The sequence below is a fragment of the Emys orbicularis genome, chromosome 4 (assembly GCF_028017835.1).
Source record: "Emys orbicularis isolate rEmyOrb1 chromosome 4, rEmyOrb1.hap1, whole genome shotgun sequence".
Lineage (NCBI taxonomy): Eukaryota > Metazoa > Chordata > Testudines > Emydidae > Emys > Emys orbicularis.
The window spans coordinates 86,445,985-86,518,073 of NC_088686.1; the positions used below are offsets into that span (position 1 = coordinate 86,445,985).

Consider the following 72,089-nt stretch of genomic DNA (forward strand, 5'->3'; position numbering starts at 1 on the left):
GCAAAACTGAGCTATTTTTTTCTGGGGGGAGGGCTGTCATAGGGTGATCAGCCCCATTAAGGGGAGATGGGGCAGCCAGCCCACCTGTGGCATAACTAATTAGCTGCACTTCCAGATTGAGGGGGCAGGATTAAGGCGAATCAGATGATAGTTTAATGAACATTTGGGCCTTGCACAAGGGCTGAGAGAACTCAGTCTGAGAGTAGAATCACAGGGAGTGGGTAGGTTTTGATGGAAGACCCTGAGATTGGTATGCCAAGGGAACCAGCTTGTGCTCTATCCCAAAGTGACTCTCAAAGTAGCTCAGGAAGGGGCTGGGAACAGGGCCCAGAGGATGGGTTGAAGATAACCCCCCAAAGGGCAGAAGAACTTTGTTTACTGGGACTTTTTACTTCGTCTTTTGCTACCCTGGAAAGGGTTAAGTCGTTTCCAGCACAGAGCAGTGTGTGGAGAGATAAGGAGTTCCACCCTGGGGAAGGAAACTGAGGCAGGGAGTGGTGGCAATGTAATGCCTGACTAGCAGAGAGTGCTATTGAGCAGCCAGGAGCCCCTAATCAGGTCCAATCCTGCAAATTGATCTACATGGGAAGATCCTTACACCAAGGTGGTGTCACTCAAGCTGGCTTCATGTAGGCATGAAGATCTGCCCATGTGAATCTGACTGCAGGGATGAAGACTTGGTTTGTAGGGATTCAGATAAATCTTTTATTCAGTGTTGGTTTCTGTGAGTCTTGTATGTATTCAACTGGCAACTATAAATAAACCCACGTTCACTCAGAAATACTCTCAACTTCACTTTAGAACACAAAATTTAGATGACTTCTCATGTAACCATATATCCGTAACTCATCTCCTTCCTAGCTGAAAAACAAAAAAACAATGTTCATGACCATTTTTGTCTGATTTTTTTCATTGTGATGGCAATTTTTCAACCAGTTCAAAATAGTAATCAAACTATTGCCTATTGATGCAAGCTATCAGAGTTTTCGTTAAAAACATGCAACAAAATACCAAATGCTAATCTAAACCCATCTGGACTAAATTTCAGATTTGTAATGACTGGTTTGGGGTTTCATTACAAAAATTTCTCACAGCTGGAAATCTGAATATTTTTGGTTTTTAATTTCTGGATGCAGTTTATACAAAACAAAAAATAGATAAAATATAAATAAAACAGCCTAGGGTTAACTACCAATGTCACAATAGATGTATGGCCCCTTTTTATAATCTGAATGTGATTGTCGTGTTTATTGCTTTTGTCTTTTTAATCTTGTTTCTTTATTAATTTGTGCTATTGCTTTATATTTTTATGTATATAAATGGAAAGCACCCGTGCCCCGTCTAGTGGTTAACCACAAAACTGATAGAGAACAGAAATGAAATGTGCAGATAGATATTTCTGTGTTTATTGTGCCACCCAGTGTCCACTGATTCCTTTAACAGGTGAACTTCTTCATTTGCCATTCATTCACTTTCCCCCATCTTTTATCTCTTGTCAACTAAGCTACCTTTTCCTGCCTTTGCAGCAATTGGAGTTCCATTTGTCAAAGTAGAGATGGTTGTCTTGTTAGTTGATTTTTTAATGTTAAGAAATTGAGTAACAATAGTCAAATGCAAATACTGCAGTGACAACAGCCAAATTCAAACAAACTCACTTCCAATATACAGGAAAGATAAAATATTGCATGCCTAAGCAAAAGATACAAGACATTAACACAATAGGCAAGACGATTATGTGCCAACTCTGTTAATTATAATATTAGTGATGATGTGTTCTGACTCCCAAGGATAATTGCATTTGCCATTAGTTTAAATTTTAAACTAATGGCAAATACAATTAAATGTAATCAAGACTGAGGTACAGTACAGATGGGGATTGTTAGCACCCTGATTAGCTGGCCATTTCTGCACTGGGCACGGGGGGGGCTGCTCTAAAAGTATGCCATCTGATAATGGTCCCTAAGAGGCCATCTAATCAAATGTGAATTGCAAGAACAATTTTCTGGCCTGTTGTTTACAGGGCTGTTTCTGGTGTTTACAGGGATGTGCAGTAAAAGGGGGAGGTGGGCGAGGAGCTGGATGCGTCACACAACAGAATAATCCTCAGAAGATGAAAGTGTTTCCGTTCTCTTTGTGCAGGCACAGAAGCAACGAATGGAGATCCAGTAGTTGTGATAAGCTGTACTAGGATTTATTTGTATTACAGCGGCGCCTAGAGGCCCCAAGTAACCCCAGGGTATTGCACATGCACAGAGGGAGACGCTCCCGGCTAGCACAGCCCTGCCAACCAGGCCGAGGGCTCGGGCTGAAACATCCAAGCCGCAGACATGGGAAGGGAAGCACGAGGCGATCGCTGCGGGAGCCTGCCTCAGAGCAAAGACTCGGATCTCCTGGGTCCCAGCCCGGGGCCCGAACCATGTGAGCTGCCCCCAGCCCCTTCTGCCGCGCCAGGGACAGGCCGAGCAGCGAATACTCTAGCCGAGGTGTGGGGCTGCGCTGCCCGGCGGAGCGGGGATCTCGACGGGCTCGGGGCCCCTACAGGGGGGGCGGCAGCGCGAGCGACACGAGGGGGCTGTTTCCATGGGAGGCGGCCTGCGGGGGCTCCGCGGGGCGGGCAGAGCGAGAGGAAGCCACGCCCACTAGCCGCGGCGGCGCGGATGGGGACAGGCCAGCGAGGGACGCTCCTTCCTTGTCCCCCCCTCGAGCCTGCGCACTAGAAGCGCCTCGGCCCTGAGGCCTCCGGCTCGCCGTCCCTTCCCAGCATGCCCTGAGTGGAGCCTGCGCGTCCGGCCGGGAGTTCGGGGAGATTCGTCGCGCTATGGAGGCGGCTGCCAGCGCTTCGGATATGTTCGACGCTATCGTGATGGCCGAGGAGAGGTGGGGCTGGCAGAGGGGAGCCCTGCCCGGGGCCGGGTCTCTCCCCCGTAACGGTACCGGGGCGGGGGAGGGGGGAGAGATCAGCCCTCCCTGCCCCGGAGGGGAGCGAACTTAGACCGCTGCGGCTACAGGCGGGGCGCGCCCCTCCCCTCCGAGCCGGAGCGCGAGCCCCCTTCGCGTGACGCGGCCGCAGTACGGAAGCCGGAAGTAGGGTGTCGTTACGATACCGTTCCGCCGCAACCTCAGCTCCTCCCTCTCGCTGCTGAGGTCGGGCTGCGCGCGGGGCTGCGGCTGGTGCAAGGTGGATAAATAACAAAGGCCTGGAAAGGCGGCGGAGCCCGAGACTGGGGAGGTGCGTGAGAGCCGTCATCCCTTGGCGTTTAAAGCTGGAGGCGGCCCCGAGCCAGGAGCCTACTTGCCTGCCGCGGGGCTCTGGCAAACCGTGTTAAGCACAGCTGTGAAAAGCAGCGCCTGCCTGCGCAGGGACTGCCCCCGGCTGTGCCGAGATTTCCTAGCGCTCGCCCCATTGGGAAGGTGCTGTAAGGAAGACATTTGTCTTACCGTGTTGCCCTGTCACCCACCTTACCAAAGCAGGGGAGTTTGTTTTTTTAATATATTAGGTTAAAGAATCATAGACATTAAGATTCTATGTTCGTTTCTTTGCAAATGCTGGCTGGAAAGAGAGAGTGCTGCACTGTTTGGGATTTAAACGTTGGCCTCCATCATTGCAGACAAGATATCTACCACCATCTGTTACATATCTGAATGCTTTCTTTTAACACTAATTTCTGAGAGTCTCCCCTTTAGATTTTTCTTTCCCTTTCCCAGCCTTTCTACCTTAACCAAGACATCAAATATTGCAGAATACTACTGTATGCGGTGTAGTGGTAGTCATGTCAGTCCCAGGATATGAAAGAGACAAGGTGGGTGAGGTAATATATTTTATTGGACCAACTTCTGTTGGTGAGAGAAACAAAGCATTTGAGCCAGAGCTGGATGGTCTAACAGAACTTTTGTCATCTTTAAATTGTATTCTTTAATCTAATATATTAAACAACAACTCTCTCATCAACAAGTTGGTCCAGTAAGTATTACCTCACCCACCTTGTCTCTCTGATACCACTTTATAGCAGATAGAGTGGTGTAATTGTTACTCCACTTTGTCTCGCGAATAAGCAGTCTGAAATTGCTTTGAAATCTGTTGGAATTATGAAGGCAATATTTCAGTAAAAATAATAAAATATTCAGTATTTGTATGGCCTAGTATTTCTGCATTATGCCTTTGCTGATATTAAAAAAATAATCCTAATAAAACCATATCTATTTCTCCCTTTACAGATTTCATGGTGAAGGGTATCAAGAAGGTTATGCTGAAGGAAGTCATGTTGGTGTTATTGAGGGAAGGAGGTATGGAGCACTACATGGTGCCAAGATTGGGTCTGAGGTAAATGTCGAAACTTCCTAAAAATCAATGTGTTGCTGAGATTAGATGGTGTTGTACTGAAGTAGTGCCTGAGCAGAGCATGATGGGTGACCTAAATCTTGTATTGTTTGTATTGCTCCATGGCCTTCATTCCAGGAACACACAAAAAACTGATTTGTAAACTGTTCTGAATCTACCATTTAATCCCATACAAAAAGCTATATTAAGAAAACATCAACATTGCTTGGTTAAGCACTTGAAATTCCATAAGATGCAACAGTTGAGGTTGTAGGTGCATGTGTGTTGTGCAGTCTTTAATTACATAATAACATCCTGTTTCTCAAATAAAACAATTTCACATTTTTTCCTTCAACCTTAGATATACATGTGTCGTGTCTTGTACTATTATGCACTACTCTGTATTTCAGGCAGCGTCAGCGAAACTCACTTAAAGGAGGTATTTTGTCACATGAATGCCTAAACATGAAGCTTTAACATTCTCAATATATTTTTGTATTGATTTTGTTTGTTTTTGTTTTATGAGAAAAAGAGAAAAATAAAAACATAAAAAGGATCTTTACTCTCAACATTAAAACTCTTCTGGCTTGTACATATTGGCAATAAGAGGATGTAACTTCCATAATCTGGAGCAGTTTAGCTAGATGCCACCCGGGCATCATATTCTATGCATCTTAATAGAGAAGAAAAGAAACCCACTCCTGTGCATCCCAGGAGCTGTGCAGGATCTAGGTTCCCACCTGCATACCTTAAAAAAAGTGAATAGCAGCCCTTTCTATTTGTTTTTCACTTTCATTACAGTTTTTACTGTAATGGTAATTTAACCAGATTACTGTACTGCCTACCTTGTCTCTGCAGTTAAAGGTCCCAATCTGCTTGCACAGTCTCATTGAGATCAGGTGGATTTCTGTGCAAGATTGGGACATACATTTTGTGAAAGAGAATAACTCAATCAAATAAAAAACAACTGTTACCTTCACGTGAGCTCAGTGAAGGATCCACCCCAATTTTCAGCTTTCTCCCTCTCACCATGTTAGGTGTAGAATGTTTACCAAAAAAAATTGCAGTAATTATTTTATAATGTGAGCTATGTATTCTCTCCACCCCCCCCCTTTTTTTTTCATAATTAAAAGAAAGCTTTAACCATTTTTGCTCAAATTCACTTTCAGGAATTATTCAGCTTCGAAGTTTGGGGTTTCAGAAAATTGAGTGACAGAAAACTGGGCATTAGAATGAAAACTGTTATGAAACTGAAAGTGGCAGCCATCTCTTTCAATATAATAAACAGTTAACTACGCTAAGAATCTGATCTTTCAGTGTTGGCTGCAGAACTTTCTGATTTCATGTTATGGGCTTGCCTCAGAGGACCACAAAGGACTAAAAAGGACTACCAAAGGAGTGGTGGTCAAGACAATTGTGGCCATGCAAAAGCTCTCAGAACTTGCTCAACCATTTTAAAAGATGCTTGATACAGATAATCCTGCCAAATTTCTCTCTCAGGTATTTATAGGGAGTAAAATTTTCAAAAACACCCAAGTGGCTTAGGCACTTAGGACCCTAGGTCTCATTGAAAGTCAGTGGGACATAGGCTCCTAAATGTCTAAATCACGTTAGAAAATGCATGCTTTTGAAAATGTTACCCATTATCTTATCTCCTAGGTGTCTTAAGTTCAGTGCCATCATTTCTCTTCCCCTCTCCCCCCATGAAGCTGGATTTGTAATTATGACTCAGACGTGTGGTAATAGAGGTACACATTTCTGAGGGAACAAAGCAGATGAAATATGGTGGGGTGTTTTGCAAAACTGCACTTTCCATTGCAGTTTAAATTGAAGAGGTTCAGCACACGCTGATGCAAAACAGATTTTAGAAGTAGCATAACAAGATGTTTCTATTTTAGTTTGTCATGTACTAGTGATTAGCTAGAATGTATTAACTTATTGTTTAAATGAATACAGATAAAGGGGAATTTTTTTTATTGAATTCTTATAAATTCACAGATTGGATACTATCTTGGGTTTGCATTGACATGGCAGCGTCTGCTTCACAGATCTGCAGAAGAAAAGCCCAGGTATGGTTTAAAAAAATAGTATTTATTAATATTGATTGCCCTGAATTTAATAGTTTCTTTTCTCTAAGGAGAGGCTAAAATATTTTTATAGGTGCCCTAGTAAAGCTCGTTATTTCTTTAAGAAATATACAGGAGGAACAACCGATAATTTGTTTTTTTTTCTTCGCATTACAAGAATCAAATTTGCAAACCGCAGGCAGAGTGGTTTTTTGAAATGAAGTAAAGTAGAAACCATGACAGTATCATACATGCAAGGATGCCCTCTTCACAGCTATGATGCTGAGAAAAATATAAATTATTGATATAACTGTAGATATTATCTTTTGAGTGAAACTACTAGTTGAGAGTGTACCGAGTTCTTACTGCTAAAGATTGAGGGTCAGAGTCTATGCAGCATTTTCCTTCAGCCACGGCACACTCCCTACACTGAGGTTGTGATGGGGGTCCGAATAGGATATCTTACTGCTCTCCTACACCATGCTTGCACTGGGAGAATTCTCTGCCCAGCTGTGGGACAATATGCCACTGCTATGATCTGTGTGGGGCCACAGAGGAATGGCAGAATCCCTTCCTGCCTGTGTTTACTATTGCCTGTTCTTCTGCAGCATTCATAATTTCAGTGGCAGGAGGAATGCAGAGCTGAAATCTTGGTTCTCAGGAAAGGAGTCTGTTGTGTTAGCCCACCCAAGGCTTCCTTTTAGTACATGACGAATCTGGTGAGGTCCATGATTTGGATCTGCTAATTGTGCCATCCATGAACCATGTAAGTTCTATACATCTAGATGTATTTAGCCAGCAGTCTTAGATATTCAGGTTCTCTTAATATGACAGGATTGACAGGCCTGCTAGATTTTTATAAATTTCCATTTATATGGTGTCTTTCATCCCAAGTCTTGTATATGATTGTATTCATGTAATGCCTGTCTAACAATGTATCACAGACTTCGCAATACAACAACTGAAAACAAATTAAGTACTACAAATATACAAGATATAAACAATTTAAACCTATGTAAAATCATAAATAAAATCAGTGTTGCTTCAGAGGCTTTCTTAAATGTAAATGTTTTTAAACTTGCTTTAAAAGAAGCCACTTCTGTTGTCGTCTTGTCATAAAGTATGTGTGGTGTGGAAGGAATATTCCAGTCCTGGAGCAACAGGTGCCAAAATACACAGAATTTTCATATTCCAGATAACCTATACTTTAGACCTAAGAGAGTGGGATGGTGTAAAGGGATATTTAAGAATCCCTCAGTGAAGAGCCTTGGGCTATGTTTACACTTAAAACGCCAGTTTAGACACTCATTACAGCGACTGAAGGGGTTCTCCATCTCTGAGAGGCAGTAGGTAGGTCAACAGAAGAATTCTTCTTTTGATCTAGCATCGTCTACACCTGGGATTAAGTTGGCATAGCTACATTGTGGCTACATTGTTGTAAGTTTTTGGTGTAGACCAGCTCTTAGAGATAATTTTAAATTCAGTTCACATTCATGTAGACAGCTAATGAAGTGAACACAACAGGAATATGGATTTTCCCTGTCCATTGTGTGTTACCCAGTTAGCTCAGTAAACTGTAACATTCAACATTTGTTCAAATACTAGGTATAATTCTTGATCAGGGCTGACATTAAATTAGGTATCAGCTGTGATCATAACTGATTTTTACCTTAAGTATGTGTGAGGGGAATAGCTTATGTGGAAATGCAGACCTTGTATAGAACTTAAAGTGTAATATTTCAAATGGGTTTTCTCTTGATAGAGAAAAGTTACTTTAAACCTTATCAAGATGAAGATTCCAGAAGATAGTTGTTTGAGCTATATACCAGTTTCAGAACAGGAAGGTATTGAAATTGCCTTGTTGAAGAAATGGAGATGTTGAAAGTGATCATAAGTTTGAACTTATTTGTAATTTTGCTAAATGTTTGCTAAACTGGCTGTTTCAAGGGTGCTCTTTTTAATAGGATTTTTATATTGAACTTTTTGTAAACTGGTGACATAATGTCATCTTAAGACCTTGCTCTCACATAAGACCATGCTAGCTTCCTCTAAAGTGGTCTCATGTATTTGGATTGTTTATATTTATTTGGGGGCGGGGGGTGTTGGGAAGAGTGGTCACAGACTTAGTCTCTCTGTGTAATACAAAACACAGAATATTTTTAATAGGACTTTTCCAAAGTGATGCTTGCTAAGGGTGACCTAATTTGAACCTGATTGGGCCAAGTTTCATGGCTCCAAGTTAGGTCTTGCACCTGATTTGTCTGAAGACCTTGGAGGAAGGCATTGCAAGGCAGAGCAAAGCAAAGTTTCCAAACCAATACAATCAGAATGATTGGAGGGCAACGAAAATGATCAGGGGGCTCTGGGGCACATGACTTAGGAGGAGAGGCTGAGGGAACTGGGGTTATTTAGTCTGCAGAAGAGAAGAGTGAGGGGGGATTTGATAGCAGCCTTCAACTACCTGAAGGGGGGTTCCAAAGAGGATAGAGCTAGGCTGTTCTCAGTGGTGGCAGATGACAGAACAAGAAGCAATGGTTTCAAGTTGCAGTGGGGGAGGTCTAGGTTGGATATTAGGAAACACTATTTCACTAGGAGGGTGGTGAAGGACTGGAACGGGTTACCTAGGGAGGTGGTGGAATCTCTATCTGTAGAGGTTTTTAAGGCCTGGCTTGTCAAAGCCCTGGCTGGGATGATTTAGTTGGTGTTGATCCTGCTTGGAGCAGGGGATTGGACTAGATGACCTCCTGAGGTCTCTTCCAACCCTAATATTCTATGAGTCTGTGAAATGAAAGTCTGAGAAGCTTTCAGGTCAACAAGCCATCTGCAGAAAGACTGATCTTCCAGAATCTCCCAGACTGATCACCTTGGGGAGAGGAAGTCACAACATCAACAGCCAGGCTGCTCCAGCCTTTGACGAGTCTCTCCCTGCACTAGAAGGAGACCTTTTAGTGAGAAGCTCTGTGCCAGCAAAACATCACCATCTCCTTTACTGCAGTTCCAGAGCCTATTTTAGAAGAGACAAGAAGACTAAGAGCTGAAGAGTGTGCATCCCCTCTCTTACCTATCTTGTTGGTTTGTCTTTTATTTTTATTTGCTGGGAGACACTTCCACACCCAGAAAATAAAAAACTACGGTAAGTGTGTGGCTGTGTGCATTCACATTTGTATGAGAGCACCCATAAAGTCCACACAGCGAAGGTGCCTGAAAGAAAAGTTCCCCAGGTTTAAGCAGCCTTATATATTGTCTCAAAAAATTATTCATTAAAGTGTGTTCTGTGTCTGTCTAAAAGTCCTGAGAGACTTGAGTGTCATCTATAATTTCTGGTAAATAAGAGTTGTTTAACATCTGCTGATCAAGAGTGTTCTGTTAAAGTCTCTATTATTAGATCCTTGGTGGGCAGTGAGGGAGAAGGGAGGAGGAAAGGGTTAGACGCCAAGTAAGAATTGAAATCTGGGAAGGAAACTTTATAATTTGCTCTGAGGCTGTGGTCCAGACATTAGATGATTATTTGGTTTCAGTATTAAGATACTTAATCAAATCTATAACAGGAATGGTTGAATTTAGTAAAATTCTTTAGGTGAGACTCATAACCAAACAGACGGCTACTTCTTTAGTCACCTCCTTGGGTTTTAAGAATTATTTAGTATTAATTTAATTATTTAATTCCATTACAGTCTTGTGACTAATTTGTTTTCTTAATTTGATAGTGTAATTAAAAAATATCATCAAAGCTAAGTTACTATTACTATTAAAGTATTTTAATAAAATTTATAAAAAGATACTGAGTAATATTTCTTTCAATACCAGAGCATTTGAAGACCTGGGTTGATACAAACCCAGTCAACCTAAAACCCTGACCAGCTTCTCCTAATTAGTTTTGGTTTGCGCAGATGTCCAATTGCAGCTGTCTTGTTCACCTGACATATGCAGTGCATGTTAGTCTAATGTGAATGCCACAACTGTACTGCACTTTGAGTGTTTTAGAACTCAGTGTCAGTAATAACGGTGACTATAGGCTCCCATTTCCATTTTAGATCTGATCTTTAGCTGTCAGGAATCATTTTCTCAAGCCAGTGAGATGTAAGGGCATCAGTACTATTTCATGAATGATCCAGAAGTAGTGCCAGAATGCCTGCAATCTCGGCTTGCCCTACCTGGAGAATGGCTTAATTACTTTTATTTTTTCCTTACTGCAACACAAGTATGTCTTGCAAAAGCTTTTTGATACCAAGAGTCTGAATTTCTTAGTGCCTGTCCTGCCAAGTGGGAAGTAGATTTTTTTTTTTTTTTTTTTAAACTCTGCCATGTGTATATCCATAGGTCATTATAATTTTTCTAGTGTCAGGTTGTGGTAGAGGTACCTTAAAGAGCTGCCACCACCACACATAAACAACTTTGAAATATATTTTGGCAATCTGTCTTACATTTATCATCATTGGTAACAAAGAATAGTAATAATCTGTTTAGTAATACGTTGCATTTTCATAGTTCCCTCCAGCCACTGGTCTGGAAACATATTATAAATATTTCCCAATACTATATTTTCTAATGAGTCTAAGGAAAAATCTTTGTCAAGATATTTACAAATGCATTTAACACAAAGTACACACAGTGTGTGTATTGAAAAACTGATACAGCATATGATTGACATCGGTAGTCTCATTGACCGAAATGGGGAACATTGTATGAGAAAACGGTGGCAGGATTGGTCATGTATTTTGAAGTGTAACACTTTAATATTAAATACTCAGTGTCGTCTTCATGTGGCAACTGAAACAATCTTATTTCTGCTGAATAGAACCACCATAAGAAAATCTGTATTTTCATTTTTTGCAGTAAAAAAATAAAGGCTCTGGAATCATTAATAGGAATGATTCAGAAATACCCTTATGAAGACCCCACTTATGACAAACTTCATGAAGATCTGGAAAAAATCAGAGGAAAATTTAAACAGGTTTGTAGTATTTAGTTGTCATTTTAGAAAGTAATAGCAATTTCCGAAAAGATTGCAGTCTAAATTGGCAGTAATATAAAGCTGCAATTATGCAGTTCAGAGTAATTATTGTTATGTAATCTTTCTGGGCTACTTGTACCAGTTACAATTGTAATGTTTATTTAACTTAGCACTGGGGGGGCAAAATAAGGTGCAATTCTCCAGTCCATAGCAAATGCAATAAACTCATCCTCAAGGAAAAAGGCTAAAAAGCCATTTAATACTGACTTGAGAGAGAGCTGTGGAAGGGAGAGGAGAAAAGAGTAGTAATGGGGAGGGTATCTTGTTACAAATTTACCTGAAATACACACACATTTTAAAACACCTATGTGTTTGGTTTTTTTTAGGTTTGCTCATTGCTAAATATTCAGTCTGATTTTAGAATCAATCCTGAAAGATCTGCACTTACTTTTTGAACATAACAGATGAAGATAAACATATATGAACAAAGAAGAAACGTTAAGGAACAGATATCTGGGGGAATGATTACAATAATAATAAAGGCAGATAAAGTCAGAATAATAAACAGGTTTTTATTTTACAAAAGGGAGGGTAGAAGAGTTAAGCAGTAGTGGAAAGGCACCCCTTTAATGTTTGCTGTGTCCCAGTTTTATTTGTTCATTGCAGTCAGTGCATGTCCTGTTTAAAAAACAAAAATGCAAAACCTCCATATTCATGCAACACTAATCCCATATTGATAGTCTGTCTTTAATTTCTATGGGAAAAATTATTTGCTTCTATGATGGTTTGTTTTATGATGTTTCTCCCTTGTTTATTATCCAAAGGATGGATATTTCAAAACATGTATAGATCACTACGAATTTACACAATATGTATATTTACACAAATAGGTAGTAAGATATTTTCCTTGTCCTGAGGAGCTTACAATAAAGAGCTAGGTTATTTTTGATGGTGAAAGGATGAAACAGAAGATGGGATAACAGTGAAGAGGTGTATTACAGACATGGTTCTCAAAGCAGCTACAGCTTAAAACAGAATATTGCTGCTCTGTTGTTGATTTTCTGTATTGTTTCCATGAGCTCTGACACCTGATGTCTGATCCAGTGCAGAAAAAATATATTGGCAGCTGAAAGTGCTGAAAATATTTAAAAGAAAAAAAGATTGAGATCTACCGCTTAGAATAACTAACTAATGGTGAGGTGTTTGAGGTAATATCTTCTATTGGACCACTTCACCCACCTTGTCTCTCTCACATCATGGGACCAAAAATACTACAAAAATACTGCAATAATTGAGTGGTAAATTGTTTCCAAGATGGGAAATGTATTTTTCAGTTTCATTCAGAAAATGGATGCTGTCAGAATATGTAAGTGAATATTCAACTATATTAGTTTAAGAGAAACCAATTATTTTGTTCAAAAGATATTCTGTATTTTGGTGCTAGAATATTTATGTAACTTTTCACAAATAGAATGTAATGTGGTCACTTCTAGAAAGCATTTCACTACAGTGTAGTGTATGTATATCTGTGGAGCCACTTCATTTATAAGTCTGAGCAACATTCCTTTGTTAATTTTTTAATTATTTTTTCTACATACAACTATACCAAAATTCATCATAATACACAAAGTAAATAAAGAGGATTACAACATTCCTTTTAACGTGTGTGTTTATCCTGCTTTCACATTTGAGAGATGAAGAGGGGAAATTGCACTACAATTTTAAAAGGTAAATTCTAAAAAGTGATATACCAGATCTTTACATTTTTTTTACACATATGCCATTAACCAGAGGCTTTGTGTAATAACTCACATTTTGATATTTTTGAATATCTGTTTACATAGCCAAGCATTTCAACAAATCATACATATAAAGTAACTGCTTTAGAGCCACCGACTTGAAGAAGCTATTACATCAACTCAAAAATAAGATCTAAAAGTAAAACTTGCAAGAAATTACAAATATATCTTCACACTGGTAAAAATTGAGATTATATAAAATGTGACTCATCTTTAAATATTTTTGATTATGGTGTAAAAATTTATTCTCCTGAAATAGTTTTCTTAAAGTATTAGTTTATACTGCTACAGTTTGCATTGATTTAATTAATACATAAAATGGAAAATATTCTAAAATAAATAACTAACACACCAGAAAGATTTGTAAGTAAATGTTTCAAAACCAATATTTCTTCAGATCAACAGAAAACATTGAAAGAGCTATCATACAATACATTGATCAGTTAATATCAATAAAAGGGGTCTGCATGTTAAACATGTTCAGCAATTAACATTCTTAAAAGCTTTTTGCATGGGTATTTGGATGGTTTCCCTGCAGCATCTTTCACTGACAAATTTTGGAAGCAAGATACCATCCTAGAATGGGCTATAAAACGGTGTGATGGGGTGACTACCCCACACAAGCTCCGAGTAGGTAAAAAGGGTCAATTTAGCATGTGACAGGCTGCTGGAGGAGAGCCAGGGACTAATAAAGACTAATTGATGATGAAGCCCAGCTGGATAGGGGCAGGCTAAACTTGTATTAAGCCAGCAAGGTGAGCAGGAGAGGCTGGTAGAAAGGAACGCTGCAGCCTCTCCCTAGAGGAGGAGATTTGGCAAGAGACAAAGTGGTTCTAGAGGGATAAACCCTGGGATTTGGCCTGGGAATACAGATTCTGGCAAGAACTTTTTTTTTGGGGGGGAATAGTCACAGGGAGCAGAGGAAGCTCCACTGGTAAGGGGCGGGGGTGTGGGGGTCGGCAGAGCTAGAGAAGAAAGAAAGGAGCCCAGGAAAGCTGTGACGGTGTGAGGGTGTATAGACTGGTTGTTGGGGCATAGGGACTCTGGACTGGAACCTGGAGTAGAGCGTGGGCTTGTGTTCCCCTACCAGCCACTGTGGAAATAGCACAGTCAGGGCAGTGGATTAGAAGACTGCCTGAGACTATTTGTCCAGAGGAACTTTGATGTCCCGGAGGGGGAAAACTATAGTGAGCTGGCAAGAGGGCCATGCCACAAGGAGGGAGCAACTTGAGTCCTGGAGAGGATGTAACTTGACTCCAAAAAGACCAAGGGAGACCAGGGCCTAGAGGCAAAAGAAGGGGGTGTCAGACTGGTTGAGAGCAAATCCCTAAATAAGCCACAAGGAGGTGTGTCAGCGATGAGTAGTAAACCCTGTGACAAGCAGTTTGAGGGTATCCCTCTGTTATTTAGTTTCTAACAGCTTTTTGGCAACCACATCCAGCCTTGACGTGCAAACTCATGAAAAATGCTTAATTTTAACCTTATATTTATTCAGCTTTTAATATACATTAGAGCAGGGGTTCTGAAACTTCATTGCATTGTGACTCCCTTCTGACAACAAAAATTGCCACACGACCCCAGGAAGGGGGGACTGAAGCTTGAGTTCACCTGAGTCCCACTGCTCTGGGTTGGGAGGGCCAAAGGCTGAGCCCCAGGCAGGGCACGGGTCAAAGCCCAAGCCAAAGGGCTTCAGCCCAAGCCAGGGGGCCTATAACCTGAGCCCCGCTGCCCAGGATTGTGGGGCTCGGGATAAAGCCTGAACCCCAGCAAGTCTAAGCCAGCCCTGTTGACCCCATTAAAATAGGGTCAGGACCCACTTTGGGGTCCTGACCTACAGTTTCAGAAGCGCTGCATTAGAAACAAATTAAATTAGCAAAAATAACGGGAGAAAGGAAAATATCACTCTTGAGAAAATAAAATCTTAACTTTATATCCACTTCAATGAGATCTGCAAAATCGGTTAAAAAAAAATAGTTTGAACTGCATCTGTGAATCAATTTTCTTTCAGGAATCAAATCAAAGGGTTTGTTACATGTTGACTTCAAGAATGAAAGGATGCAGACCATTTGCTGTGTGGCTAATTTTGACTGCTATAAAATGTGGTTGGTTGCAATCCCTGTATTATGTTCACAATGAAAAATCCAGAAATCAGTTCTTTTTTGGCGGTATGAAAAAAAAATGGAAAAGTCAACTTACTGTTCCTGTGCATCATGGTATTGGCAGAGATAAATAGCAAGGGATGCTGGACACCTGGAACTCATGTTTTTCAAGATGTGTCTCGCTCTTTGGGATCTTTGCCCTGGATCCACAAAGGGGATTTAGGTTAGAAAATCACAGAAATACTGTGATCCACAAAGCCTGTGATAGGTACCTAGGCTTCCTATAGAACAAATGGGAGAGAGAGGTGCCTTAGAATGGGATCTACAAAGCCAGCATCTCAGATGAGCTGCCTAAGCTAGCTAATAGAAGATGATGCTGAGAAGGGTACGAAGCCCCACCCCTGTGTCAGTCTGGCATCTAAGTCCAGGCTGCTTGTGATTCACAAACAGAGGAAGATGGGCACTGACCACTGAAGTTGTGTGTGGGGCCCAATCAGATGCCATCTCATTCTAGACAAAACAGCCAGGGGGAAGGAGGAGCTCCCTTAAAACCTTTTTTGTCATGGCTAGGGTACTCTCTTGGGATATGGGAAACCCTCCTAGTTGAAGTCCCCGCTCTGTCTGATGAGAAGGGATCTGAACAGGGATGTGCCACCTCTCTGGTGAATGCTCTAACCATTAGAATATAGAGTTGGTCTAACTCTCTGGCCCTATTATTTAATTAAAGTGGAACAACTTCAGTAGGAGAGCTTGAGGAAGCCCCTCTCAGAATACTCTGTAGCCTAGTGGTTAAATCACTCACCTGAGAGGGAGTAGATCCCTGTTCAGATCCCTCCTCAGCAGAGGGAGACTTGAGCTAGGGGTCTCCTGCTTCCCAGGTATGTACCCTAACCACTAGGCTAAAGATTAGAAAGGTTCTTCTCCTTTTCTGCCCCCACCCCCCTCCCATTGGATCAGGGCATGCATGTGACTTAGGGAGCTGAACATCTATTTACCGGTCTGTAAATCTCACAGGCACTTAGGTGAGGTATAGGCATTGGTGTACCTGGAGTGAGGTAGCAGTGTGTATGCTCAGAGGCTGAAACATAGTTGCCTAGGGAACTATTACTGCGAAAACTACAGCACTCAGCGATTTTAGGTTAAGCAGCAGTGAAGCGGAAGTTCTGTGGATCACAGTAGTGTCTAAAAATGGGACCTAGGCACCTAAGTATCTTTGTGGATCCCACCCTTCATGCCTAGTTTACAAACTTCAGTATAAATGAGGTAGGAGCATGAAGACGCAAGGCATCTGTAAATTATTTTATTACTATAACTTTATATATTGTAAGGTGAATGTAAAGTATCACATCCAGATACAGCAGTAAAGAAAGTACATTAAAATATTTTAATCAGTCCTTCTGAAATGGAAGGGCCTCCACAAGTCGGAGCAGAGTTACTGTGGAGTTGACTGACTTTAAGTAGACATCAGTGACTGTAAAACATGCAAATTCCTGCACACTAAATTGTCACTTTCTTCAAACAAATAATTATATATCAAAAAACTATACAAACAATGTTAAGGTTGCAAAGTCAAGAACTCAAAAATTAGCAAATGCCAGTCTTAAGGTTGCCCTGCAACCTTAATTCAGCTACTTTGTGCATATGCATTGCGATAGCCTTTTATTTACTAAACATCTTCCAAAGTCTGCAACAGATGACGCACTACCTTCACTACACGACCTTGATTCATCTCCTGAGCATTTCTTATTGGCATCCTCTGCACTAAATAAGGCTGGGGTCCTATGGAAAAATTGTGCTAATGTAAATTACTACTTTATTACAATGCATCTGCACAAGGAGGCTGAATGTTCTTTTAATGAAGGTTTGTTGTGTATAACTTCCTAGGATTTTAAAACAGCAAACTGAAAAAAAACAGAATTCCATCGTATGGAACCATACTGATGCATACAGAGGTTATCAGTAGCACTGTAACCTGTAGAGCCAGAGCACAGATCTTTGCCACTTGTGCTAACAGAGTAACTAACTGAATGCAGTAGTGTGTCATCCAACTATTAGAGGGGGATGAGGGAGATATTTTGCCACGGCATTTCCTTATTGGCAGAATTCAGAGGAATGGTGAGACTCAGGAATCCTGGGTTCCAATCCATGTTCTGAGAGGAGTGTACTCTAATGAGTATAAAACCTCCTGTCTGCTCTGGCCTGTCTTTGATCCACTCTTTCGCCCCCAACTCCCGGCTTCTCATTTAAGCTCCCTTCCTCCACCACCTCAGCATGTGCCAGTCTTCCCTACCTGCCTTTGGCTTCATGTCCCAAACTCTCCCAACATTCCCCAAAAGCCCAATGCTCAGCTCCTCAACCTCTGCATTCCAGTCAAGCTGCCAGGGCCGGCCCACAACATTTTGGCACCTGAGGTGGGGAGCTCAAATGACACCCTCATGCCCCCTCACTTGGGCCAAAACTTTGAAAGGTCTCAATTCTGCGTTCTTCCTGTTCTACTCCTCTCATGGTACTGCTCTGCTACCTACCCCAATAAAGGAGAACTAACAACTTAAAATGCCTTGTTCAAAAATTGTAAGTAACACTTAACTTTCAAACGCCTGAACAGCAAATGTAACTTTTCTTGTCTGCATAGTAAACACTAGCATTTTTATCTGTTTGAATAATCAAAGTGGTACTTTCCATGCCTTCTTGGTTGCAAAGATTTGAACTGCTTCCTGCTGAAGGTCCACAGTCTGGGCCAGCTCATGCTCTATTGAGATGGTTGCAAGGCCTGTGTCATTGTGGAGTGTAGATGTGTTTTTATTAACTTCAGCTTGGAGAAGCTGCGTTCTCCACTGGCAACTGTTACAGGAAGTGTTAGAAGTATGCACAGAGCAACAAAAGCATTTCGAAAGAGGGTGGTCATCTTATTTGTGCACAAATATTCCAGAACAGCCTTTAGAGTTGATCCTGCTGAAATGTATCTTGAAAGGGCTCTCAGTTCATCACCTAAATAACTTGCATCAATATCGTGCATGTCATCATTTGTCAACACTGTCTCTAGTGCCCTGCATTGCTGGTGTAGGTCTTCTTCAGGTATAGTGAGGAGTTTTGGAATATCGTACAACATCCCAAATATTCTGCTGTGTTCCTTGAGCTGCATGAAACTATCTTCAACTGATTGTATTGCACAATCTAGCACCTGGTTAAAGAATTCAACTTTGAATTGTTGTTTGGGGTCTTATCCCGTGCCTCGTAATCAAAATGTCTTTTTCTTCGGTGACTCTTGTATTCTTGAATGGGTGGGAAAATAGCTTCAGTGTGAAGTTCCTCTGCCAACTTCTGTGCACTCTTCAGAATGTTTTGAAATCTCTCATCTGACTGGTAAGACTGTAGGTATGACTTTTTTTTGTCCAGTTGTTCCATTGCTCCAGATATATTAAGGTCAACACCTTGGAGTCTCTTGCTTACAACATTTATTTCAAACAGTATGTCATGCCACAACACTAAGCCACACAGAAATTTGAAGTTATGTATGTTTCTGGTGATTCCATTTTCCTCTGCCACTGTTCTCCCACAAACAGTTCCGGTCATAGCATTATCCTCCATAATGGCAACTATGGCATCATCTATCTCCCCAATTTGGTGCTTGACAGGCTTTATCATCTCCACTCAACTTTCCCATCGTGTGGCACTCAGTGGTTTCAGTGTCAGAGAAGATGTTCCCAGATGTTGCTTCAAAATTTGCCATTGATGAGTTGATGCAGAGAAAAATACATAGATGCTTTGAATTACATTAAAAAATTCAGCAGCCTCACTAGAAGCTGATGCTGCATCACTGACCACTAAGTTCAATGAATGAGAATTGCATGAGACAAAAAAAGCTTGAGGGTTTAATTCTCGGATCCGTGTCTGCACTTCTCTGTTCTTTCCTCTCATGTTGGCACCATTATCGTAGCCCTGACCTCTCATGTCAGCTATTGCAATTCCCGTATCTTCCAGCTTTTTAAGAAGCACATTTGTCATACCAGCTCCTGTAGTATCATCAATGTCAATAAATTCTAGAAAATGCTCTCTGACAGTCACCATTGCAGGGACATTTTCACTAGGTTCTATTGTTGTTACGAAATGCATCACTAAAGTCATTTGTTCCATATGGCTGATATCAGGTGTGCAGTCCAGAATAACAGAGTAATATCTTGCTGACTTCAGATCTGCCACAATCTTCTGTTTGACTTTTGTTGCCAGTAACTGTATGATCTCATTTTGAATTTTTCCAAGGTAGTGGTGTGTGTACATTTCTTGGGTGGTGACTCTTCTTAGATGCTCCTGGAGTACAGCATCAAACTCAGCCATCAGCTCCACAATTTTAAGGAAGTTTCCATTGTTTGGCACATATAGCTGATCTGAAGTGCCACGCAGTACTAGGTTTTGGGTAGCGGCAATGAGCCTTTTCAGAACATTTTGCCAGTAAAGAGACTGATGCAATCTTCTCTTGATGCTGATCATCTATGGTGGCCTTTAACCTTAGTCTCATCTCAAGCTCTTTCCACCTATGGAATGCTCTCTGGTGATTTGCTGCCTTCTCATGGCATGCCAGAATTCTAGCCAGATTTTTCCAGTCCTTTGTTCCTGTAGAACCCAATGTGGCTGGAACATTAGACTGGAAGAGTTTGCAACAAAAACAGTATGCAGCATTCTGGGTTTTTGAGTACATAAGCCATGGCCTCTCCACTTTGTCACCATTGGGGATTTCACGCCAGTAATGTGTTGGATGGAAACTTCTATTTTCATTGTCTTTCGGGAACATGACGTTTTTCACTTGCTGTGGCCCATGCAGTACAAGGAAGTCCCTCAGGCTACTGCTCAAGTGGGTCCACAGTCCTGGATCATTTAGACTTAAGGAACTAAACTCAGCAGCAGCTGTTTCTTGCGCCTCCACCACACTCTTCTCTGATCTACACTTTTCTTCAGGAACGTGCATGGTTACAGCCATTTGAAATGGAGATATGGATGCTGCAGTAGCTGCCCGGTCACCTGCACTCTGACTAACTGGAAGATCAGGCATCTCCTCACCACTCACATCCTCACTGGGGACAGAAGGCTCACGGTGAACATTTGTGTCTATGTATCTCAGGAGAGCTCCTTCTTGCTTAGATAGAAAAGCTTCCTTTGCTTTCTTTCTTTTTCTGAATGCTGCCCCAGAGGGGCGTTTTCTTCTTTCACTCATGACTGCTGTTCTGTGCCAGCTATAGTGGCGCTCAACACTCAATTGAAGGGGACAAATAAGCAGGCTAGTAGCAGGGCCTGAGTGAGGGAAGATATCAGCATCTTAAGGGCCTAACTGGCTCCTACTACTTCAGTTGACTGCCTGTTCTCCTCAAGTGGGTTAAGGGAAGCAGCAGGAAACAGGAAGCTCCCTGAGAAGCTGGTGTTAATCAGTCCAGGCTCCTGGGGGTGCTAAAGAGGTACATAAGAGGCTCCTCCTCCTCTCTCTCCCTGCAGCTCCTGCTGCTTTCTGTTATTCTCTCTCATCTTTTCTCCTGCCTGCCTGTTATGTCTCTTGTACCCTCCTTCCTCCAGCACAGCACTCCACATCTCTGTGCATCTAGAGCAGAGAGAATACATATGCACCAGCAGCAGACACCATTTTCTACACTCTGGGTCCTAGTGACGCGCCCCACGCCCCCAGTCTGGCACCTGAGGCGGCCGCCTCAGTTCGCCTCATGGTAGGGCCAGCCCTGCAAGCTGCTTCCTCCTTCCTGGGCACCACAGTAGTAGTAGTCAGGCTGGTCCAGATCCAATCAGTCTTATCTGAAACAAGCTAACAACTCTTGGCATTATCATGCTAACTTACTTTTGGGTTTGTAAGTAAAATTTAGAATGCCAGTTCAATCATACTGCATTCTATCTCATGGTCTTTTGAAATTAAATTACTACTAGTAAGTAGCAACAGAGGGTCCTGTGGCACCTTTAAGACTAACAGAAGTATGAAGTGGGCATTCACCCACGAAAGCTTATGCTCCAATACTTCTGTTAGTCTTAAAGGTGCCACAGGACCCTCTGTTGCTTTTTATAGATTCAGACTAACACGGCTACCCCTCTGAAACTAGTAAGTAAAAACTCAAGGGGCAGTAAATTCTAGAAAGAAAATCCATGGAACTTGTGCAAAAGAAACTTGGTCAGCTAACATTCCTAGCTCTTTGGAATTACTTCATCTTATTGGAGGAAGAAAATTAAGACTTCAGGTTTAAAATATCTGGGTTTGTTGTGGGTATTTTGGGTGAATAAACAAGCATATTGGGAACCACTTGTGTAGAATGTCTAGAAAAATAATCATTATTTAATTACTTTATTTCTAGATATATTGGACACATTTATAAGGTCTCATGAAATACAATTATTGAACTTTGTTTCTATAAACAATAGATCAAGACTGCTATACTTTTGAATCCTCATTCTAAAGCACCAAAATATATTATATTTTCTTTAGAGACTTATAGTGTATTTGTACTTATTTACAGTTCATCTGTAAATACACTTTCCACCTTTGGAACAAATGGAGGTAAATCAATAATAAATCCACTTACGCCCTAATGTTCCAATGTGCTTTAGGAAAAAACTGATACCCATTAAAGGATATGACTTACACCTAAGAAAGAGATTAGATTGATCGGAATTTGCAAGGTTTTTGAAATTTTAGATCCATAAATTCTACTGTCAACACCTTTTGTTCTGTGTGCATCAGAATTAAATGCCAAATGTGTGCATCTGAATTTGCCATGCCAAATGTGGAATTTACTTTCCAATGTGCAGTTTAAGGTAAACTTTAATAATATCGGACTCCACACTTAGGCATATCAAAAAAAGAGTATTAAATTCAATTTATATTTATAAAAGTTACACTACTAATGTCAGGATCTAATACTGGCCTTGTGACACAAGAAATAATTAAATCTACATCTTTCATTATATACAGTACTTCAAAATTGTGATTTAATAGTAGTTATTTTTCCAGATTCTTTCCCAAAATATAATACAGTACTGTAGTGCAGTTATTCTAGATGTCCTGTTGAAATTTTTGACTAGTTGTTTTAATTCTTACGTATTGAAGTGTACTTAAAAGGGAATGGTGGAGATTTGAATGAACAGCATTTTCTGGAGATGAAGATGATGGTTATCAGCACTGGGTTGGGACTCCTTATCATTGTGACTACTCCCAGAACAATTTCCACCATGATTACATTGATAATTTTGGTGTGATGCTGATGTTTGTTCTATAAATACTGTTTAGAATTACAGTATAGTTAAAAATATATGGGCACATAGGAATTGCCAAACTGGAGCAGACTAGTCCATCTAGTCTATATGCTGTCTCTGACTGTGGCCAGTACCAGACATTCCAGATGAAAGTGTAAGAACTTTGTGGTACACAGATGTGAAGTAATCTGCTCCCAACATTCAATCTCATCCTGATCGCTAATAGTTGGAGATTGGTTTAAACCTTGAAGCATGAGGTTCAATCAATTGATGCATAGCACACTATACAACAGTGTGGGGAGGGGGGAGAACTCACCAAGCTCCTCTGAGACATGACTAAAAAAGTGTGAAGTAAAGACACAGATTTTGGAAGTTTTTCATTAACAGGTAGTACTTGGAATTGCATTCTTAGCTGAAATGTGTGAAAGGTGAAAATTAGGCCACGCTAATTATATACTGATTCTAAAAATGCATGATACAAAGTTTGCTTTAAAATGTTCTGTGGCTTTCATGTACTCATGTAATTAACAAATATGGATGCTAGCATGTACACACACTTCGGCATTTCAAAATTAAGTTGACAAGATTTCTGGGTACTTTATAGAAGCAGCATGTAGCTTTTGTCTTGAAAAGGTAGAAAGTACCACTTCATTCATAGAGAATTTGCTCTGCAACTAAGACAGTGGCTTACTGTACAGTTTGACACTAGAGATAATCAAAGTGACAATTATTGTTTGTAACATAATTTCAAATGAGGTTGCACATGTTTAGCAAAATGTTTAGGTAGAAAAAGATTAAATTATGCCTATATACGCTCCCCATCTAGGCTTTGTACCAAACAGGATCAATACCAGCATATCTTACTGCTTTATTTAAATACTATATATAATGAAAATTTAATCTTCAGGATCCCAGGGAATAATCAACATTGCATAGAATCTTTCTTGAATGTAGGAACTGTGAGTCAGCAGCCCTTTAATTTTTTTAGTTGCAGCTATTGTTCTAGCAGCAAGCTTTACTGCTATTGTCCAGTGTTTGTCCAGCTCACGTTTACTGGACTGTGGGAACGGATTAGGTTTTCATGGCTTTTTTTTTTTCCTTCTTGCATAAACTCTTGATCAAAGACATTCCTTGGATGACAAAACACTGTATACTGTGTCACACAGTCCTGACCAGACTGCACGAATGGTAGTTTAAAAACACATGCCTACATTGTTCTCTAACTGGCATTTTTTACAATATATGTGTGGACACACTGAATTTTTTGAGACCCATTTTACCTGCTTTACAAGAAACCAAACAAACCACAACTCATTCATGGTAAACAGTTGCCAGTTTTTTAAAACTTAAAAAAAAAATGGAAAACTGGATTCTTCATTGTCCAATGCAAATAACAGATCTATGTGAATAGACAATGGTGCCACTTTTAAAATAATCTGAAGTTACATCTGCTGTGTCTTTGCTACCTGAAGGAAATCTCCAGTGTGATGTGGTCTGTGAGACTTCAATTTGGGTCAAACTCATCATGAATCTGTATTGTCTTGATACATCTTTCTGGTACTACCTATCTAGAACAGCTGAGTAGCATGGAGAATAGAGCATGAGTGGAATTTAGGATTTGATGTGAGGGCAGAAATGGGTGGGGGCGTGGGGATGAAAGACACCAGGTTATATAAATTGAAGTGCTGGGCCAGATCCTCAGTAGTTATAGTTGATGGAAATATGACCATTTTTATCAGCTGAGGATCTGGCCCATGATATCTGTATAATACATTTTTATTTTCTATAAGGTCTCTTGTACAAACTATTGCACAACAACACGCTTTACAAGAATCAAATAATACTGTTAGAGAAATAATAACTGAGAAAGAGAGAAGTCAAGAGTTAAAAGTTAAAGAATAAAGAGCGTTTTTTGGGGTGAGATTTGAACACAGAATCAATAAGAAAGGGAAGCTTTTTCAAATATTATGAGCTTCAGAAGAAAATTGCAGCTACCATAAAAAGGCTGGTTCTTCCTGGGCAAAAGTGGGAGGGAAGCAGAAAGAATTCAATGAAGTAGCCTACATATTGGTAGGGAAGTTTGCAATGTTGCTGCCTATGGTGAACCTGTTCTGTGGATAAATTGGGGACACCATTTTCTATTGCATTCATTCTGGAATCTTTAACAATGAAATGTACTTAACCTAACTTTCCTAGGTCCTTAAGCTTAATCTACAAACGAGTTCCATGCACTATGCATTTAATGTTCTGCTTCTGTAAGGAGATTTAGATAAATATAAAGAATAAAAAACTCACTACAATACTCTGCTTTTTGGAAAAAGCAAAATTCTGTCTTTTGACAGAGACTTTCACACGAACACACATTTCTTGAGCTTGGCTAGAGATCATGTAGCTTCTCCAGACAATTTGGATATAAATGGTATGCTTGTAAGGGTTGTCTGAAAAGACCAATGTATTCTCCATATAGATCACCACATACTGATCCAATATGTCTCATAACACAAAGTAAATAAAATGTTTGAAGATTGCCAAGGCATTTGTCAGCCCAAACGGCATGACTAAATATTCAAAGTGGCCATAGCAAGTATGGAAGGTGGTCTTCCATTCATCCCCAGCTTTCCTGTGCATGAGGTTGTAGGCTTCCCAGAGGTCAGCTTGTTGAATATATGTGTGGCTCCTATTGGGTCCAATAATTCCAGAATCAGGGGTAGTGGATACCAGTTCCTGATAATTACCTGGCTTAAGGCTCGGTAGTTGACACAGAGTCAGAGACTGCCATCTTTTTTCTTGATGAAGAGGACCGGTGCACCAGTTGGTGAGGTTGACTTGTAGATGAACCCTCTGGCCAGGTTCTGCTGGAGGCATTCATGTAGGACAGCCAGCTTGGGTTTCAACATGGCATAAATCCACCCCAGTGCATTCCCGGCTGCAATTCTATGGCACAATTGTGGTATCAGCGCAGAGGGAGGTTTTCTGTATTCTTCTTTTTAAATACATCAGCATAGGTGAGATATTTAAGGGAGAGTTCTGATGTAGGTTTGGCACGTGTCCTTGCCTGAGTGATCATCTCTGCCTGAGCCCTCTGGGGTCCAGGTTCTGGGGCAATGTTGGTTTGTTCCTGACAATACTGCTGACAGAATTCTAAAGGGAAACTGACCTCCTGTTCTTGCCAGTGAATGAGGGGATTATGAAGGGTCAGCCAGCAGATTCCACGAATCAGAGAGAAGTGCTGTGCAGGGATTGAATCATGCTGAATCACAATGTTTCTCGGTGCCCCTGGATAACAGCTCCAGGAGAACTGTATCCTTGATTACTGGACATGAAGACAGAGAGGCCCCATCAATAGTTTCTGTTAGTTCTGGAGTGGCCTTGCATTGCAAAGAAATCTGCAGGCCCCAAGCTGCCACTGCATATATGAAATTGTTGGCTACTCCTGAATCGATGAAGGCCCATTGGATGGGAATCTGTTCGGGCTCCCTGGGGATGCACAGCTGAATAGGCACCTGCAAGTGGGAAGCCCCCAAACGCAGCTCGTTGCATATCCCAGGCCGGATTGAGGTGCGAGGGAATTCTTTTCTCACAGAGCCCAACCCAGTTCCCCTTACTGAACTGGAGACAACTCATTTCCCAGGTTCCTTGGGGCTCATGTATGAAAGACAGAAATAGTGTATCCAGGTTCACTGCAATGGAAGCATAGCTGGTGCCAAAGGCATTGTTCCTTTTCATAAGGAGTGATCTGTCAATGAGCCAGATCCAGCTGTTTTGATTCAGTGAATGGAACCTGTGTCAAGGTAACAATATGTGGACAGGGAGGTTTTAGGGGCCCTTTCCCTCCCTCCATCCCCCTAATTATCTATGTGGATGGTGAGATCAATGAAGGTGTTCTGATCCGGGGGTGTCTCCATGTGGGCCAGTTCATCTTTGATCTCTTCTCACATACCCCACCAGAATTGGTACTGCTGCACTGCCTTATTCCACTCTGTGTTCACCGTGAGATGGTGGAAAATGTGGCGTAGGAAGCAACAGTACCTTGCCCCTGCCCGAGATTGCTTAGAGCAGCCTCAGCCAGACATGCATGATGCGGGTCTTCAGAGATTGCTGATATAGGTTGGAGGAAGGCATTCTAATTTGACACCACTGAGCTGTTACTTTCCAGCAAGGGGGAGGCCCAGTCCAATGCCTGCCCTGTCAGCTGATTACCAAGCCTGCCTGGGCTGGGTCAGAGGCTTGGGTCGGGGGATGCAACAAGACCTGAAGGTGGAATTGGTTCATGAAGCTCCAGAACTGCTGGCGATTCCCATTGAATTGTTCTGGAAGAGGTATCACAGGCCCCTGTTCAGGATAGGGCACAGTAGCCTGGGTCCAAAGCAGTGTTGGCTTACTTGATCCCTCAACAGCCGACTCTCAGAGGTCTGCTGCATGACTTGGTTATCCGCCTGTAGGTGGGCGGCAGTAGTTGGGCTGCTGGTTCCATACCTCTCACACTGTGCCCACCCTCTTGGGGATTACTATATGGTCCATACAAACTGTCAGGACTGGGACATATATGGCCCGGTCTAGTGGTTAGTGCAAGGTCCGTAAACCAGTCAGAATTCAGAACCAGAGGGTCAAGAGCTGAGATTAGGAACTGTGAGACAGATACCAGGAATCAGGCCAGGTCAAGAAACCAGGATTAGGAGACGAGCAAGAGCTCAGGAACCACGAGTCTGATCCCAGGAACCAGGAGATCAGAACCAAGTCTAAGATGTACTTAGTATCTTACTTTCTAAGTAGTGAGAATGTGAGTGGTGTAAATTAAGCTAGGATAAAAAAAAATCCTGTGAAAAATAATAGGTACTGTTTGACCACCATTAGTTTAGACTCTTTCAGACCTATTTAAACTCATTCTGAATTTAGCTTAGGTCTTCTCTTCTTCCATCATGCAAATATCCCCCCACCAACCCATCAGCATGCCTTAATCCTTTTAAGGAGGGACCCTTTCTAGAGGAAAGTGCTAGTGTAGACCACATAATTCAGTCTCTCTCTGTAAGGGGAGCCAGTAAGGGAACCAACTAGTGCCACTTGTAACAATTTTTGTGATGAGGATACCTGTGCATTGGGTAACTGCAGTGTGACCAAATCAGGTTACCAGATTAGATGATGACAACTTTCTTAAAAGTTTTGGTGTATTTATTGCATGAAAACTGTAGTGTGCTGTGAAGTCTAACTGGCAGGTGTTACACTGGCCACATGCCAGTTGCCCAGGAAACTTATGAGTCAGGCTCTAGATGTTTTCATGATGGGATAGGGGGGAAATGTATGTCTGCTTTTAGTCTGGATCCTTTGACTGATGTAGCTAGTGAGAAATAACTTCCCCAATTTTCAAAACAGAGATTTGGGATAAAAAGAACTCGCCTTTGGGACTTCGGATAGGGAAATGATCATATATAATTCAACCTAACTTTAGTTTGGTATTCATATATATATAAACAATACATTGGATGTACACACACACACACTTAACTTGCTGAATGATCCAGCACATATCTACCAGTGTTATTTTTTCAAGCCTAGTTCAATTCTTTTCCTATTTTGTATATTGCCCTTTACTAGTGTTAAGCTCTGCAAACAAAAATATGTATTTTTAACTTTTATGCCCTACTACTTTATTTGAATTATCAGTAGTAATACACAATGGAGGCAGGTGGGAAATAAAAATCTAACACTACTGTCTTTGAAACACACTAGTCATTATCTAAAGGGGACATTTCCATTACTCTGGTAAACTTAAAAACTAGAAATAATTTTGTAGCATCAAAATCCTAATTTATTTTACTTATTATTGAAAATATCTACCAAACAGCTGGTTAGTTGAGATAGAGGCATAAAAGAAAATCTTAAGCCAAAAAAAAAAAAAAACGTTGACATTTAATATATACATCTCTATGAATTCGTGCTGACTGACCCATTGCCAAAATACCTGTCACTTCCTAGAGATGTTGAAGAATGAATTATTTAAACACTGCAAACTTTAAAGCATGGAGTGTCAACACAAGAAAATGCCACGTGGTTTGCCCACTACATCAGATTCCAGTTGATTAAAAACTGCTGTGTGCTGTTAAACTGCAAATTTACATTCATGAAGCTAATAAAAACCACAGCACACAGGCATTGGGTTTTACAAATTTTATTTCTAGACTTTAGTTCTTTTGCTGGAAACTTGTCTGTTACAGGTCTGTTGGTGAAAATGTGCATTTCAGACCAGTGATGCCAATAAGTACAATATAAAAAAATGTACAAATCTGAATTGCTTGCTTACTATAGATTGTTATAATAATGTGACAAATAAAGCATCTCTGTTGGCACATGAACCTGTTTATCAGGATTTGGCCTTTTAGTACATACATATTTAAAGAAATTTGCAGTATGCACTGCCACTCAGTGTAACACATATAACCAACAACCACTAATGCAATAATCATGTTTGGTTCAGAGACACAGAGATGCCACAAACAGAAGTGTTCATGAGGTAAGCAGTAAGAAATGTTCCTGAAATTTGGACAGAATGTATCCAGTCCTCCTGGGTCCTGCGACTGCTAGTAGCATTGCAATGCTTTATTTATACACTATGTAGGATCTTAACTGCATTTGCCCTCAAAATGAGTTCTAATTCTGTTTTGGTTTAGCAGCATACAGGCAACAGCTAGATTATTCTTCAGCATACAACTCTGTTAGCTGGCTTATTTATGAGATTTACAGGCTTTTTTAAATTAGCATTATGCTATAATTAACAAAAAACAAAACAAAAAACCCTAGTATATTATAACAGATTAAACACACAAAATACTTAGAGTTCCAGAAGATAACCTATCATACCAAATGATGAGTCCCAGCTGATGGGGAACAACACCAAGTGGCATATAAGAGTTATATTATAATGCACCTTTCATATATCAATGTGGCTAATAACACATCTTAAAACTACTATGATAATAAACCCCAGATCAGACAAAGAATCCAGCTTTATAAAACGCATAACAAAAAAACTGACATTACTTGATCTTCTGAAATGTCTGTCGTTTTTAAATTAATGCAACCTAGTTGCGAATCGCGAGACCCATTCAGAATAATGTTCAATGCATTTCAGTTTGCAGTAGAACTATGAGGCACTGTGTACGAACATTAAAACCTGGTCTAAACATGGTTAACTGAAGTATGAGGTATTGTGAAACAGGAACCTTTTTGGAATAGAGCAGTAATAATCACATTAAGTAAAAATTGATCACATAAAAAATCTACAAAAAATGATGTCAATAATATAATTTTCTATGAGAAAATTAAAACCTATAACATGGCAGTATATGACATTGTATAACAACAAAAAACAAAAACAAAAAAAACTGATCCATAAAATAGCAGCAAAACACAATGACAAAGATACAGAAAGCAATGTTAATTTTTTTTCAAACCATGCTGGGAATTTATCCATAGCAGCTCAATAAAAATGGAGCATCCACTCCTTTTTTTTCTTTTTTTCCTTTCTTTTCTTTTTTAAATTTTTTTTACAATCAACACCTTAGCGGCAGTTTTCTCACATACATTTCACCATCACATTCTCCTCGAGCATCAACTTCAACAGCTATGTCCACGTCCCTTCAGCTACTTTCTACAATAATAATAAAAAGATACATAGCCAAGATGTGCAAATTTTCTATTTGTAGCTAAATAAAAAAACAACAACTGGGGGATATATTGGAATAAGAACTCCTTTCAAGTACACCAAATCTATTCTTTTTTAACTATGGCGTTTCTGATGGTTAGATAGTTTTTGGAAATGTCTAATATGGGGCCAAATACACTGTTTTTGAAAAGAGTGTCTTTTTTTTTTTCCTTAATAAGCTGTGTTAAAACTGCAACATCAAGGGTAGAAAGGTTTTTTTTTTAAAATCAAGGGGCGATTGCGTTATTTTACAAATCATACTGGCCTTATGAACATCCTCTGCAATAAATATTCTTTTTGCCTTAACTATAAATTATATATTTTAGTGTTTAAAAACCTTCAGTTGTAAAACATCTAGAGACAATCCTTAAACTATGTGTCCTATACGTGAACCTTTAAGGCCCCTAATTTACAAACGTGAGTTGGCATCAAAGGATTTCTAAACTTCAACTTTTCTATAGAAAAGGATAGGAAGATATCCTGGCAATTTGTGAATGCAATTTCTCTCACTGGAACACAACCTTCGAAAAAAAATCACCTTTCCTCTAACACCATAGTTAAATGCACTTGCTTTGCAATTCAAAGTTTGCGCACAAGCACGTATATATTTCCAAACCATTCCATTTAAAAAAAAATTCCCATAATAAAAGAACGTATTTCCTATATCTAATGGACTGAAAGTGCTTTGAATGGAATGGTTTTAGAATATTTAAAAAAAAAAAAAAAGACTAGGCTGTGGATTGAACCTGACCATAATGAGGCTGAATATCTGTTGGGTCAGACCAGCATTTTATACACAGGTAACTACAAAAATATGAAGATTACAAAAATATAATATATTATGTCAATATTTCGGTTTCTCTTTATAATAGAGTATCGTATGAGTAGTACATTGGCCCTTCCCCGACAATGCTAAGCTGGAACCCTACAAAAGCCTTATGCACAGGCAATCCACAGGTACAAAAGATTAACATATAATAATGCTGTATACTAAAATACACTAACTTATGGGTTACGTTAACCATTTATAAGGTGAAGAGGATAAAAACCTAAGAAAATAAAATAAACATTTACAGATGAATTATAAAGTGACTAAATGCATAAGCAAGCAAGATACAGAAAAGCCTAGAACTGCGTTAAAGCTATGCTTTTTATAGGAAAAAAACAAAAAGAATATGTCATTTTCTATTAAAAAAAACCCTCTTCTACTTTAAAAATGGTTCGTTGGTTGGTTTTGTTTGTTTTATATGTAAGAAATCAAATCTAATACCTCCCCTGGAGACATTTTGTGTGTTAATGTCTATTTTTACAACATACAGACAAGAACACTTTAACATAAAAACTAGTTGATTATTATTGTATAAAATCCTCTATTTTTTGTAGCACAAACCCCTTGGGGTCATGCAAATATTATTATTATTTTTTTTTTTTTAAGACAGTTTTGGGGTATTTTTTGTTTGTTTGAAGTCACAGATGGAAGGGAGAAAGAGCAAGGAAAAAAATAACAAGAGTGAAGCTTTCCCTTCTGGTATAAAAATGTCCTGGAGAAAAGGGTTTCTGGGGGAGAGATCCTGATGCTGATTCCTTCTCAGATGCCCTTTCTTTGTCTGCTCTCATTGCCAAACAAACCGATTTGTAGAAGTCCTCTTAAATGTTCACGTCTCGCACATCAGTGGGTGTGCAGGAAAGGTCTGCTTCATCCTCAACAGTCTTTGTTTCTGAAGATATATTGTGTTGCTGTGCTTGGCGTAGACTGGATTCGAGGAGGGATTCAATCTGTTCTTGGCAAGCTCGTAAACAATCCTAGAGAAGATTAAAGGGGAGGGGGAACATAAACCTTTAGAAAATATATAAAACTATGTGCCTAATACTATTTTTGTTGAAGGCAAATAAAAATGTAACACCATTTATATAGGGGGGGAGGGAAGAGAGAGAGATGAAGACTGGATAACTCAAGGGGTTGGGCCACAGGTTTTTGCCATCTGGTATTTAGAGGATTATGTCAAATGAGAGTGTAGTCTCAGTTCATGTCCCAGTGGGATAAGTGTGCATCTCAACAAATTGCTACCACAGCTAACCTTAACTGGCCCAATGTTGTCAGTCTCAGAAAGAAGCCAATGACTGACTGGGCCATGGAGACTAAACTATAATGTCACCACTGGTAATGATGCCTCCATCCCTAAAGGCACATTGATGGGACAATGTGTTGAAGCGTATGATACTTCTGCCTGTACTGTAAGTGTTCTGTAGATGAACAGAGGGCTCTGTCTCCAAGGCTGTCGATCGGGCATCTTTCATGAGTATGAGAGTTTCATGCACCGTGTTTTTGGAAAAATTCGAATAGCCTCATTCTGAACTCATAGCAGTGTGAATCAGGAGTTACTATTTTGCAGTCAGTGCAGTTACTGAGCGTAAAACTGGAGTGAGATCAAGAATTAGGCCCAAGACTGTGGTGCTATGTAATTTCTATCTTTACAACAAAAATGCCTTGGTACTACGATCCAGTAGAAGTGATATAGGCCATTTCATAAACAATGGCTTCCCAGCTAAGGAATGGCTAAAAAAATTTTAAGAAGAGCTTTTCAGATTAAAGGTGCTATATAAATACAAAGTATTAATGACTAATATTCTGATTATATTCAGCAATGGCCTGATCACGTTAGCTAATTGATTACTAACTCTGCAAACATCTAAACAAAAAATGCAGCATTCCAAAAGACCAAAATGGATGCTTTTCTGCTGAATGCAGGTCTTTCACAACCTACCATCAAACAGCCAGTAACCTCATGGCAATGATTTAGAAAGTGTTGCCAACCTTTTAGCTTGCCACTGCACTCACCGTCACAGACAGAGAGACCAACTAAGAGTGAGACAAATCTCTCTGTGACTCATGGCTCAATATGAGCTTGATCCTGCTAAGTGCTGAGTGTCTCATGTCTCCAGGAAGGTGCTGAGCACTTTCCACTCACATTGACTTCAATGGGAATTAAGACCACAAAGCACCTCACAGGTTCAAACTTCATATGGGTAAAAGAAACCCCCCGAGCATCTAAGTGTACAGTTAGAATCGGCACATCAAGCATCCAAAATCTATTTATTCACAAAATCACAGAAATTAGAGATGGAAAAGAGCTGTTCAATCATCCAGTCTATCTTCCTGCAAATGCAGGACTAGATATTCTTTAGTGCCATGGACGCCCATTGCATGGGCATAGACCTGGAGTGCCTTAAACAAGCAAAACAATCACACAGCATATTGCCAAAATTCCTCCGGCACATTGTTTACTCATATATTTATAACAAACATTGTGAGCTTTTCTCAACATATTTAACTTTGTGTATTAAGGACTTTGAAGTTTTCTTTTAGTATTGCCTTTTCTGATTTAACCTATGACATGCGTTAGCCCTTGCGGTGAACCCAGTCTTCCATGATAAATTGCTGTCAAAAGTGTTAGGATGTGCATGACTGAGAATGAATGTTGTTTTCCTGAGAGGGTGACCTGCCTGCTGTTTTCTTTATCTCCCAGTTTCAATTCTGCCTTCATTCAGAAGCTTCTTGTGTGATCCACCAGCTTTTCACTGATTCCACTACCACAAGAACCTTCTCTGCCACCAATAAGGGCACATGGCATTTGGGGTAAAATAAGATTAGAAAACCAAGCAAACAATTCTCTGCAAGTCCTTTCTGAGAGAGGGGGAGGTTAATCCTACCTCTAAGCAGATCAGACCATCAGTTACAGCTCACTGAAAACACATAACCTATGACCTTTTCTGGTTTAAACCCTAGTGTAATATTTCCTCTTGACAGAGACACACAGTATTTTAAATGACAAAAAGAAACGCCTCATATCCTAAAGTCATCATGCCTTTGACTCCTACATACCTCTGGCCTTCCCAGTGAGATCTCTAACAAGACTCCCCAAGATATGACAGATCATTTCTGACTTCAGATCCCACAGGACACCCATTTTAACTCCTGATAGCATGCATGCCATGACACACATAAATAGATATATAGAAATAATAAGGAAACACAGTTTCTTTTTCGCTTCCAAAAGGTTTAGGCACTTTCAGATTGACTCCGACATAACTAGATGGCAAGTTTCTCACTGAAAGACAATGCACAGTTGTTTCAGAGCAATTCCAACACTGGCTCTGTTTTTTTGGAAACACTCTCACATACATGTTTGACTCTGAAAACTGAAATATGAACTAGTTTTACTTATAAAATTGAACAAGCAATGAATACATTTTGTAAACAGTTCAGGAGGGGTTTCTATACATGATTATTCTTTTCCTTTTGGGTACTGATAAAAATCTTCACTCTGAGACTGCAGGAGTGGATTGAGTTCTGATTGTATGTTGTTAAATAACATACAATCTTTACAGCTTACTGTAAACAGGCTGTCTGCTAAATTGCAATTTAATGAACAACGTGATGTTTGAAATGTTTTATGTTTTTGTTCAAATTATTTTTTCACATAGATATTAAATGAACAGCTTCTCTGCAAGAATATTAAATTTCTCAAAAATGCTACATACAAAAAAAAACTTACTGTGTACATTTTCATCACTAGCATAACATTACTGATTCCCAGTATTACACTTAAATTTTGTTTTTCCATTCTACTCACAGCTTCTGAATACTGGGAGCAAATACAAAACTTGTGTGTTAGTCTGATAACTTCTCCCAACAACTTTTCTGCTTCACTACCCAAATTTTCAATGCCCACAGTTTGTTCAAGGTCATAAGCCCTTCCTGGATTAATTAAGCTGCTCAGTAAAAAAAAAAAAAAAAAAAAAGCCTACTAGCTTACTGATGTGGTCAAATACCTTTATTTAACATACACAGTAGACCTGATCAGATTGAAATTCAGTCCAGCATAAGACTTAAGGTCAGATCTAAAGGAAACAAACAACAACAAAATCTATTTGGAAATCCTTTGTTATTGCCTGTCTCATTAAGAATAAAAGACACATGTTTGAAGGTGTCTCTAGTGTGGGCAGGCAAGAGAAGCAAATTCCAGTGTATTAAAAGACAGCATGGAAACCCAATCTAATCTAGTTTAGCAAATTTCTGGCCTGGAAATGAATGTCAGGCAAAATTCAGTCCATTTGGATGATGGGGTCAGGAATAGAATGATGGAAGACAGCCCAAGACTTCTAATTGTGATTATCTGACTTCTAATTACCACTGATCAAAGGCAAAATGGGAAACTGGACTCCTACCAACATAAACATGAATTTCATGTTCATAAAAGAATTTCAATCAGGTGATATTCATTTTACTTTAGACTCAACTTTCTTGAGACTAAGGTAAAAACTATCAGTATGAAAACTGAAATCCAACAGACCATCTGCTCCAGCTAGCAAACAATCAGGAAAAGTGTTAACCATTTTGTCAAAATGCATCAGTCTAATAAATACTTCAAAACAATCGAATCCACATGATATTAAATGTATGGCAATATGTGCCATCACTTGTGGATCAGCAACCCAAACAAAGTTATTAAGAAAAGTTTCAAGATCAGGATTAGTGTTTGATCCATCAGTTAAGTTAATTTGTTTCATAAAAAATGTGTAGTAAGCTCTAAGGTCAGAGATCCCTTTTTGTAGAAAATCAAGTAATTGTCAGATTCACAGAATAATTATAGCAGAGGATATTTCACCTTTATTATAAACATGGGAACAGAAATCATGTTAATACAGAAGACAAGGAAAGAAACAACAAAGATTTAGGTGATCTTTCCTTTCTGAGGTTCCTTAAAAATTTTTACATATAACTTTATGCTATGTCTTATTTTATCTAGCAAACTATGTAAAAATCTTAATATCTAGTTATTTTAAGACATAAACATAATTATCAAAAAAGTTTCCCTCCCACTCACCTTAAAGATCTTCCTTTTAAGTTCAGTTCATACAGATTGTGGCCTTGCAGACTATTTATGAATAATAAAACTCAGTGCCCAAAGTGCTTTTACTTCTAATTAAAAGTACTTTCCTGTTTCAAAGAGCTCTGACATTGACCAAGTCAAATCATGTAAGGACATGTTGCAGTTCTACATGATATAGAGTTCTGCGATGTGATAGAATCTAATTCAGGTTATATATCAAAAAATTGTAATTAGTATTTTCTTTTAAATCAGACATTCACTATCGGTGCTGATAGCAGGTCGCTTGCTTCTTCCTAAGTTCCTGATTCAAATTTCTTGAATTGGATAGAGTTCAAGCATACACTTAAGCACCTGCATGGTCCTAACAAATAAGCCAGAGTATTACAGGTAAATACCACTTCAGCAGTGGGATACTTAAAGCATCTGTAGTACTTAAGAGTATTTAACATTTCAGCACTGAATCAGTACTACTAAATTCTGCTTCTAGTAATACTAAGGGCAAAAATAATTTGCTGAACTGTGTGGTATAGTATCTTGAAATAGTTAGGATGGGCAGATACTAAGCAGCAGTGAAGTATTTGTCTATGTTGGCATCACCTAAATTCAAAATATCACAAAAATATTCCCTTATATGGGAACTAATCATTACAATGCTTTCATGATTTGCTAACAATCATTAACATTCTACATATCATAGCCCCTTATATTAACTTGGGTGTGAGTTGTTTGGTTGTTAGAAGAATTATATACCTTCAGTTTATGAATACATAAAATGAAGGGTTTTACAGCATCTCAAAGATTCTATTGCAAACCACAGGGTTGTCTTTATTTGAGTCATTGTCCAGAGCTTGGAGACCTCACAAGAACCTTTTTAAAGCATCTATTTATTGGTCTTCCACATTGTTACAAAACAAAGCTAAACTCTGCCCCAACTTCACACACCATTATGACATGGATCATTGACTTTAGGTCTTCCTTGTAGGCTCCCTTCCTGGCCCATTCACTCATGAAAGGTTTATTGCTCACTAGTTACTGATGTGCATCTCCTGGAAGCTGCAGGGCAAAATGAGAGTCCTGTGAGGACCATCTACCTTGTCAGAAAGTCGTGGGACAAACATTTGTTCCAAAAGGGAATTCAATACCAGCTACTGTGCAGGTCTAGCACGTAATAAACCAAATTAGATAATTAGAACCCCCTTAAAAAAAGCATTTCACACCACTTGGCACAATAAAGGGTCTCAAGAGTGGTCAGAGATAAGGTCAGAGATACCATGAAGTCTATTTATTGCAATCTTAGTAACTATTTCCTTGTCTTATTTTAAAGGTTTTTGTTCTACATAGGCTGCTGGTTTAATAACCTGCAAACCGAATACAGCCTCAGCAATTGTCCTAAACCAATTTAAGAGTTTCCTTTGCTTTGTTGATATGTTTGTCTTAACAACATTAGAACTGGCCATGGTATTCATATCAATGAACTGCAGTACCGTAATCTCTGATTTTTAATGTATATAACGATGACTAATAGTCACTGGGAAGAACAAAAGAGAATACATTTGAAAAACCACATCCAAGTTGTACTTTGATCAGCATTTACTGTCAAATCATATACTACAGTGAGACACTCAAAAAACTCTAAGATAGAGAGATTGAAAGAATCACTTACCGGGTCACATTTGATAACTTGTGATAGGAAATGTGTGAGACATTGATAGGAGAGGAAAGTGTTAGTGTTTCCCAGGTGAAGGCCTTGCACAGCTGCTACCACACTCCCAGCTGCGATCATGGAAGGTGGGTTTGAAATAAACTTAACATCTGTTTAAAGAGAGAAGCGGGGAAAAAAGAGAATTGATTTCTTTAGGATGAGCTTGCTTGTGTCACGCCTAAGAGTTAGATATGATTGCCAGATAATAAGTCTTAAGAGACTGTAGGAATGTAAACAAAGATTCCTCCTAATGTCACTTAACAATATAGGCAATTATAGGGCCCAATCCCACAAGTACTTATGCACATGAATAACTTTACCTGAGTGAGAAACCCTTTTTAGAGAAAGGCCTGAAAGGCTAATCATTCCTTTGAGGGATTTTTAGGATATTAGGGCCCTAATCCTGCAAACACTTATAAATATACTTTACTCCTGTGAGTAGTCCCATTTAAATCAATGGGATTACTCACACGAGTAAAGCTATTCACATTTTAAAGCATTTGCAAGATCAGGTGCATTATGTGATGTAAGCAGTCTCTGAATCATATACCATTTAAAACATAAACCTTTAAAATTATGTTAGAAAGAGAGAAATGTATAACTTTAATATAAAACAAAAGCAAAAACAAAAGAGATTGAGACCGCTTAAACCTGTTAGGAGGTGAATATTCCATATTTAAATTAAGGTTTCATCTTAAAAATGCTTTGTCTCAACCTAGTCTCTTGTCAGTCACTGCCATCCATCCTGGCAACAGGGATTTAATGTAAATGTGGCATAACTAAGTGACGGGGGTCCCAAGAATTGGCGGACAATCAGTTACATTCTGATGTGACACCATGCTGACAAGAGGCTGGGCCCCCTTCCAGACTGCATTGCTGTAGGTCTCTCTACAAAGCCACTCCCATGATTCCTTGAGAGGCCTATCTCTGCCATTAGAATGTTATTCCCACCCCCCCCCTTTTTTTTTTTAATAAGGGCAATAATCCACATTTTAATGCTCTTTCTGCTATATAGGAATGTGTTTGATTTTTGATTCATGGCAAAGTGCACCCTTGACCAAGTATTAGGAGGAAAAGAAATGTGGTACTAGTAAATGTCTAACTTTTTAGGGGAGAAAAGGGAAATGATACCTTATATACAATAACTTGAGATACATTCCTTCACCTATTATTAAATGTACAATGTACAACTTCTCCCTTGCTGTATAAACATAAACCATCTGTCAAACCCTTGAATTAAATCAAAGACATGAAAAACTTAAGCGGGGGAGGGGGGGCTCTACGAAATAGTTTAAATATTAAATCATTCATCTCCTTTATGATTTAATATCTTTTGTGTAAAGGCTTTAACAGTAAAAGCATCAGGATTCTCTCTCTATATATACTAATCACCTATTGTTGTAGGTATTATAGGTACAGTTTGGGGTTTATATCTCTGCCACTCCATCTGTACCCCGACCTGTCCCATACCCACCTTCCAAAGGGAAATTTGCCCAGAGCGCTATGAAATTGAAAGTGCCTTCAAAATTAAATTGATGTGATTAAGTATGGAAGGGTTTGTTATGTGCTATGTTGCCAGCTAAAAGCCAATCTGTATCTAAACTCATGTCACATCTTGACATATCTGAAATAGGTCTAACTTACCTCTTCACTCCCCCACCTCTCCCCAACTCTTTCCCAAAAGATATCTAAATAGATTTAGTTTGACCATTGCCAATAAATGCATCCCAGAGATAGTATCTGATCCGTTCACTCAAACAAATCACTAGTGTGTTTTCTTAGGTATACTTAAAAATGAGAGGCTTCTGTTGGTTTAAACAGGTCTGAAGATTTGATTCACCAAAATTTAGTTGTATATACATACACAGTCACAGTGAATTAGCTCCATTGTTTATTAGTTTCTGCATAATTATCATCCCAAAAAATGGCCAAAATTGTGTAAGTTTAATGAGTCCATTCAGACAGTAGCAAGTTTGGGATTCCTATTTGCTTTTTTCTTTTAAAGGGGGCAATAAACAAGAACATGAATTCACAGTCACACCCTTAGTATGTCCAAGGTGGAAACGTAATAATGAAGTTTAAATGACCAGTTTGTGTCTGTCCCCATAACCGCTCCAGACAAGCAGCATGGACTGTCTTTTTGTTGCAACTCAACAAGGAATTATTTGTGGCAGAGGCCACTAATTTCAGCATATTAATCAGGGGGCCCCTCTGGCCTGTAATTGGATGCCCCCAAGTGAAGAGTGTGGCATCATTGTCAGCCTCCATCGCCTCATCTTGCGCTATTGAGCGCTCAGGAACAAGGGGGCTTCGGTGAGATGAATTAGACCTGACACAGCCACAATGGGGAAGGGGGCCCCATCAATTGAAGCACACATCCCCAGTAGCCTATCTGAGACTTCATCCAAAAAGAATAAACAACTTCAGCGTTGTTAAAAAGAGAGAGAGGGAGAATGAGAGAGAGAGAGGGGGAGAGAGAGAGAGAGAGAGAGAGAGAGAGGAGGGGGAGGAGAGAGAAGAATGCCAGCCACCCTGAAGGGAGGACAAAGCAGGCATCTAGGCGCTGCAGCGCTTTAAAAAAAAATTCCTAACAAGGCGAGTCACCCCTTTTCCTTTTTAAATGGAGCAGCAATTCCATCCGTCTGGAGAGCTGGGGGCTATGAATGAAAATCTTTTCATTGAGGCAAATCAAAACTGTGAACATAAATCACTTGCTGCAAGATGCAACAGGTTCCAACTGGTCACATACCTTGAGTCTCCCAATTTTATAAAGGCCAGAGAATAGAAGAATTGTAGCAAAGTTGTTTCAAAGGGAAGTCTTTTTTTTCTCTCTCCACCAGGGAGGAGGAAAGAGAGGAGAGAAGAACAATAATAATAACATAAAGGGGCCTGGTATGTTTAGATAACGAGAGGGCCACAATGAAACGCTGAAGCTCCCAATATTTGTTCCTTTTCATTGTTTTGCTTGTATACAGCTGGAGTTTTTCCTTAACTCCAGTCTTAACTTGGGCCAAAAAAAGGCCTGTTTCCTTTTGAGTTATCCCTGCATTGCTTGGCCAAGCCAAAGTCCCATTCATTAAGATCAATTATGTGTTAACTTCAAACAACCCCTGGTAATTTTTTATTTCCTTCTCTAACCTAGCACAGCAAAAAGGCATCCTTTGGTGAAAGTATATTTAAAAAACAAAACAAATCCCCTTCTATTAGGCAGACAATTGAGGAGGGACCATAAAGGGAATTCCACTCAACATCACCTTTCTATGTAATCTTTTCTACCAGCAGCAAATACACATACACATCTTCGAACACTTCACCTGCCTTCACCTTGTATTTCAAGTAGTGCTCACACAAGGCCTGACCCAAAGGCCACTGGAGTCAATTTCCCAGTGGCTTCCATGGGCTCTGGATCAGGCCCACAGGGTATTCAGGGAAGTGCAACAGGTTTGCAATCCACCTAGATTAGGGCTGGCCAGAAAAAAATATCACACATCAAAAAGTGACGGTTAGATGCTGCTGACACCACATGTTCTTCATCTTGTCTGGGCATCACTAGCCAACAAGGGAGTCATCAGAAGAGAGACAAAAAAATCTTGGCATCCAAAAATGAAATAAAAATCCAAAGCTGATCAAACAGCTCTGTTCAACACTCCTTACTCAGGTAATATTCCCAGTGACTTCAATGGAGTGCTGAATAAGTCCCATAATCTTGATGACCTCCATGCTATTTTTAAAAGCTAAGTAAAATTCTCTGAACGTGGGTCACATTCGCTGATCCATTTTCCAGCTACCCATGCGGTGAGGAGTATAGTGTTAAATATAGTCTCTGGATGTGCTTTCTAAAAGAACCATAACAACACTGACAGTAGATCAAAGTACTGGACTCCTAGCAAGGCTTCAACCTTTGAACTACTCTTGTTTTCATCACTATCACTGCCAGCACAACCACCTAGATTAAACATCCCCATATCCAAAGGGGAGACTGGATAGCTATAAAGAAACACCAGATACAACTAACAACTTAGGTGGCTTCAGACCAGGCAATCACACATTAGAATTCACTGCAATCTCATTGTTCTGTTTGAATCTCTGTCTAGGAGAATACATTTGATTTTCCACAAATGTTTCAAATCCTTTAAAAGCTGTTTGGAGAGGCTGTAGTACTCACATATTAGGAGCAATGCACGGAGTCAATCAAACTTGTGAGCTGCCTGCCATTCTGTACTTAGGCCTACGAGAAAGGCAAGGCTGAACCCTACCAATAATGTATATATTTATCTTCAGCGATTCTATGGGTGTATCTCCAGGCCAGACACTTCAGTGGGAGTGACTATGTGAGACCAATAAATTATTTTTATTTTTTTTAATGCTTTTTTTTCCCCTTGGATCTTTTGACCAAATCCATTCCTTGTGTAATACCACTGAACACTAATTTACATCACAGATTAATTTGCTCTTTGGCTTTAAATACACCCTAAACTTTCAAGTACAGAGAAACAAGAGGGGTAGCCGTGTTAGTCTGTATCCACAAAAACAACGAGGAGTCCAGATACAACTAACAGAGACCTTTTCTTCAGACTGAACGACTCCGTGTCATGCAGGCATGACCTCTCCTTTCACTTAACTATTACTGGATATGAATATTCATATTCATAAAGGCAATATTACTCATTTCCAGTGAGTTTTTATTAGTGTCAACACGATCCTTGACATTCATCTTTATGTGATGCTACAGGCTTCCCTTCAAAGAAACATTTGCTTTGACTGCCTTTGATTCCTTATTCTTTTGCCACATTTGGGTTTCTCGTGCCACACTGAAGGGAATCACATGAAGTGGATTTTAAGAAAAACTAATCAATCCTTTAAAAACCACCTTTGTCCTGCCAGCCCCTCCACTCTTTCCCATGAGAACAGTGGTATCTAGAGGAGATCATAAAGGCAGTGTTGCTCTTCTGATCCCTTGCTCCCCATCTTATTCTTATTAGGATTCAGTGGATAAAATGCATGCACGCCTGCACACCATTTGTGCACGTGGGGTTTCCAGGAATTAGCACAAACACACACACAGTGCCCTTGAAACCAAAGATCAGGCCTCTGGAAACCTGGCCCGGGGAACAGTCAGTGTCTCTGGCTCCTCTGCAGTCCGCCCCTGCACATGCCTCCAGCAAAGCACGTGGCCAGCTGGGTGTGGACAGCAGACTCAGCCCTGTGCCAGAAAAGCGTCCACGCCATGTGCCCCTTCTGCAATCCACCATCTACCAGCATGGGAAAAGGGGAAACTTGAATGAGGGAGATTTTAAACATGCCAGTGAAATGCAATACAGAACTAACCACATACAAATTCTTCCTCCTAATGACTTTCAAAACTGCCTTAAAATGAATCCACAATGAGGGAGTCTGCCTCCAGGCCAGAGATTCTTTGACAGGCCTGCATAGGCCTAGATATACACTGGAGAAGGATCTAGCGATTCTTTGAGATATTTTTATTTAATCACTTTCCATGAAGAGTTTTATGCATTTACTTTATGTTAAACTCAGAAGAGAGGCAACTTCTTAGAAACTTACCTTCTGCAAAGTAATCCACCTTCTGCAAACAACAGGGGACAACACTCAGTGCTTAAATTATCTGCACTGAGTTCTGTGAACTTGATGTATGGTAACGCTACGGGAAGTCTTAGGAATTGGGGATAAGGGTGGGTGTGCATGTTGGGTTAGGGGAACAACACGCCATTTTAGTGTGCAGGGCATACCTGTAGCGCACAGAGCCACAAAAGTCTGGGCATGTTTACGGATGATTTGCTTGGTGTCCTCAGCCACAGGCATTTTAGTAAGGAAATGTTCAATGAAATCATGAGGGGTCATTGCGGCCAGATTCCATTTCAGCTTATTCACCAGAAACAGCTCCATTTGCTACAAAAACAAAAAGGAGGAAAGGGGGAAAAGAAGGAAAACAGTTAGATGCTCTGCTTATAAATAGCTTTGAAATGTAGCAATTGCTTCTGAAGTAGTTAAGGTGAATTTCATCTGTTTTACTGTATTCTGGAATCTTAATGCACTGGCATCTTTTTGATGCACTGACTTCTGAATGATTGGGAGACTGATGACTAAAATACTACACTTCCTCACCAGTGGTGCTGTGATGCTGTTAAGGAGGATTACTAGCAGGAGCGTACCAAGGTGAGGTTGCCTTTATGCATGAAACTACTGCAAGACTATCCTCACCCAGCAGCCCTGAAATGAAGCACTCCATTAACCAGTCAAGTTGCTGAACTGCACATTAGGAACGCATGAGGGCGCCAGCCACCCACTTTTTACCCGTTGTACTGTACTTTCTCTTAGGGTGAGGTAATAATGAGTATATTAGGGGTTTTTTCATTCGAATAATCTACTGTATCATTTAGTCTGCAATCGCTGAGAGTTTTCACAAGCCCAACTTTCGCTGGCTAAGAAGCGCGTGGAACCCCTTCATGCCATCTTACTGGAGCTGAGGGGGTGGGGGTGGGGGGCAGATCCACACTCTGAGATAGCCGTGTAAGTTACATCTGTTGCTCCCATGTGCAGTAATGGAGTTAGCCTGGGAGCTGGAGGTGAACGAGCAATAATTCTACGGGGTGAATTGCGCATAATTATTCAGTGTGAAGTAGGGGGCCACACTGGGCAGATCTGAAGAAGGAGCCTTGCGATTTTCTCTGTCGGGGTTGATTTTTATTTATTTTCCTCTCTCCTCATCTTGCTTTTTCCAGATGAACTAAACATGAAATTACCAGTAATTCGTCGGGTCTAATGGAGTTATCGGTGTAAATGCACAGTTTTTCTGCGGTTAGAGGAATAGTTTCCTTCATTTTTGAAGCCACAAACATGCAGGTAGCTCCCAGAAGTTGCAATCGGTTTTTCTTGAGGGGTTCAAACGACAAAAATCTGTCCAAATAATTCATAGCCAAGGGGAAAACTTCCTCTTCACATTTCTGCTCCTCGCAAACCTGGAAAAGGAGAGAGCTCGTTGAAACGAATAATAATTGTAGCAACTATTAAATCTAGCCATGCCTCCTCCCCCCAACCAAAGCTTGAAGGGCAAGGCAGAGTATGGGGGTGACGGGGCAGAAATAAATTTCCCCCCAAAGAGTGGAGAAAAGACTTAAAAGAAACTGAAAGAGAAAGTCGCAAACGGAGAAAGTAGGGAAATGTGGCGTTAGAAATCCGCAGCCGAGCTTTGGCAAAAAGGGGAAATCTGGATTCTCACAGATCGGCAGCCGCTTTAAAAAAGGCAAATAAATTGCAAAATGATGCGGGGACAGAGCTGGGATCCCAGGTTTTTGTTCTTATTTGCCAGGGTGCTGCCGATTCTCTGCTTTGGTCGAGACACAAAGGTGGCGTCCGGAGCAGCAGCAGCACCAGCACCAGCCCCATTTCCCCAGACGTCATCTTTTCAAAAAATATTTAAAAATATTTAAAAAATCAGCCGAAGCTCCAAAAAGGGCTGAAAACGACCCGGCGGGGGTCCTTTACCGATCCCCGTGCTGATGAGACACCTGGGGGCGTCCAGCGAGATACCCCGAAATCAAACTCACAAGGTCCCCCTCACCCTCTTCAGAAAAGGAACGTGCGACATTTCGTAGAGCAAGGGCAACGTGCTGCGCTTTCAAAAATTAATTAAAAATAGATCGCAGGCGCCCAGGGCTTCGGAAAAGGCATGAAAATGTAGCCCCGGCTCCCTAGTTCCTGCTGGGAATGCCCTGAAACATGTCCTGCCAGGAGAGTGGGGCATTTGAACTGGATTTTGCCATGCGACCTTGCTGAAAGTTTCTGCAGCACAAGCATGTCTTTGAGGGGTGACCACAGCTCGCTCTCTGCTCTGAACAAAGAAACTTTCACCCTGCATTTCCCCAAGAAATGACAGAGCCCAACAGCCGATCCTCCTGTCCACAGCCCCAGCAGGGACCCCCGTTTCTGGAGCACCCCCTGCCCTCCTTGGCTTGCTCCTGGGGACTTGCTAATTTTCTAATTATTAATAAACACTTTTGCTTTGCAATAAAAGAACAAAGATGGCGCATAATACTGGCACGGGCAGCACTTGCATACGTGTACATGGATATTAATTTAAAATAAAATCCCAATAAAATAACTGGCAAGGTTTAACTGCAGCCCTAAGACAAGAGTGGGGCGTTGGGGTGCCTGGGAAGTTGCTGTGCTCATCTGGGATCCCAGAGAAGGACTCTTAAGGGGGCTTTTTCCAAGTGGGGCTTTCAAACTTTGTTTTCTCTGGCACTGAGTTCATTCTAAAAGGTTCAAGGAAGACCCCCAGAATTTATTTTCTTTAGAGATGGGGGTGTGCTTTCCCTCTATCGAAGACACCTCATTGTTAATAAGTAAATAAAAGATAAGGGGATAAAAGCCATCACACTCTTGACTGTCAATATATATCGGTAGCAATATGTCCTGTACTGAAGGAGGGGTTTTTTGGGGGGGGAGGGGAGAGAGCTGGGGCTGGAATGGGGGAGTCATTCAGGGTTTATTCATTAATGCAGAAGCTTGCAAAGAAATCTCTGAAACATACAAACCTCCAGCATCCAAGTGGCAACTATTTTCCTCATATATGGCAAGATTTCCTTCTGCACGCACTTGAAGTAGGACACAGAGGGCGAGCAGGTCTCTTCTGCCTTCAGCATTGTCTGCAGAACCCTGTCATTTAGTAGGTTGGCATCTAGATAGGCTCTTCTGATGGTTTCCACTTCACAACACAGCAGCTGATGTTCCATGTCTGTCTCCTTCTTCTAAAGTCAGTTTTCTAAAGGACTGACTCAGTCTCTCTCTCTCTCGCTCGCTCTCTCTCTCTCTCTTCCCCTTCCAGGAGTCCCTTGGATGCTGCTTGCTGCTACTGCCGCTACAGCCCTCTGGAGGCTGCAAAACTTTCTAACTTCCAACAAAACTCTCCTGTATAGTCCCTGTGACGTTACTGTTGTTAAGCAGAGATCAAAGCACAAGAGAGAATGAGAAAGAGAGTGAGAGAGAAGCCAAAAGCAAGGGGCAGAGCCCTAAAGCCATCCCATAGGCTTTAAGTCCTTCCCCTTATACAGAAGCAAGGGTTTAATGCAAATGAGACAAGGGCTTGCTTTCTTCAAGGGAAGCAGAGAGGTGGGGGAAACCCAAATTGTCTCTTCAATGTATCATGCATAATTTTGCAAAATGGAGAGAGTTTTGCAGTGGGAGCTAAATGATGAATGGGACTAGGCCACACACAGTCAGGCATGGATATAAATACAGGGAAACTTATTTATTATTATTTTAGTGGGGGAGGGCAGCAGGACCATATTAATTATTATTATTGCCCAGCTCTAAATGAAACTAGTATTATTTAAAAATACGCTTCCAACCTGGACTGCCAGGGCATGTACAGGACCATGTCCTTTCCCCTTTCCGTTCCTTGTATTCTCCCCCCGCCCCCAATCAGCATAGATTTTTGCTACATCCCTGAATTTGAAAGGAATTAAGTTCCCCCTACAATATTTGTTTTTTAAAAAACTTTAAGCTTTTACCCTGCAAACGGGGTGGGGAGGAACATGGTGATAGCTCATCCAAGCTGCACTAAGAAAGCAGTTAACCCTAAACAGGCAATAGATCAGATATCAACACCCCACCCCCACTACACACACAACCACCCAGAAAAATCCCAGCAGTGCAGCAAAATGGTGGCCAGCATTTCTTCTAGCACAGTTAATACCTAGAGGAAGGTGCTGATATTCACTGGGGTTACCAAGGGCCTGAGCCAAAGCTCATTTAACTTAACACAGCCTTTCCGCAGTTGTAGTATTTTGTAATGTGCTCCCAGCATGGGTGACTTTAGTTTCCCAACAAAGTTAGCCTATTTTATACCTATGAAACCTTTTCAGTTTTTTTTTTATTAAACACTTGTTAAAGTTCTTCCCTTTAACCTGAATCATATTCAGAAAAGAAAGCTGAGCAGGCATTTGGGACTGAAGGGATTTGACTGCTTCTTGCATATGGGTGAATGCTATGAGTGAAATCTTAGCCCCATCCAAGTCAATGGCAAAACTCTCATTGACTTCAGAGGAGCCAGGATTTCATTGTGTCTCTTGATTTTTTGGGAAGATTGTAGATGTGGGGGTCCACTTTTGTCTCCTGCTTGCTGAAATGGTTCTCTACCTGCCTAGTGTGGGCACATCTTAATAAAAATGCATAATAATAATAATCATGAATAATAATAAATAATACCCACTCTTCTACAGTGCTTAGTAAAGCATCACCAACTGGGTTAGATTGCATGGGTGCCACAAGTATGTATAGGGCATGGTATAATGCTGTGTAGCCACATCCTTGTCCCTCTCCCACACACAGATAAGATATATTGGACATATTGCTACAGATCAAAAGACATGGCTACAGTTTTATTTATGTATAGTCTATATATGATAGGCGACTTTCACATCTGACATTTGTCTTTTCTTTGTCTTATCTATATTATGATGACACATAAAGGCCCCAGTCAGGATCTTAGCCCCTATTGTACTAGGCACTGTCTACCTATGTGAATTTATAAGGTCCTGCCCAGAACTTATGGGATTTTTTTTTAACGTGGGAAGAAATTTCCACTTATATAAATTACATTTCTTTTTTGTTATTGAAAAGTAGCAAATACGTTTCATTTTTTATTAAACAAGTAATACGCTCACCCCTTTAAATTAAATAAACTATTAGTCCATCCACCATGGCCAAGTTTAGAGTTACATTTTGTTTCACAAATACTTAAATCCCTCCTCCACCTCAAAAGTTTTTTTCTAATACCTGATTTGTTCCTTTCAAGCATTAGTGACATTTTCTAAGGCATTACAATTTGGAGACCTACAGGGCATCTTTTCTCCCTCCCCCCCCCCCCCCCCCATGATCACATTAGTTTGTCTGTTTGTTTCTTGGTCGCTTTTGCTAATAAATCTTCATCAGTGATCAGCTGCACTTATTCTCCTTCCCTCCCCCCACACTATATTTGCTTTATGGAATCCTTGCTTTCCTGATGCATTTTCTTTCTTTCTTTCTTTCTTTTTTTTTTTTTTTTTTGCATGATGCGAGCAAAGTTTTTTTTTTTTTTTTCATTCATAAAAATCCGCGTCGGTGTGGCAAGAGCCCTTGATTTATGAGGCGGAGTGGTATCAGCTACAGCTTTTCCGGACCCCCCCTTCCACCACCACCCTCCAGCTGAGACTGCTGCACAGACTGGCTTCTGCTGCGTGTGGCAAATTATTGCATGAACGAGATCGCCCACTTAAAACAAAATTGGCTCTAATTCCTGGAGGGAACCCCCGCCCCTAAAATGGGCTGAAATACAAGAGGAAACTGGAATTAGCATAAGCCAATAGGGGAATAGATCTGTTACCAGGCGGATCAGGCAGATCTGAACTAGGAACTTGGTTGATTTCTCTCTGACAAGACAAAGGGGACGGCTCAAAAGTGCAAGAGCTACAGAAAACCGTGAAAACTTAGATTGACTGAGGGAGGAAAAGTTTTATGACACTTTACATGCAGAGGTTCACACCACTACTGCTGTCACTGATAGCCAGTGACTACTGCTCTTTTACAGAAATAATTCTCAAACATCAAAGCAGAGTCATCAAAGGAATTAAATTATTTACTTGTGCACACTTTAAAAATCGCATCCTAACGCCGAGCAGAGAGAATTCTGAGCTCATTGTAGAGCTTCAAGTCTGATGTTTAATAGCTCACTTTGTTCTAACACGGGTGATCTGCAGCGGATTTAGCGGTGTTGCAAAGAAGCATTCAGAATGCAGTTTAATTCCCTTCAGAAAGAAAGAAAAGCGTTGCAACATTTTCAAAACAGATTGCGTATTCGTGCCTGTCCCTTTATTATTCAAATGCAGGAAGAACTTAGAAATTGCTCAGGTAGGGGGTAGTTTTATACCTCTATTAAAACATCCATTTGGGTTAAGTTACCCACATGTACATGACTAGTCCTGTTCATTCCTGTCTCTTCTAAGTGTGCACTTTTCACTCGATCCCAGACGGAGAGAACCAGCCTTCTTTTGTTTGTAAGAATGCCATAAATTAAACAAACCACTTCCCACATGTGTAGGTGGAATCTCACCTTGAGCCAGATACCTGATCGGCAACTTTAAAGGTTTCTTTTTCCCCCTCCCCAGTCAATGTTTTCCATTGTTAAACTTTTTCAATCTCTCATTGAAAAAAAAAAGCTTCTTCCTCCACGCTCAGTCTCCTTTTTTACATCGCAGATTTCTGAAGTTTGCCTAAAACATGCGGCGAGTCCCAACCACCCCCAATTCTGTCTCGCATGTTGCCTTTCGCAGCACGTATTGTTCCTAGGGTTATATTCTGCTGGCGATTTCCACGAATGCCCAAAGCAATCAGCCCTGTCCTCAAGCTACGCACACATCCCATGGTTTAAAAGACAGAGCGAGAGTGCGTGGAGAGGTGGTGTGGGAAGGTCGTTAGAGTGTGTTTAAAAGCAAAGCTGCCTGTTTCTTTTGGATCAAAGTCACACGAGGTCTTGGGCAGGAAACGGCTTTAGCAAGGGCCTAGTACAAACTGATACAATACATCCCAGGAAGGACCAGGATTGGGGGTAGAGGTGCAAGGTGGGATCCCCATAGTGACCCAGGTCCACCAGGCCCGAGCTAGAGCAGCACTAATGGGTCGAACGGGCCATTTCTATAATCACACGTTTGCCTTTGGAGGCGACGTTCTCATGTGCAGAAAAAGTCCCATGCGCGATTTGTCCCATAACGCGTCTTACAGCCAGGGGCAGCAGCAAGCAGGGATCCCACACACCCGCAAACTCGCCCGAACTGCATGAGCACAAGCAGTCTCACGCAGCAGCAATGTGCTGGCGTTTGCTCCGCAACCAGTCACTTTCCTGGGTTGAGTCACAACCTCAAATTAGTTCTACTTTCCGCCCCCACCTCCACTTATATATATATATATATGATTAACAGGAAGCAGGCTTTGGGGAAGGGGCGCTGGGCACTTTTTAGATCAGATCAGTAACCAATAAACCATGTAGTGCGAGAGATTTTTGTGTTCTAGGATTGCCCAGACACTGTGTTCTTGTTGCTGTTTAGATAATGACATTTTCCATGATCCGACTTCGTCTCTCAAAGGACTTTCTTTTAATTGTTTTTTTAGACAAAGGTACCTTAAAAAGCCCATGAAGGCAAGAGATTTTTGTCTTAGACATCTAACCTCCAGACTGCGTGGCGTAGCAGTATATGCCCCCCTGATCTCGCCCCTCTTCCTCCAGCACACACATGCATGTTTTCTAAGGGCTTGCTGTGTCTTGCCCTTGATGTTGAATTGCATTGTGTTCCTAGCGATGAGCATTTCTATCACTTATCCAAGGATTTTGAAGAGATTTGGATGTTTAATGTGCGAAATATTCGCCTTCTTCGTCTGGTGCTTTTTTCCTACAGTAAGAGGCTCATTTATTTAACTATCATTCTGAATCGAAGAAGTGGTTTTTTGGGGGGGGGGCAGGGGTGGTGGTCCTGCAAGCCAGTTTCTAATGACATAAAGATCATTCCCTTCTCCTGGGCAATGGGATAACTGCAGAATATAAAAACTCCGGGGGCTGGCAGTTCTCTGAACTGTGTTCCTGTTACACAACGTGGGCAAAGTGGTTGCACACGCTTACATATTCTGGAGGTCTCAAGTAATAAATACTGGATTATGTTTTGCCTCAAAAACACTTTCCCCCTTACATGTGGGCCACTGGTTACATTGTATTCTCATGAAAGAGGGTGCATCCAAATAGGACAGGTTAATGCAAATAATTGCTATTGTTATTGTCTGAAAATCTGTAACCTTACGTATTGTAATGACAAATAAAAGGTGACAGTTTGTAACTGCATATTTCATAGATTCTGCATGTTTGTGCAGTGCCGCTGAATATTTTGGTATACATTAAGTAACCTTTTACTTTCTTCGTTTAGTTTTTAACAAAACCTTTTAAAATAAAATAAAAAATGGTCGTAATGATCAATCTCTAGTATCCCACGATACTGTCCAAAATCCAAAATATGCTAACCCCCCCCCCAAAAAAAAACCCAAAGCCCACTAGCTAAGATTTTTATTTTTTATTTTTTGGTGAGTTCTGCATTGAAGCCAAGGCTGGGGAAATATAGTATGCTATCGCTTTAATTGAGGCTTCTGTCTTCTGATCATTAAATGGAAGCGCTGCACATTCCTCACATTCCTGCCTGTGCCTAAGTTAACAAGCCCACATGGTTTCTCTTATCACCACCGTATGTCGTAATCTTTCTAAGAGGCGGACACATTAAACGTGAAAAGTATACAGCATCTTCTTAGCCACATGATTTACTGTTTGCAGGTTTTATTTATTTTGGAAGCTTTGTTAACTCTGAACAAAGTTTTATATAAGTAGAAGGTTTGCTTTTTGCAGCACAACAATTGATGTAGCAGTGTCAATGTTTTACACACGAAAAACATATACATTTATTGAAAGTTGTATTGTTAGAGGTGAGAAATTCAAATCACAAATGAAGAGCTAACTAAATTTATATAAATATCATAGAAATTAACGGTGAAATAACAGACCTATGCACTGATGTCAGACTCAGGAATAAGAGAGTCACATCACAGACAACATATCATTTTAGAAACCTGGACAATATATCTACACATTTTTCAGAATTACAATATTTAACCAACACGAGTATTTTCTTTAAATTAGCTTGAGAACTTAGTCTTGTTCTGTCTGTTTTCCACTATTTTCCTTATTTAACTCAGTGCTATTTCTAATTATATTATATTTCTTTATAGTAGCACATAAAAACCCCTCTCAGTGTTGGGGTCCCATTGTGGTATGCAGAACTGGCTCTAGGCACCAGCAAAGCAAGAACGTGCTTGGGGAGGCACATTTCTAGGGTCGGCATTCCGGCCATCCTTTTTTTCCCGGGCAGTTGCGCTCTCGGAGCTGCGCCACTTAGATGGGGCGAGGGCGCCGCGCCCCTGGCTGCAGTGGGAAGGGGAAGCCCCAGCCCCGGGATGCTAAGCTGCCAGGGCCCAGCCGCTACCTGGGGAGGAGAGGGCGAGTCCTGCCGGGGAGCAGGGGCTGCACCGCCTCAGTTGCGCACAGGCTGCTGCGCTGCCTTGTGTCACCCCTTATATCGGGACTTCTCTGCGTGGCTGAGCGGGGGAGGGGGTAAAGCCCCTGCAGGTGCTGGGAGAAGGTGACATCACTCCCTCCACTTCCAGCGCCGGCTGCGAGCCCCAGGCCCACCTGAGCTTGGGGTGGTAAATTTTTTGCTTGGGGTGTCAAAAAACCTAGAGCTGGCCCTGGTGGTGTGTACTGTACAAACACATAGTAAGAGACAGTTCCTGCCCTGAAGAACATACAATCAATGTCCCCAAGCTTGCAAACTAATCCATTCAAGAAGACCCTTGAAGTCAGTGGGGCTCTGCACCAGCTCATGGAGATCAGTTTGCAGGATCAGAACCTATATGAAATAAGGAGGAAGGACAGAAGGAAGAAATGGGTAATACAAACAGAATCATACAATTACATGGATTACATGGGCAAGGATCATGTGATTACATGGACTAAGATCACATAGATACATTTTGACAAACCAGAGAAATGGTCTGAAATAAATAGGATTAAATTCAGTAAGGATAAATGCAAAGTGCTTCACTTAGGAAGGAATAATCAATTGCACAAATACAAAATGGGAAATGACTGCCTAGGAAGGAGTATTGCAGAAAAAGATCTGGAGGTCATAGTGGATCATAAACTAAATCCGAGTCAAACAATATTATACTGTTGCACAAAAAAAAAGGGGAACATAATTCTAGGATATATTAGCAGGAGTGTTGTAAGCAAGACAGGAAAAGTAGTTATTCCATTCTACTCAACACTGATGATGCCTCAACTGGAATTCTGTGTCCAGTACTGGGCACCACACTTCAGGAAAGATGTGGACAAATTGGAGAAAGTCCAGAGGAGAGCAACAAAAATGATTAAAGCTCTACAAAACATAACCTATGAGGAAAGATTGAAAAAAAATGGATTTGTTTAGTCTAGAGAAGAGAAGACTGAAGGGGACATGATAACAGGCTTCAAGTACATAAAAAGTTTGTATGAAGAGGAGGGTGATAAATTGGCCAGCTTAACCACAGAGGACAGGACAAGAAGTAATGGGCTTAAATTATAGCAAGGGAGATTTAAGTTAGACATTAGGAAAAACTTTCTAACTGTAAGGGTAGTTAAGCACTGGAACAAGTTACCTCAGAAGGTTGTGGAATCTCCATCACTGAGATTATTAAGAACAGGTTAGACAAACACCTGTCAGGGATGGTCTAAATAATAGGATGAATGCTTGTTTTTTCCCCACTTCATGAATATGCATATCTAGTTTCATAGACTCCAAGGCCCGAAGGGACCATAGTGATCAGCTATAACAAAGGCCACGGAGCTTCCTCAAAATAATTCCTAGATCATATATTTCAGAAGAACCCAATCCTGATTTCAAAATTGTCAGTGATGGAGAATCCACCATAATCTTTGGTAAATTGTTCCAGTGGTTAATTATGATTAATTACTCACTGTTAAAAATTTACACTGTATTTCCAGTCTGAATTTCTCTTGCTTCACCTTCCAGTCATTGGATCATGTTATAATTTTCTCTGCGACTGAAGGGCCCATTATTAAATATTTGTACCATGCATACTTAGTACGGCCTCAGTGCGGGGGACTGGACTAGATGACCTATCAAGGTCCCTTCAAGTCCTACATTACTATGATTTCTATGTCAAGATCATGTGATTACATAGATTAGGATTACATGATTACCTGGGTTATTTTACGTGGGCTAGCATCATGCAATTACATAGGTTAGATGTTATATAATAACTTAATGGTTCCTAATGGCTCCAAAGAGTCTTTAAAATAAAATTAGCTACCTTGGACTAATGCACAGTCAAACCATTATTAGTTGGATGACTTCTTGTAGGTGTCACAACAGAAGTGAATCTTGAGGAAGGTTCTGAAGGAAGAGACAGAAGTCACAAGGTGCTTCAGGGATGTTAGTCCATGTACAGTGAATAGCATGGGAAAAGAGTGGAGTTCTTGTAGGAGGACAAAGTCAGCATATAAAGGATCTGGGTTTGCATAGTAGAGTTTCAGATCCAGTATTGAGAAAAATGAGAGCTGAGGCTCTAGCAGAGCTGTATAGGGCCTTTAGGGGGAGGATGAGTAGTTTTAAGAAATTGCAAAATTAGGAAAGGGATTTTAGTGGGGAAATTACATAGTAAGGTCAGCAAGAAAGGAAGGTAATTTTTAGTAACAACATTTTAAACAATTTGAGGGACTGTGTGGTGAGAGTAGGTAATTAAAATACTCTAGGTTTATATCACCAAATTGTGGAGAAGGGCTTTGGTAGTAGGAATCAAGAGGCAGGGATACATTTTGACAATGTTGTAGAGGAACAATTGATAGACTTTACCAAAAGCCTGTAAACTGGAGATAAGTAGAGAAAGAAGACAAGTATGATACCAAAGTTGTAAGCTCAGGAGATGTGGTAGACAGTCCATTTTCTGTCATGGTGGAGAAGGGAGTGCTTGGGGATGGTCTTGTGCTTTTGCGATGCCAAAACTGAGTGGTGGTAATGACATCCGGGAAAGAAAGCGAGAGAGACAGTGGCAGATGTGATCTGCTCCTGTGCAGATGTACAAGATTCAGAAGGAGTTAGCTAAACAGACATCAACAGGTGATCAAAAACACTTTTCTATACATAACAATGGCATGACTTTAAAGACTTTTATCTCCAGACTTTCTGGGACTAAAAGCAAATGAGACAGGGCATATTTTTGTTAGCAGCTCAACCACTCATTCTCCACTTCTTCGAGAGAACTTTTGGGTGTATAGCATCTGGGCTTGGGATTTGTTGCCTCTTTATTTCAGTACCTGCTCTTCTAACACCTTAGAATCTGACAATATCTCATCTTTATTACCTGAAAATGGCATATCTGCTGTAGGTATCTCCCTAGCATCCTTTGTGGTGAAGAGTGATGCAAGGCATTAATTTAGGGTTAGATTTTCAGAGGTGCTCAGCACCTACAACTCCAGTCCAGTCAGTGGCAGCTGAGAGGACTCAGTACTTCTGAAAATCAGGGCCTTGACTTCTCTGCAATGTCCTTACATTCTTTAATCACACCATCTGCCCTTGGTAGTCTGGTGGACCCACTAATTCTCTGGCAGGCTTCCTGAACCCTATGTATTTAAAGAATTTCTTGTTTGTTTTTATGTCTTTGACTATTTGCTCTTCAAATTCCCTCTCAATCTCACTGAGTTTCATCTTGCATTTGACCTACCACATTTAATGCTCCTTTCTATTGACTTCACTAGGGTTGGTGTTCCATTATTTGAAACCTACTTGATTGGTTTGAGTAACCTCTTGAACACTGCCATTTAAACATACTAATTTGAAAGAATATGACAGATGACCAAAACAAGAGCAAGAATTAATCTTCTCTTAACCTGTAACATACTGTTCATATATCATGTAACATTCTATTACAACTTTACCATATAAAACCAAAGAAAGAAAGAAAGAAAGAAAGAAAGAAAGAAAGAAAGAAAGAAAGAAAGAAAGAAAAGCTGGTAAATGCAGAATTCATTTGTGGCTTTACACCAATGCAGCTCCATTACAAGCAGTGAGGTTGGATATTGTAAATGACAGAAGATAATATTTCTCAGGATGTTTTATTTAAAGGGTTGTGGCTAAATACTCATCCAAGGACACTGGAAAATCATACCATTTTCACCTGACCTCTGAAGCACATGTCAAAAAAACCCAAAACCTTTCTTCTTTCTAAATAGTCATCTTAGGGCTCCCAATAAAGTCAATGAAAATTTTGCTATTGGTAAAACAGAAATGCATGAAGTTAATGGGAGTTTTACAATCAACATTAAAAGGAGCAGAATTGGATCCATAACTTACAACACCAATGACTGATGTCAAACAAAAACTTATATTGGGGTGATTCTCCATGGCTTTGCACCATCTCTGTGTGGGCACCTTTATGTACATGCCAAGTGAGTACTACCATTTTGATTTGGTATCATTTTATATCCAGTTGATGCAGGTGTAAACAACTATACAATGTGCAAAGCAGTGGAAAATCTGGTCCATAGGTTTCTGTAGATCAGTAATGGAATTGAAGGCTGGAAAACCTTGAAAGATGAGGTATAGTCTCCAGGCAGACTTTAGAAATATTTAAACTTTCCTTTTGTTAACCGGTGGCTTCTTCCTTGGTTCTGTGTCTACATATTAATTAAAAATAAGTTCAAAGTATCACAGCCTACAGATACTGTGTATTATTTTAGCTCCATCTTTAGGATTAAATTGTTTACTTTTGCTGTATTTGGGGGATACCTGCAGTTTTCCAGCATTGGGTTAGCAGATGGATTGTTTTCCCTGTATCAGGAGTTCTTACTTGATCAATTGCCCATTGAGCTCTAGTTGTTAGAGAAGAGAATGCAAGGTATGATAATAGCTTCCTGTTTAACTTAATTAAATTTCTTTTGTTGAGTAATTTTCATGTGCATTCACATTGTGTGCTAAATTGCTCAGATTTACAACCTTAAACTGTGGAAATATCTAGTTGAAAAAAGGAGTCTGCCTTCAGCATGCTTCCTATTTTTCACTGGGGCTAATGATAGACAGACACAGCAAGTGAGAGTATTTCTACAAGTTGAAATAAAGTTAGAATGTCAATGTTGATTAACAGTTGCATCAAAGAATACTTTGGTTCCAAAGTACAAAATATTTGTGCATGGAGCTCACAGATGGAATTATGATCAGATAAAATAAAAAGTAGCTGCCAATATATCCGCATTGAACTCCTGACTTTACAAAAGCAAGTAAATTCAGAAATAGGGATGCCACACAAATGGGATTTCTAACTTCTCCTGTCCATTTACATTCTTTGATTCCCAGCTTAGGGCTTACAGAGATCTTAAATAAATGCTGGGTCTTTCGCTGCCCCATGACGGGATTTCAGTTCTTCACAAAATTGTACGGCTCAGTCAGCTTGTTTAAATCCATTCATAATGCAATTATTTCATTCAATGGGGGTAGGAAGTGTTTTTAATACTAGACAACAGATTCAGAGTGGAAACCAAGCTGGACTTGTCTGAATTTTTCAATCATGGGTGCATCAGCCTGCTTAGAGGCTAGCCATGGATGGACCTAGTGGAGCAACTGACAGAGATTCTCAGCTGGAAAATGGTACCATTGCCAAACCCACAAGTTTAAAAATCTGAAAACAAACCAAGATAAACCCATAATATTTATTTCAAACCAGAAATACATATAAAATCCATGCCAATGCACAAGTCTGTATCCCTTGCATGCGTGCTGTGGCTTCACTGCAAATAGTACCATGTCTTGAAAAGACCAGGAGACTTACAGAAAAATATTCTGATGGATAACTGGAGGATGACCAAGTTTTTAGTTCTCATTTACTCAGGGTTGTCTGCTACAGATTTTGGAGAAGACTTCTGACCCTCCTCAGAACCAATTCAGAGGTCTAATTTTTTTTGTGTTTGTGTGTGGCTACATCCAAATTGCAGTTCAACCAAGCTTTGTCAAGGTTAAGCCTTACATTTACACTAGAACTAGTGGGGGAATTTGAGTGGAAACAAAATGTCAATGGAAAAACAGGAAAAGTTTTTCACAAGAAATACTGAGAATATTTTTTTCAGTTTTTTCACCAACTCTAACATGTGACTCAAAAACATAACAGTGATTCTCACTGGAAGAAATGGGTCTGGATTCTAAATGATTAAGAATGGGACTACTCACATGTATAAAGTTAGACTACTCATGTGCTTAAGCATCTTGTTGAATTAGGGCCTAAATGTAGATCAACTTGGGCTCCTAAGTCTGAGTGATATTTACACATGCAAGTCAGACAAGCATTTACCTTGACCTAAATAAAAGAGCTTTAAAAATACAAGTTGGAAGGACTCATCATGCATTAAAAACCAATGACAATATATGCAACTGTATTTTTGTTCTAAATATGAAATACTTATTTGATTTTACCAGGTGCAATCTGTTAGGAAAGGAACAGTTTTTATGTTGAGAGTAGAATACACTTGTTTCTTCAGCTTATGATGGGCTCCCTCATCTTCTCAACTGTACACAGACATGTGTAGGAGGGGCAAATGCAACCAAAATTTGGCCTGTAGCTAAGGAGATGTGAAGGAGCATGGTCTTCAAAACATCAGCCGCTCATCCCTCAAGACTGTGGAAGGTGTTCTGCACAAATACCATGGGTAAAATCCTGACCCTATTGAAGTCAATGACTTCAAAGAGGTCAGGATTTCACCCATCTGTTTGGGGCTCTATGAGATTCTGGAAATGGTGGCCATCTGGAGATAGGGCAAAGCTGGGGAATTCTTCTGTAAACTGTAATGTGGTAAACTGGCTGATTTTTCAGGAGCAAATCCATGAGGACTGAATGCGGCTCAGGAGAGCTGATATGAAGACATGTGGCCCTTTCACAAAGGCTGTGCTTTGCTGAGGATACACTGGGGTCTGGGCAGATCCTGGGAATGTGTGGAACTTGGCTGGGATATGTCAGTGGAATCATTGTCCATTATGCAGGTTGTAGTGGTGGCAGATCTTCCCCTCTCCCAGTGGAAAGATTTGGGGAAAACTCTGTGAAGGGCCCTTCATGCAGTTTTGTGCCTCCAATATCCTTTCCTGCATGTTTTCTGCAGAAGGGGAAGATCTGGTTCCATGTAATTATATCATGTTAATCACTGTGATATCTCAGCACTTTATTGTCTGTCATGGTTTCACAATAAGGCCCTATACAAAGATACATATTTTTAATAGAAAGTTTCCGTTACTTCTAATGTATTGTACACACCAGATAATTATCACTCAGCAAAAATCCAGCCTTTGATGCATAATCTTGTTTATCCATGATTCTAACATGAACCCACCTCTGTTCTTATTGGCTTTTGTTCTGACTGTATAGTGTAGTATGTTTTATGTGGGTGAACAATGAGTCGGGGTGGAGCAACTGAGCCAAGGAACATCAGACAGTAAAATACAGTCTTGATGACATATTTCAGCTCTTGTAGACTATGGGTTATCTGATTGTCAAGGTCACTGCTATAGCCCGGGACAGTTTGAAAGAACCAGCTCCTGTTTCAGACATAAAGGATCCCTCTTGAATATTTTAAGCCTCAAATTCAGTTTTTTTAAGTATATGTTGTCTGTGCCTGTATGTGTGTTTACAAAACGTATTATGATTTTTTCTTTTCTTATATAATTTCAATGGATTTAAACATTGATAACCCAACATAGCAGCATTACTTTCTATAAACAGAAAGCAAAACTGGCCATAATCAGGCCACTTTCACTGTCTAAACTGGGGGAAATGAAAAAGTAAACAAGCAGCAGAAACAGTAAAAAAAGTTGATCTTTAAATTTCAATTTCAGTTTTAATAATTAAATCTGTTGTTAGTAGCAGGAGTAAGGAAATGTGTTTTAGATATGATTTTTATTTCAGCAGTGTTTTTTTAAAAGAGAGAAAAATAAGCAAATGTTTGGAAATAAATCCACCTCTAAATACATTAATCGTCTGGATAATTATTGCATCAGTGACTTAATGTTCAGTGTTATACTACAGTGCCTTGCTCTTACTTTGATGGTCTGTTCCTATCACTTTGATAAATTGTTTATCTTGTTCTGCATGTGATAGTGAGGGTGCCTATCACAGCTCACACAGCACTTAGAACAGGCTAGATTGTGCTACCTTTACTCACTGTGGTGAGCCCTTGGGTCCTGATGGTGCAAACAGAGCCATGTGGGTGGATCTTTGCACCTGCACAGAGCCCCTTTGAAGTCATGGGTCATACAGTCACAAGAGTCTGCCCATGTGTTTTTTGTTGCAGAATTGGGGTCTTACATTGACTTCAGTGGGATTACTCCTGTGACTAAACATTCACTAGGGTGAGTAAGGGTTGTCCAACCTAGTCTATTATAAGTGTTGCTGTGTGAATTGTGATATGCACTCTGGCTATCATATGGCGAACAAGATAAACGACTTATCAAAGTGATAGGAACAGACGTAGTCAAAGGAAGCTGCTATACTATGTTACACCTTTTGTCCCTTACAGTTTGCGCCAATTCCAGTCCATTTTCCCACTTAGCAGCAGAATTACACTGGTTCCATTGACTGTGGGCCCTTCACACTGTGAATAAAAGGGCAGAAACTGCCAACCCATAGTCATATTTTTAATAAATGAGCTCAAGTTATTCTTCACTTTGTTCTTGGGGATTTCTTATAAAATTTTGTATTAAAATATTGGATGTAAGAGTCAAAGAGGAGATAAAAACAACAATCTAAGGGCCTGACTTTGCAAACCATCCCCCTCACCCCCTGTTTACTCACATGAGTAGTCCCATTGCAGCCCATGGGACTTCTAGTGTATAAAGGCTCCTCAAGGGAGTAAAGGTTTTCAGGATCAGGCCCTAAGAACCCAAATAGCTTTTCGCTTGCAGCTTGTAGAATGGTGATGACCCAGATTTTAGCCATTCTAACTAATGGGGTTGGGGGAGAAACAGGAAAATAACATTACTAAAAAGTTTCTTCCATCTGTGTTTATGAAAATTCAAGTTGTGCCTTGCTCAAAATGTTTGAAGCTATTATATTACAAAGATTCAGTATTAAAATGATTAGGTTAACAGTATTCTTCTGTAATACACATCATAAAGTCCTGTCAGAATGAAATTTAATGCTAAAAACATCCAATAATAACTTTCACAGACCATTAAGGTTTAAGGCTACAGCGTGGGAGTTTATTACAAAGGGACCCTGAAACATTGTTCTCTCTTACATCAGCATATACTTTAAGCTAGAGGTATTTCCCCCCCCCCCCCCTCCCAGGCTTTATTTGATCCAAAGTATGATGTAAGTTCTTGCTTTGGCTTTGTTCATGTTCATATACAGACTGGCTTAGCTTTGCTCTGGTCTGTTGCAATGAAGCCAGGAATCCAGTAGGAAGGGATTGAAGAAGTCTACTCATTTTCTCTCACAGGTATTTGAATACCTAAACTCTTGCTCACGTCATCCTTGGTTGTGATGGAAAACTACCCTCCTCTTTTTTTATAACCCCTCTATTTTCCTCCTATTATAGTAACTGCCACTGCACTACACAACAGGATGGGATATGCCCCTTCTTCATGGCTGTCTTTCATGGTGCTGGATGGAGCAGCTGGTAGAAGGTGATACCACAGATATAGTTTATGTCCTCCTCTCAGTGATTAAATATTTCAATCCTTCAAGTCACTTGATTAACCACACAGATCATTGCACGGTGCCAGGCATAAATATACTCTGTTCAGGTAACCCAATGGGAACTTTGGTTCAAATCCATCTATTTAAGTATTTGTAATGTACTTGTTTGTCATTGTGGTAGCTGGGTGGGATCCACAAAGGGACTTAGGCATTACAATGCTGAGTGTCATGGCGCCTAACTTTTAGGCATCTAGAAAATCAAAGGAACACCACTGTGATCCACAAAGCCTGAGTTAGGCACCTGGGCTCCCTATACAATGAATAGGTAGAGATAGGCACCTAAGAATGTGATCCACAAAAGCTAGCACACTATACAGGGAAATGCCTAAACTAGCCAATGGGAGATGCTGGTGACAGGGGTGTGCGCTAAGCCCCACCCCTCTGACAGAGATAGAAGTCTAAATCTGGTCTGCAGGGAGGTGCCTGCTTAGAGATCCATGAATGGGGACCTGTCGCCTGGAGTCAGATGGCTTAGGTGCCTAAACTGCTTCTTGAGGGAGTGAGTAGCTACTCCCTCTCTCCACAAAAAACTGCCACCAGAAGAGGAGGTGGTGCTGGTGGTGCCCACCTTACCACATTTAGCCCAGGGATCAGAGGTCAGAACATTTTTCTGGATATGGGCGATCTGACCCAGTGTCTGTTCCATTGTGGATAAATACTTAAATAGTCCTTGGGCCAGAGAGTGAGTGAGAATGACTCTGTAGTCCAGTTGTTAGGGCACCCACATGGAGGTGGAAGACCCAGCGTCCACAACCCTGCTCCAATCGTTCTTTCATTATTTTTCCAAAGTGTAACAGCTCCAGCTGGAGAGATTGAGGGCACCCCACATTAGAATATCCCATGGTTCAGTGGTCAGAGCACCCATTTAGGAGGTGGAAGACCCCTGTTCAAATCTCTTCTTCCTCTCTAGCAGAAAGGAGGGTGTTGAACCTGGGTGTCCCACATCCTAGGCAAATGCTATAACCATTGAGCTCAAAGTTATAAGACGGGCACCTCTTTTCTCCTCCTCCAGCCAGATATTGAATGGAAGCGTAGGTATCCTCTGAGCATGCCTACCAGATCGGGCTCTGCATGCGATTTAGGCAGCCAAACACCTGTCTTCCCTGGTTTGTGAATTGCTCTGGGGCTTAGGCAGGAAATCGGCAACCAGAAGCCTAGATGGAGGCAGCAGAATGCATGCTCAGAAGCAAAAACATTGGTGCCTAGGGAACTTTTACTTTGAAAACTTAGCCACCAAGTGAGTTTAGGTGCCTACGGGGTTCGGTCGGAGCTGTGTATATATTGCAGTAGATCCACAACTTGGGCTCAGGCATCTAAACCCGAGTACTTCACTCTGTGATTTAGGTGCCTAAGTATCTCTGGGGACTTGGACCACTGAGTTTCAGAGTGGGATCCAGGGCAAGGACATGGGCCTGATTCTTCTCCCATATTGACTCCATTGATTCTAGTGAAGCTACTCCAGATTTAAACTTGGGTAAATGAGAAGAGAATCATGCCCGGTGAATCTAATTGACAGAATAAGGTTGATAATGCATGTGAATTGGCAACTGGTGCCTTGGGTGGGGAACTTTATCAGTCAGTAATGATAAAAAGTTTATGATTAAACAACCAGTTTGATTATATTACCCTTTAAGTAGGATTGTAAGCTTCAAAGACCAGGGACTTTGGTTTTTCTCTTTTTGTATCTTTCTTGTTTGGTTCTGCCAATATATGATAAATAATACTTATACCGGTGTAGGTCCTTTCCTTCCACTCTGTGTTAAATGCAAAGGATCCTGCATTGATTTCCTGTTACTGTAATCAATAGAATCCCAAAAAGGGAATTTAAGGTCATATTCTTGTGAACTGGCTTTTCCACCATCTGAAACATTTTTATGAAAAGTGAAAGTGTACATGAAAATATGGTTTGATTTAGTTTATTTCTCAACGTTACCTTCCCTTGCCTTGGCTTCCTATTTTAACTTTCATTCAACCCTACAGGAACCTGCACACACATCAGAGAGGTTTCCTTCTGCAGAAAATGGCTGATGCTAACCATTGATGTACAGCACAGGCAGCTGTTACTAATAGAATTTTACAGTTATTTAGTACTTTTCATCTTGTGTGATCCCAAAGCACTTTACAAACTAATCAAATTCAGCACCACTAAAAAGCAGCCACTTCTGGGGAATACAGTTGCAGCTAACCTGCACACAGTGCAACATGGGAAGAAAATGTTGTCAGAAGCCACTGAGGTAAATTCTGTCTCTTGTGAAAAATGCCTTGGGATTATCAGTGTTCACAGGGAAAAGCCAGGACCTTGATTTGAGAGACAGAAAACTGTCTAGGACTCAGTTTATGTTCCTCAGAGGGACAAGAAGTTTAGTTGACCCTGGCAGGATAAAGGATTCTAACAGTTCCACTGAGTTCATGGATTTGAATCTGATTTTGAACCATTTTTACCCCATTGACTTCAGTGGAGTTTCTTTTGATGGTTGATGTCAAGATCAGGTCCTACGGGCTAGAATCACAAAGGGACTTAGGAATTGCGACACTCAGCATTGCAACACCTGATTTTTAGGCACATTTTCACACAGTGGAATCCACAGCACTGAGTTAGGCACCTAGGCTCCCTATATAATGCATGGGGAGAGACCGGCACCTAATAATGGGATTCACAAAAGCCAGCTCACTGAGTGGGAAGCCACCTAAGCTAGCTGGAAGGAAATGCCAAGGGGAGGGGTGTGGCCTAAGATCTGTCCCCTCAAAGGTAGTAAGTCTAAATCTAGGCTGGGGGGAGGTGCCTATCCCCAGTTGGGTTTTTCTCAGTCATGACCCCTCACCTGGAGGTAGTGATGTCTCCACCACCCTCTTATAACTTGTAAACCTGTCTCATAATACCCCATAACCAAATGGTTAGTGCATGCTGCTTTGAGGAGAGAGATCCAAATTCATATCCATGCTCCACATCAGGCAGGTCAACCACATCTTGGGTGAGTATTTTATCCACTAGGCTAAATGGTATAAGAGGGAGCATCACCTTCTCCTACTTAGCTGTTTTATGTGGGCTTAGATATGCTCTGAGAACACCTACTGCATTGGGCCCCATAGGTGAGTCTGAGTTTCCCATTGGAGCTTAGGCATGAGATAGGTACCCAGATGCCTAGACCGGGGTGTCTGTGCACATGCCCCATTGGCAAAAACTTAGGAGTGTAGGGGACTTTAACGGTCAAAATTCAACTAATTCTGTGTAGGGCATTTAAAAGCCTAAGTCTCATTGAAAGTCAATGAGTCTAGTTCAATGAAACTTAGGCTTCTAAGTGCCTATGACACTTCTGAAAACAAAATTTAGGTGTCTATGTCATTTGGGCCTTGCAAAGCTGAATGGAACAATACCTAAATACATTTAAAAAGCTGGGCCTCAGCCACTTTCAGAAGGCACTCAGGCCCTGATCCACAAAGATATTTAGGCTCCTAACTTCCACTGATTTCAAGTTAGGAACCTAAATACCTTAGTAGATCTGGGCCTCAATGTTTTCTGAGATTAGGCTGAGTCCATTACTGAGATGATATGCTTGGTCCCCAGGTAAAGAGGGTGGAGGAGGAGGATTAGTGTTCGAAGCACTTTACTTTCACTGCACACTTGCTGGTCAATCCATGGAGCACCTTGATGGAGCCTCAGGGGAATTCACTTTTGACGACTTTCCTGCTGCAATAGAAATTGTGCTCGATAGACCAAGCAAAAAGAAGTTGGGAGTGGGAGGAAGAATAGGGCATAGGATTTGTCATACCATATCTGATCCATTAAGTTTGACATCTTGTCTCTGGCAATAACTAGTAAGCATATGGCTCACACAATGCTGTCAAACCACCCCATCGAGGCCACGTTGAAAAGCTAATGTGATGTGGATTGTTTATATGCAGTAGGTGTTGCTTCTTGCAGGGAGAGTGAACTCCAAAAGGAATCAGGATGTCTTTTATTTTTTGCAAGACTGAATAAGGGACATCCCAGCTCCCCACTTTCCTATTTAACAAGGAAACTCCAGTCATTAATCCTCTAAACTCTTCCACAAATTCCTGGCTCAGTTCTGGAAACATTACCTGTTCCTCCTCCTTGCAGAAGACTGAGACCCACCTTCTAGCTGGCCTGGCATAAAAGACCTTTGGGCTTTGCAAACATTGAGCTGAACCAAGTAGCTTTGCTGTGGGGTGCCAGATTTTTTTAAATTTTTCCACTAGCCCTGCCAATAATTGATACTTTAGAGGAAGAAAATAAACTTCCAGAATCTCAAAATGCACCTGGCCAATTGTGCAGCTTTGTACGTTGGGAGGTAGAGGGAGGGTGAGAATGGAAATTCTACCTTCTGCTATTCTCCTCTCGTCCCTTGCAGTATTAGACTTGATTACCTCTGGGGCTAAATCAGGGGGAGAGAGAACCATCAGCCCTAGAAAGAAGGAATGAGCTATTGCTCATACTGAGATGAACTGGTGTTCCCACAGAGGCAAACACCAAACCACATCAGTAAAGAGAGATTATATACACAGCATAGTGTATTGGACTCAGTTAAACATTTTTGCATGCTTTCCCACCTCATAATTAACAACTTTTTTGACATGCCATGTTGAACCAATAGGCTTTGTGAAAATTTCCAACTATCAATGAAAAGCCAGCAAAACACTTACCAGCACTGAAATGGGAGCCCAACATGATAGCATCAGTGATTGTATTTTAGTACCCTTTATCAAAAAATATCCAACAGCCTTCTATAGCGGTTGTCCTAAGCCTTGTAACTCCCTTGTTAATATTAGGGTTTGGGTTCTTCCTGCAAAATATTGTAGTCATTTTTAATAAGGGATGGAAGATCTAAATTTGCTCCTCTTTATCTTACCACCTGTTATACAAAAAATAGAACTTTGCTAATCTGCACAGCCTTTAACTGGCACAGAAAAATCAGTGGTCTCACTCTACTTCTCAGGAAAGACTTAATAGCTGGGTACTGTAGTGAGATCTTGTACATTATTATATTAATACTTTTTTACAAAATATGTGACAATACTTTGAGAAATCTACTATCCAGTTTATTAACTGAACTAATTACAACTAAACTATACTTGTCAAATAGATGAACATTTTATGTTGCCTCTCCCCTGCTTTTTATTGTTTATCTTTGCTTATTTGGTAGTTTGCAAAGTTCAGCCGTTTGCAGCGAGTCTGCCAGCCATTTGTACAAGTTAGCAATGTTTTACTCTGGATAATCAGAACCTAAAGTTTCCTCCCATCCCTCATTTCAAAACATTTTCTTTATTATTAAAATTAAAATTTTCCATAAATATCCTTTTTCAAAGGGGAAACATTTCAAAGCACTTAACACAAGTTTAGAAAAGCAATGAAAATAAATAAAAATCAAAGCCATATAGAAGGGTCAGAGTCTTTAAGGACCAGAACCTGCAAGGTGCTGAGCATTTACTGGAATGTGGGAGATCAACTGGGAAGAGAATTCTAGGGTGCTAATCCAGTGAAGTATCATCCCTCAAAGATGAGACAATTTAAATCACGGAGGTGAAGGAAGGACATAGCTGTCCAGGTATAATCCCTTGTGTATATGCACTTATGTCAGAATAAAAGTGCTTTTGGTGGTATAGCTTATGACTCTCAGGGAACTGGTGTAAGATATGTTGGCTGAAACACTTTTTTTGTTTCTATAAAGTGTGCCTACACTTGGAGGGCTTGCTGGTATAGCAATATTGGTTAGACAAGGCCCTAAGATGACAGTCACCCTAGAAATACCTACAATAAGAAAGATGGGGTGTCTGGCTGCCTAATTGGTGTTACACAGGATGATGCCATCCCCTCATCTTCACTCAGTTCCTCAAAAGGCAGCAACAAAATATTAGATTGAACATCGTACTTCACAGGGAACTGATATATGCTGTGTCCACTGTGACATAATATTGACAGATAAATAAACCCATTGTATTCGATAGCGTTCACATTACCAGTTCACTGTAACTAAGGGCACGTCTACACTACCCGGATTGGCGGGTAGTGATCGATCTATCAGGGATTGATTTATCGCGTCTAGTATAGAAGCGACAAAATCGATCCCCGATCGCTCTGCTGTCGACTCCGGAACTCCCACCGCGGCGAGCGGTAGAAGCGAAGTCGACGGGGGAGCGGCAGCGGTCGACTTGCCGCCGTCCTCACAGCCAGGTAAATCGACCTAAGATACTCCGACTTCAGCTACGCTATTTGCGTAGCTGAAGTTGCGTATCTTAGGTCGACCCCCCCTGCTAATGTAGACCTAGCCTTGATATACTTAATGCTAATGCGATATGGATTGCAATGTAGTCATTGTCTTAAATGAACTGAGAACGCAAACAAAAATAGATTAACCACAACTGAATTGTATTTATCTTCTTTGGCAGAGCTAGCTCAATGATGAGTCATTTTCTGATCTAATATCATTGCCATCTCTAGTGTCCCATGTAATTGTTACGACTGGGAGAAGAAGTTCAAACAGGCTGAAGGCTGAAGTAGCAAGGGAGTATTACAATGGCAAGCCTGATCCCTAAAAGATGCAATACACCAATTAGTTGCATATTTCTTTGAGCCATGAAACTGAGGTCTTGGTCAGCTGGGGTCATTAAAGAGCTCATGAGACCTTTTTGTAAATGATGGGGGGTGTTTGTCCTAGCAGAATTCTAATTGGGATAATTACATTTCACTGCATAGATTCTACTGGATACTGTATTCACCACTTCAGGTGTTTAGTGCTGATGTGCACAAATAAACATTTGGTCTGCTTAAGCCTTAATCTCAGTTGTTTATTTCATAGTGGATGAAGGAATCCCTGCATGCTGTTTAAAGGGCTAGACTGTGCCACCCTGACACTGAATGTGGATAAGAATGGCATAATCTGGCCCTAACTGGGCTTCTTTAAGGGATCTTTCCAGAAGAAAAGTAATATACAAATATGCTGTAAGAACATTATAATTTAAAATAGTTTTCAAATTGATTTTCACTATATCAGATATTACAACACATCAGGGCCAACCAGATTTGAGCTGGACAGGGGGGGTGGGAGATAAATAGTCAAAGCAAGAGTAATATTTTGTGCATAATTAGCAAATGCAGAAATGTTTTTACAACCTTAACTATATTGGCACTACATGTGAAAGAAAATGTAGAATCAAATGAAGTAAAAATCTTAAATGAATCCACATGTTCCATAGAATCTCTATGGATAGTAATTCCATGCTCTTTTAAGAATATAACAGTAGGGATCTATTATCGACCACCTGACCAGAACAGTGATAGTGACGATGAAATGCAAAGGGAGATTAGAGAGGCTATCAAAATAAAGAACTCAATAATAGTGGGGGATTTCAATTATCCCCATATTGACTGGGTACTTGTCACCTCAGGACAAAATGCAGAGACAAAATTTCTCAATACTTTAAATGATGCTTCTTGGAGCAGCTGGTACAGGAACCCACAAGGGGAGAGGCAATTCTCAATTTAGTCCTGAGTGGAGCGCAGGAGCTGGTCCAAGAGGTAACTATAACAGGACCACTTGGAAATAGTGACCATAATATAATAACATTTAACTTTGCTGGGTGGGAAGAACACCTCAACAGCCCAACACTGTGGCATTTAATTTCAGAAAGGGGAACTATGCAAAAATGAGGAGGCTAGTTAAACAGAAATTAAAAGGTACAGTGACTAGAGTGAAATCCCTGCAAGCTGTATGGACACTTTTCAAAGACACCATAATAGAGGCCGAACTTAAACGTATACCCCAAATTAAAAAACACAGTAAAAGAACTAAAAAAGAGCCACTGTGGCTTAACAACCATGTAAAGGAGGCAGTGAGAGATAAAAAGGCATCTTTTAAAAAGTGGAAGTCAAATCCTAGTGAGGTAAATGGAAAGGAGCATAAACACTGCCAAATTAAGTGTAAAAATGTAATAAGAAAAGCCAAAAAGGAGTTTGAAGAACAGCTAGCCAAAAACTCAAAAGGTAATAACAAATGTTTTTTAAGTACATCAGAAGCAGGAAGCCTGCTAAACAATCAGTGGGGCCCCTGGACGATCGAGATACAAAAGGAGCACTTAAAGATGATAAAGTCATTGTGGAGAAACTAAATGAATTCTTTGCTTCAGTCTTCATGGCTGAGGATGTTAGGGAGATTCCCAAACCTGAGCTGTCCTTTGTAGGTGACAAATCTGAGGAATTGTCACAGATTGAAGTGTCACTAGAGGAGGTTTTGGAATTAATTGATAAACTTAACAGTAACAAGTCACCGGGACCAGATGGCATTCACCCAAGTTCTGAAAGAACTCAAATGTGAAATAGCGGAACTATTAACTATGGTTTGTAACCTGTCCTTTAAATCAGCTTCTGTACCCAATGACTGGAAGATAGCTAATGTAATGCCAATATTTAAAAAGGGCTCTAGAGGTGATCCCGGCAATTACAGACCAGTAAGTCTAACATCAGTACCGGGCAAATTAGTTGAAACAATAGTAAAGAATAAAATTTTCAGACACATAGAAGAACATAAATTGTTGGGCAAAAGTCAACATGGTTTCTGTTAAAGGGAAATCATGTCTTACTAGTCTATTAGAGTTCTTTGAAGGGGTCAACAAACATGTGGACAAGGGGGATCCAGAGGACACAGTGTACGTAGATTTCCAGAAAGCCTTTGACAAGGTCCGTCACCAAAGGCTCTTACGTAAATTAGGATAAGGGGATAAGAGGGAAGATACTTTCATGGATTGAGAACTGGTTAAAGACAGGGAACAAAGGATAGGAATAAATGGTAAATTTTCAGAATGGAGAGGGGTAGCTAGTGGTGTTCCCCAAGAGTCAGTCCTAGGACCACTCCTATTCAACTTATTCATAAATGATCTGGAGAAAGGGGTAAACAGTGAGGTGGCAAAGTTTGCAGATGATACTAAACTGTTCAAGATAGTTAAGACCAAAGCAGACTGTGAAGAACTTCAAAAAGATCTCACAAAACGAAGTGATTGGGCAACAAAATGGCAAATGAAATTTAATGTGGATAAATCTAAAGTAATATACATTGGAAAAAATAACCCCAACTATATATACAATATGATGGGGGCTAATTTAGCTACAACTAATCAGGAAAGAGATCTTGGAGTCATCGTGGATAGTTCTCTGAAGACGTCCACGCAGTGTGCAGTTGCAGTCAAAAAAGCAAACAGGATGTTAGGAATCATTCAAAAAGGGATAGAGAATAAGACGGAGAATATCTTATTGCCCTTATATAAATCCATGGTATGCCCACATCTTGAATACTGCGTACAGATGTGGGTTCCTCGTCTCAAAAAAGATATACTGGCATTAGAAAAGATTAGGAGAAGGGCAACTAAAATGATGAGGGGTTTGGAACGGGTCCCATATGAGGAGAGATTAAAGAGGCTAGGACTTTTCAGCTTGGAAGAGAGGAGACTAAGGGGGGATATGATAGAGGTATATAAAATCATGAGTGGTGTGGAGAAAGAGAATAAGGAAAAGTTATTTACTTGTTCTCATACTATAAGAACTAGGGGCCACCAAATGAAATTAATGGGCAGCAGGTTTAAAACAAATAAAAGGAAGTTCTTCTTCATACAGCGCACAGTCAACCTGTGGAACTCCTTGCCTGATGAGGTTGTGAAGTCTAGGACTATAACAGGGTTTAAAAGAGAACTAGATAAATTCATGGTGGTTAAGTCCATTAATGGCTATTAGCCAGGATGGGTAAGGAATGGTGTCCCTAGACTCTGTTTGTCAGAGGGTGGAGATGGATGGCAGGAGAGTGATCACTTGATCATTACCTGTTAGGTTCACTCCCTCTGGGGCACCTGGCATTGGCCACTGTAGGTAGACAGGATACTGGGCTGGATGGACCTTTGGTCTGACCCAGTATGTCCTTTTTTATGTTTCTTATGTTCTT

At 40.5% G+C, this 72,089-nt stretch overlaps 2 protein-coding genes across 2 annotated transcripts; one reads left to right on the forward strand and one right to left on the reverse strand.

The window, feature by feature from the left end:
- Positions 1–2,657: 2,657 nt before the first annotated feature.
- LTO1 (LTO1 maturation factor of ABCE1) lies at positions 2,658–13,450 on the forward strand. The gene is made up of 5 exons (XM_065402616.1): positions 2,658–2,877; positions 4,216–4,321; positions 6,317–6,387; positions 11,221–11,338; positions 11,725–13,450. The coding sequence occupies exons 1-5, from the start codon at positions 2,819–2,821 to the stop codon at positions 11,791–11,793; spliced, it is 423 nt and encodes a 140-aa protein (XP_065258688.1). The 5' UTR covers positions 2,658–2,818; the 3' UTR covers positions 11,794–13,450.
- Positions 13,451–31,821: 18,371 nt separating this feature from the next.
- Positions 31,822–46,523, reverse strand: CCND1 (cyclin D1). Its single transcript, XM_065403689.1, has 5 exons — positions 46,326–46,523; positions 44,532–44,747; positions 43,518–43,677; positions 37,732–37,880; positions 31,822–31,977 (listed from the first exon to the last, which is right to left on the reverse strand). Exons 1-5 carry the CDS (start codon positions 46,521–46,523, stop codon positions 31,822–31,824), a joined length of 879 nt encoding a protein of 292 aa, XP_065259761.1.
- Between the last annotated feature and the right edge of the window lie 25,566 nt (positions 46,524–72,089).

Excerpts from the sequence above, each read along its gene's own strand:
- LTO1 (XM_065402616.1), top strand. The coding sequence starts at position 2,819 with ATGGAGGCGGCTGCCAGCGCTTCGGATATGTTCGACGCTATCGTGATG. Across the intron at positions 4,322-6,316 it reads GTGCCAAGATTGGGTCTGAG|ATTGGATACTATCTTGGGTT; the intron begins GTAAATGTCGAA and ends ATAAATTCACAG. Across the intron at positions 6,388-11,220 it reads TCTGCAGAAGAAAAGCCCAG|TAAAAAAATAAAGGCTCTGG; the intron begins GTATGGTTTAAA and ends CATTTTTTGCAG.
- CCND1 (XM_065403689.1), bottom strand. The coding sequence starts at position 46,523 with ATGGAACATCAGCTGCTGTGTTGTGAAGTGGAAACCATCAGAAGAGCC. Across the intron at positions 43,678-44,531 it reads TTAGACCCGACGAATTACTG|CAAATGGAGCTGTTTCTGGT; the intron begins GTAATTTCATGT and ends TTGTTTTTGTAG. Across the intron at positions 37,881-43,517 it reads TGTGGCTCTGTGCGCTACAG|ATGTTAAGTTTATTTCAAAC; the intron begins GTATGCCCTGCA and ends CTCTTTAAACAG.